Source organism: Scomber japonicus, chromosome 5 (genome assembly GCF_027409825.1).
Source record: "Scomber japonicus isolate fScoJap1 chromosome 5, fScoJap1.pri, whole genome shotgun sequence".
Lineage (NCBI taxonomy): Eukaryota > Metazoa > Chordata > Actinopteri > Scombriformes > Scombridae > Scomber > Scomber japonicus.
The window spans coordinates 29,217,518-29,289,606 of NC_070582.1; the positions used below are offsets into that span (position 1 = coordinate 29,217,518).

General features: G+C 40.5%; 4 protein-coding genes and 1 long non-coding RNA gene across 6 annotated transcripts in view; 1 reads left to right on the plus strand and 4 right to left on the minus strand.

The window, feature by feature from the left end:
• Window positions 1-3,615, minus strand: part of jph3b (junctophilin 3b) — a 45,482-nt gene extending 41,867 nt beyond the window's left edge. For both annotated transcript variants that reach the window (XM_053318609.1, XM_053318608.1), the window contains exon 1: window positions 3,234-3,615. In XM_053318609.1, the coding sequence (XP_053174584.1) occupies window positions 3,234-3,615 (382 nt within the window). The remainder of the gene's footprint in view (window positions 1-3,233) is intronic.
• Window positions 3,616-14,459: 10,844 nt separating this feature from the next.
• On the minus strand, window positions 14,460-23,482 carry klhdc4 (kelch domain containing 4). The gene is made up of 13 exons (XM_053318610.1): window positions 23,284-23,482; window positions 22,098-22,189; window positions 21,093-21,171; window positions 20,755-20,853; window positions 20,168-20,304; window positions 19,902-19,994; window positions 18,966-19,128; window positions 18,802-18,880; window positions 18,504-18,712; window positions 17,114-17,336; window positions 16,729-16,917; window positions 16,394-16,525; window positions 14,460-15,268 (listed from the first exon to the last, which is right to left on the minus strand). The coding sequence occupies exons 1-13, from the start codon at window positions 23,380-23,382 to the stop codon at window positions 15,096-15,098; spliced, it is 1,767 nt and encodes a 588-aa protein (XP_053174585.1). The 5' UTR covers window positions 23,383-23,482; the 3' UTR covers window positions 14,460-15,095.
• A 16,702-nt stretch (window positions 23,483-40,184) lies between these two features.
• On the minus strand, window positions 40,185-55,339 carry slc7a5 (solute carrier family 7 member 5). The gene is made up of 10 exons (XM_053319980.1): window positions 54,760-55,339; window positions 52,236-52,361; window positions 44,277-44,382; window positions 43,942-43,986; window positions 43,712-43,835; window positions 42,978-43,081; window positions 42,678-42,774; window positions 42,392-42,541; window positions 40,483-40,660; window positions 40,185-40,377 (listed from the first exon to the last, which is right to left on the minus strand). Exons 1-10 carry the CDS (start codon window positions 55,337-55,339, stop codon window positions 40,331-40,333), a joined length of 1,557 nt encoding a protein of 518 aa, XP_053175955.1. The 3' UTR covers window positions 40,185-40,330.
• LOC128358365 (uncharacterized) lies at window positions 49,024-50,596 on the plus strand. Its single transcript, XR_008321400.1, has 2 exons — window positions 49,024-49,132; window positions 50,297-50,596. It is a non-coding gene; the product is annotated as an uncharacterized LOC128358365 (long non-coding RNA).
• Window positions 55,340-65,922: 10,583 nt separating the features above from the next.
• The window catches only part of ca5a (carbonic anhydrase Va), a 14,810-nt gene continuing 8,643 nt past the window's right edge, over window positions 65,923-72,089 (minus strand). The window contains exons 4-7 of the mRNA XM_053318976.1: window positions 71,708-71,803; window positions 71,427-71,489; window positions 70,276-70,434; window positions 65,923-69,487 (exon numbers count right to left, since the gene is read on the minus strand). Of these exons, the coding sequence (XP_053174951.1) occupies window positions 69,317-69,487; window positions 70,276-70,434; window positions 71,427-71,489; window positions 71,708-71,803 (489 nt within the window). The 3' untranslated portion in view covers window positions 65,923-69,316. The remainder of the gene's footprint in view (window positions 69,488-70,275; window positions 70,435-71,426; window positions 71,490-71,707; window positions 71,804-72,089) is intronic.

Sequence of the window (72,089 nt, forward strand, 5' to 3'; positions counted from 1 at the left end):
GAGGAGTTGATAGGGACCAAAACACAGACTTAAAATTGTCAGGTGCTCCATAAAATACAGCTCAAAATAAATGCTAAGCTGTTTTGCCTCTGCTACATGTGTGAAAGCTAAGCAACAGTTTGCTAACACGTTAGCCGGAATCATTTCACAAGGTGTTAAAGAGTCAGGTCAGTGTGTTAGCGCTCTGTGCTCGGGTCAAAACTGATTAATGCAGCTTTAAATATTTCAAATGATCCCTCAAAACTAATTCCAGCAACAACAGGTTTAATTTGTTAAATCGTTTTTAGTCAGATAATTAAAGCTTCATTATAGCGTTTGGTATCAATTTGTGACAAGCATTAGGGTTTCATCTAATACAGACCTTGTGAGTACCATTATCATTTACCTTAACACCTGTGAGACGACTATCGTATCCACAGCCACCGAATACACTGCTGCCAGTAGACCACACACACCAAAACTCACAAACTCACTCAATATCAGTGTATAATGGATACTAAACTATCATCTGTTCACTTATTTACTATATCTTGCTTTTTTACCACTGGTCCTTGCTATTGCGCTATACCATTTGATGCTGCACCACTGCAAATGTCCAGACTGTGGATTTAATGAAGTATTATTTTATTGTATTAAATCTCATTTAAGAAACACTCCTTTCCTTCAGGTTTCACAACAGCTGTGCTCTGCAGCTGTTCACTGACTTTTGAAGAACATACAATTACACACACTATTCAAAGATAACTGAGATGAAAATGTGCCTTGTGGAAATCACCACAAAGCTATAGATATATTGGTTGTTAGTAGATTTATCCTGCAGAGAAGACATACTATACATCTAACAGATCATTATCAGAGAAAATACATTCTCTCTTGGGACACTTCATCAGTTTGAGGTTGTTTCTTATTATCTTTCAGATTAATTCTATGGCGTCATACCTCACATTTTAGCTAGATATATATATATATATATATGACTTTGCATTGCTGCATAGATTTATATTAAGGACAAATACAAGCTGTTAAAATAAGGACACTGTGTACTGTTGGAGCTAGATAAACACTCATAACTAGGCCAATCTCTGCTGCATTTACAGTATGTGGGTTCAAATACTTCATAGAGCTACAGTGTCTCTTTTCTAGGTTTCTAGGTTTTCTTATCACGTTGCTGTCCATATTCGCCTCCTCTTATAATGTACATGATCTCACTCATCCCCTGATTAGAAAGCATCTCTCATTATAATCATGATAATCATGATTTCATTATCTGCTGGTCATTTAACTGATCTATTCATCCATCAACCTGTACATATGTCGATCTATCTCTCCCATCCCCTGTCTATCCATCCCATCTGTCTGGTTATATATCAAGCTGACTTCTCCTCCTTTGTCCTGATTCAACCCCACAAACTAGTCTGGTCTGCGGATTTCATGGGGCTGCTCGGGATAGTGTGTGCGTGCATGTCTGTGTGTGTGTGTGGTCCAGACCGGCATTGTAAAGCAGCCTGCTAGTTGTAGAGTTATGTAACAAGGATTAAACTGCATGTATGCTACCCTCAGCTCTGTTGCTCAGCTCACACACATACCGCCAGGTTTCTCATATGTGCATTTCTGCACGCACAATGTGTATGCATGGGTGTGTGTATGTTTATATTTTTACAGAAAAATCCATATAGTGTCTGCCTCATTAACAGTGACTGAACTAAGAGAGTCAAAGTGCATTGATGGCATTGATTTCAATTTCAGGGCAAGATCACTGATATTCACTTTAAGAGGTATTCTTTAAAATTAAGCCTTATTAATATGTTTACATGTGTGAATGGGCTTGAATTGTATATAGTGAATTGTAGAAGAGAAGAATTTTACATTGTGTTGCCATATTTAATGTTAACTGCAGTCAAATGATAAAATAATAGTAATACCAGATAAATTATTAAAGTGACTGACACATGATTTGGCAAAATTTTGTAGGTGTCATAATAATATTGCAATGAGATTTTTATGGAAATTTCCCCCATAAGATATTGCACTTGTTTTAGCCATTGTCTTTAGCCAATTAAAGCACATGACTGTTGGCTAGTCCACCATTTTACCCCAGACTGAGATATTTCAACATCTACTGGATGGATTGGCCCGCACTTTGAACAGAAATTCATGGTTCCCAGAGGATGATGCTTTGTGTCATTGGTGATCTTGTGGTCTTCCCTTCACTACCAGCATGAGATTGATGTTTGTAGATGTTGCTGAAATATCTCAACAAATACTGACTAGATCTCCATGAAATTTGATACATATATTCATGATTTGCAGATGATGAACCGTAATAAAATTAAGCTCCCTTTTATCTGGGGCCATCGAGTCAAACCTTTAATTTATCTAATATTTTGATGTATGACCAAAACAAATTAAATTCTCATGCTTTTTTTCAGTACAGTAGCTAACGTGCCAAAATGGTAAACGTGGCAAACAATGTTAGCATCTCAGAGAATGTAGCATGGCTGTAGACTCTGAAGTAATAACTAAAACCACAACATTACATTTGTGGTAAAATAATATTTGGAAATTAGCCTCTGACACCCCCAAAGGAGTGTTCTGTGGTGTATGTCATAATATATTTTATGACATACAGTAGAAATTAAACACTGTACGTACACTCTGGAATTGTGAGTGCGGAAATTGTCTCTTCCCTTCCCTCTATTTAATGTGTAATGTCATTTTACCATCTTCTGCCCCTCCAACCTTGTATTCACCCCTTAAGACCGCATTGCCTGAATTGAAGGAGGCCTCCAAATACACAGTGTGTCCGCATAGACAGACCTGAGGAGTGATGGTCAGGAGTGGAAGGAAAGTGAGAAATGTAGACGTTTAGAGATTGAGTATAATTTTTTTAACTGTATCCTGATTCAACCTCCAAATTCTGCGTGTGTGTGTGTGTGTGTGTGTGTGTGTATGTATCAACATGGCACGGCAGAGGAAACGCTAACCCGAGAAGACCTCTGAACAAACTCCTCCTATTGCATATCTGTCACCTCTGTAACTGTCACCAGCTGTCAATCATTCTCCACTAACAAGTTTTTGCAGAGGACAGTTGTCAGTCACTCTCAAATATCGCTCCTTGACAGGCACTTGGTTCATACATCCTCACAATCACTCTGTCACACATGCTCAAACCCACCGCCAGCACATCCACAATGCATCTGCCTGTGTGTGTGTGTCTCTTCTCTCCTTCTTACCTCCATCTGAGTAGGTCTCTGTTCCGTATCCGTCTTGCAGCCCGTTGTTCCACGTCCCCTCGTACTTCCCGCTGGTCCCTGTGCTCTCCCGTACGCCGTAGCGTCCCTTAAAGCCGTGCGTCCACTCACCCTTGTACACCCAACGGCCTTTATTCTCGACACCCACGCCATGTCTCTTGCCCTGAGCCCAGGTGCCCTGGTAGGTGTTTCCGCTGGGCCAAGTGTAGACACCCAACAGCTCAAAGCCATGGGCCCAGGACCCGCAGTACTCGCCCTGGCCCTTGGGTCCCGTGCAGATCCCATGGCCATGCGCCTTGCCCTCCTCCCACCCTCCGCAGTATGACCCCCCATCGTCAAAGTTGAACCTGCCGCCAGTGGACATGCATGAAACAGGTCTTGGCAATTCCCCTGAAGCCTCGACAAAAAGAAAAAGAAAAGAAAAAGAAAACAAGGGGAGAAAAAAGAAGGACAGGTTGGTGCTAGAACCAATCCATGGAGCTGAATTTGGAGATTGGTGAGGTCAGGGGTGAAGAGGAGGAGGAGGAAAAGGAGAAGGAGGAGGAGGAGGAGAGAGTGGGAGGAAGGGAAAGAGAGCTCCCACACAAATCAAAAAACACCACCCTCTGTTTTCAGCTGGCTCAGAGGAGAGAAAGGAGGAACAAGGTGAACAACAAAAACTTGGACCCCACAGGGGTGTCAGGAGTGTCCCGGCGTGGTGGGAAAAGGTAACGTGAAGTTGTTCACACCATCCTCTTGGTGGGCTCTTTGTTGCATCAGCTAGCACTTCCTGGCTTCGTTGTGGCAGATACAGGTGGGAGAGGAGGAGAGTGGGCCCAGAGCTGCCATTATCCTCTCTCAGCAGGAGTTTAAACCATCAGGCAGCTCCGCCGGCCTGCCATCGGCCTGCCTACACAGTCTTCAACACACAGGCACAACTCTTCCTCCTACTCCTCTCTCCTCCTTTCCACTCAGGCCCCCGCGCTCAGCCGCCTCCTACCTGATGATGCCTCCACCTCTCTGGAGTGTAGAGGCGAGAAGTCTCCCCGGTGGCAGCCCTTCAAACCTCCAAGACTCCAGCATAGAAGCCTTCTTCCCTCTCCGCTTCTCCGATCATCAGCACTGAGGCCCCAACTGGAGCTGTGACATGCTGTGTGATGATCCCAAAAAAAAAGACTCTCCTCTCCTAAGAAATTGATTTTTTTTCTTCGAGTCTGCTCCTGATGATCAGACAGATAAAAAAGACCATTTAAGGTCAGACTGATTCTTCAGCTCACTTCAGGCTTCACCATCCTCTTCTTCTTCTCAGCCTTCACACACATAAACACACTCTGTGCCTGATTGCACAGTGAAGGAACACACACATGCATAGAGAGAGTGGGAGAGACAGAAAAATGGGGAAACATATAAGGTAATCTGCTTGGCTGCTTTTTTTTGTCTGTCCTGTGGTGCTGGAGAGCAGCAATGCAGTCTCCTGCCTTGTGCACGCACACTCTGTACGCAGGCACACACACACACACACACACACAGGCTTTCTGACAGCAAGTGCGCACACACAGGCAATGAAACTAAACAACTGAATTGATTAATTTCTCCTCCTCTATTCCCCCTCTCCCTCTCTCTCTCAGTCTGTCTGTAGGTCTTTAATCCACTGCGTCCATAAGTGGTTTATCCTCTGCGTGGCTTGCCTTCAGTTTGCCTGCTTGATGAAATAACATCCATCTATATGATCCTGTTATGGTCTGTTCTGTCCTCTTCAGAATCTCCTGCTCGTCTCCATGTTTCCCTATGGAGCACCGGCTGACGCACAGCCTGCCTACCTGCCTGCTGTCTTGGTCTTACAATCTCTCCTCCTCCTATAGCTGGATCTCTGTATCTATCTCTCTCTGTCTGTGTGTGTATGTGTGTGTGTTTGTCTCTCTCTCTCTCTCTCTCTCTCTCTCTCTCTCAGAAAATCTGCTCATTAGAGAGGACTGTTCCAATGCAGCCAACCAACCCCCCTCCTCCTCCCGCTCAATAGCTCACTCCAGCTCTTAAAGAGACACACACTCAGCTCTCTTCCTCCCTCACCTGTAGCTTTTTATCATTACCCGACCTTTGTTGTCTTTCTCTCTGCGTCTGGCATCAGTCTGCATCAGTCTGTTGCGTGTTAGATACAGTTTTATCTTGTGTGATACATATTTTCATTCAGCAGATGAACTTGATACAAACACTAATAGATTTTGGTCGCAGTCTACTGTATAGTGTTTATTGGAATGAGTGTTATTTGCCTTTTTCAGAGAAAACAGAGTAATGTTACTGAAAAATCTGTGAAATTGGCTGTTGCTCCACACCTTTAAAGTACAAATCAGCATTTCTTTTATTCAGATCAGCACAGAACTGCCACCATAAGTAAAAAAATATGACTATGTCTCCCTATAATGAGAAAATATCCTGTTTTAAGAAGACAATGTATCTTGTTTTAATGAGAAACCTTTGAGAAGTGTTCCATTAATAAAGTGCTTTGATTGTGACTGATATGAGCTAGGTTCTTTCTCCGAGTGTAGAATATCTCTAAATGTCTGCTTGCTGATAACAACCACATAGTGGATAGGGCAAAGCTGCTCAGGCCTTCATCCGATTTTTCCCAGTGGTCACAGTGGTCACTCTCAAGTTCAATTTTTGATCAATGGAGGTTCTGTATTTGTTAAACTTTCCTTAAGCCATGAAAACATCCATGACATAATCACAATGTAAAGTCTATGGGCCGAGAGGGAACTTGCGGGTGGAGCCAGCAGGGGAATCTCTACTGTGCATATTCAATGGGCCACATAACATGGAAGCAAACCTGGAAGCTAGAAACTTCTTTTGGCATATGCGCCAGTTGAGCAATATTTATAGGACTGAATGGATGCCATTTTTGGTCCAGCTCTTATAATACATTCATGACCTAAGATCTACTTGGGATTTTCCCCAAACAATCAGAAAGTAAAAACAGTAAAACAGTGTTTTCTTGGACTTGTGTCAGTATTTAAGCAGTCTCACTCATTAACAGTGGTAGTAGCATAGTAAGCACACAATAATTATCAACCCTGGAATATAATGATGAAAGCTCCTCTTTTTCATCTTGTTTCTACCTCTATCATTTTTTATATGATAAGGTCCAGATGCAGTTAATATGATCATTTCTTTATGTACTCTTGAATGCAATGTGCTACATAATATAACAAATTGTTTTCCTTGTTATAATGGGAAAATGTTCTTGTTCTCGTCATGGTGGCAGCAATACACTGCCGACCTTCTCAGTCAGTGTATGAGGAAAATACAGCACATTCCTTGCACCACCTGTGAAGGTTCTATAATTCTATTTAAGTCACAGTCACATCGCCTGAAGTTTCTAGACACAGCTGATTTTGTATACACTAATCCTTCTGTTCATGTCCATTCTTAACTTGGCTTAGTGCCACGTGTGTAGTACAGGTGTCCAAGCAAGAGTTTGTATGAAAGCAGACTGCAGTGAGCGTGTATGCTCTCAATCAAAAACATTTCTTCTTGTTGGCTGAGACGTCCACTTGCAAGTGCCTGAATAAACTAGAAGGACCACTTTTTTGTTGTCAGTCCTCTGTTTTCCAGAAATTCCCACAACAGTCAGTGTGCACAACAATGTGGCAGTAACACATTACTTGGTAATGAGTGTGATAACTTTTTTAGTACAAAGTAGTCATTATATTACAGCTACTAATCCCAGTAACATGGTGTTACTTTGACAGTTTGGGGGTTGACATGTCTTACCAGATTGATGGAGGGTAGATATCAGTTTTGTCTCTTTCAGTGGGCAGACTGGGATGTGCTAACTCCAAGTTTGTAAACTGCTGCTAGATAGCAATTCAATTAAAAAAAGGATATCATTTTGTACCTGACACGGTTTCACTCTTACACTATCTAAAGTTGTGGAATATGATTAGAAGGGTTTGCCAGGTCAGTATGAAAAAACAGCACAATAGTCAATCAAAACCAGCCAAAACCAAGACTCAAAAATATGCCTCTGCCAAACCCTACACCCTGCTTTTAAAGTCCAACAGCATCGCTATCATTGCTAAATATATTATAATAACTACAAAGTAACACCATAAATGTTTAGTGTGCCAGCATGAAAAGCAGTTTTCAGGAGTATATTTCCTAGTCTCTCTACTGTTTCTTTTTGTCTCTGTTTATAACATAACATGCTGAAGCATTTTCAGACACATACACATCTGCCTCAATTCACATCACGTCAAGCAAATTCATGTCCAGTTCAACAACCACAGCTCTAAAAACCAACAAATAAATAAATACATCTCTGGACCACAGTCTTGCCCCATTAGTGAAGACATAAACAGTTTCAATGCCAGTACAGACTGTATTGATTACGAACGAAATATGATTTCTTCTGTTATACATATGACTGAAAACAACTGAAACATGTTCGGTGTAGAAAAGTGTTCTGTAGCTATGAAGTTAGTTGTTTTCTTTGTTCCTTTAGCTTTTCTGGCTCCAAGCATTTTAAAAATCATGTAAAAAAATTGTAATGGCATCATCTCATAGTCATTGAAAACAGAGAGGACGGCCCTGTATTTATACATCTTATTTTTCCAGTACATTTAAATCTGCACTTGTAATGCAGAAGTGACCTCCTGCCATACCAAAGCTGCTCTGAATTTAATGGCTGCTTTCTGCTTATATCAAACAGTTCATTTGAAAGCACTTTCCCAACTGTTAATCCCAATTTTCCATCTGATAATTCCATACAGTTTGACATGATGATTAATCCTCCTCTACTACGCGGGATTTATGTCATCAGATATTTTTAGTTGTCAGTACATATTTCATACACAGTAATTAAGCCTGAGATTAATTTAAATAATTTAATGTCATTCAGGAGTCCGTTCCCTCAAAAGATATTAAACGCTAAAGTGCTAAAGTCATCTTCATCAACATCATTACAAAGGAAGAGTTGGGCGATATCTGAGGAGACCAGGCTGCCACAGTGATCTGTATGCAGTAGTTATTCTCTTTAGAAAACCTATAAGATCTTCTTCACTGATGAACAACAGAAACACGACACTTCAAGAAAACCCTAACCAGACTGTGAACAGCAGGTGGTTAAATGAGGGTAAGAAATCAAAGTCTGTGGTCATTAAAATGATTTACTGATCGCACCACTGACAACCTGATTACATTTTTTATATATACACTATGGCAGTCAGTAGGTACTGGGTGTCAGTACTCGATACTTTTAAGGTATCAACTGAAATAAATCAATACCAAGTAGTATAGAAATGTCTCCCGTCAAACGATACCTGCAATCGATCCTTTCTGCACCCAGAGCTAGAAAATATGACTATTTGTATTGACTTTCTCACAGCCAATCAATGCAAGCGTTCTTCTATTTAATGCGACATGTGATTGGCCCACTGCCACAGCAGCTACAAGTTGCATTTGTCTAAAAATGTGGTGGCATTTTATGCAATTTAATGCTTCTATTCATGTGATGGGTATCAAATGAAGTACTGCATTGGTATCTGTTTCACTTTAAGGGGACTTGGATAGGTACTGGTATCATCATTTTTTTAAACAATACCCAGCCCTAGTTGTCAGTCAGTATAGCCACTGTGTACTGCTGGTGGTTAAAGTTGCACTACACAACATTCAGCCACTAGATGGTGCACTATAGCGCCAGTGTCTCAGACCAAAACAAACGTGCATGTCGTTTACTCAATAAACTCCAGTAACAAATAAAATGTTGTTACTGGATTGCCTATTTCAAGCCTTGCATGTTTTCATTCTCAAAAATTAGGTATAACTTCATTTAAATTTCCAAAAATGTGTTTAAAACCTGTGGTAATAGGTTGGAATGAAGTTGGCTAAAAGGTCTAACACAGATTTGGGTGATAATTCATACCTTATGCTTTATGTACAGTGAGTTTTAAACCGGGAGGTCAAAATCTGCCGGAAGATTAACATACACAAATGTATTTGGTTTAATTCTCTGCTCTGGTCGCCATTCCTTCATTATATCTTTACATAGCAAATAGATTTTAGTTGGCATATAGTGAGGCTGAATAATGTTTAGTGCAACTGTAAATTGCAATCTGTCACATATGGTAGTAAACTACTGCTGCCCTGCACACTATGGAACTTAACTCATACTCATGGAGGCATTTGCAATTGAAATGCACCACAAACCACAAGTGTCAATGAATTTCACTTGAATTTCAAACAATATGGCATTTTGTTTGAAAGCTTGTTGAAGAAGAAATATGGACACAGCTCTATTTTCTAGCCACAAGAAACAACATAAGTCAGTGTGGCTGTTGGGAGCATTTTGCACCAGGCTTCAGCCACCAATATTTACACACAGGGTGAAGCACGCTAGACTTCTGGCCGTGCCCCAATCAGTGATGCTAGTGATGTCACAGCTTTGACGGCCTATGTAGAGATCCTGCTTTGACATCACAGACTGGAAGGCGGCCAGTAGTGCAACTTTTGATTCATTAGCACAGTGCAGCAGTGTCTCGCCCTGTGTGATTCACCATGGATTTATCCTTAAAGTGCCTTGCTCAAGGGCATCGCACTAATAATGTGTGAGGAGGATGAGCAAATGAAGCCACTGTGCTCCACTGTGGACTTACTAATTTCCAATGTGAATGACTGAAATTGACTTTTAGAATTTAGCGTGGCCAGAGAAAAAACACCAACTGATACAAATGTTACTAAAATCACCTTCTGATATGGATTAAGTTCCCTGAAACAACTCCTCTCCCTGACTTCCCATGTCGTCCTTCATTGCTGTTGTCCTTGTCCTTCTGTCGGCCATTGTCTGGGAGAGCTAAACCAATTCCAGCCCAGATTACAGTAATAAAGTTAGTGTGAGTCTGGGGATTATGGTTTCGGCCTCTAAACACACTGGTAGTAGAGCAGGTGAATGAGTGAGCAGGTGGGGGAGGTGTGGTTACTGTGATGTCCTGACCACTACAATGGGATTAGGACTGAGAGAAGTTATAGGTAGGTAGGTAGGTAGGTAGGTAGGTAGGTAGATAGATAGATAGATAGATAGATAGATAGATAGATAGATAGATAGATAGATAGATAGATAGATAGATAGATAGATAGATAGATAGATAGATAGATAGATAGATAGATAGATAGATAGATAGATAGATAGATAGATAGACTGTTTCCATTCATCTGCCAAAGGGGGAAAAATTCTCTGTGCTCATTGAAAATCAGAGCCAATCACGGCGCAGTATGTGCTTACACGAGTGTGATGTGGAAACTTGAAGCCTCTAGTGCACAAACACTGATAATTAACTCCTCAGTGAAGTAGGAGACATCTCGTGTCTAGCAGTTCAACTTTTGAAATGAAATGCATATTAATAGAGTCTGGATTTTTCAATGAGGGAGAAGGGAAATATGACTTTTAAGAATTTTAATGACGTAACTTAAATTTTGTGTGGAAAAAACATATCAGATATTAATTATTATTTACAGCAGAGTATTTTATATATCTTAAAAGATGTCTGGAGTAGATGGTGTGACTCTACACACACTAAACCCTTACATACACAACACACGTATGCACATGTGAAAACCTCACACACAAATGTACATTTTGTCACAAAAACTAATATAATGTGTAAAAGCTGTTTTAGTATAGAAACAACTCTGATAGATTTTTATTTTATGTACTTTAACAGGTACTAAGAGCACATTCCACCAATCCTTGCTAGTTACCTATGAGTTTTAGAATTGACTTTAAGATTCTACTGCTTGTTTTTAAAGCATTGAATGGTCACTCTCCTGCCTATATTTGTGAACTAACTCCTTATAAGCCTGATTGCTGCCTGAGATCCTTCAGCAGGGCCCTATTCATGGTCCCTCTATCATGTTACTAGAGGGGACCAGTCCTTTGCTGTTCAGGCCCTTCAGTTGTGGAACTCCCTGCCTGAAGATCTCCAGCAGGCAAACTCAGTGTCATCTTTTACTTATCTTAACTTAGAGACTCACTTTTATTATATGGCTTTTTCTTAACCGTTGGTATTTGTTGTGTTATTGAATTTATTGTATGTCTGTATCTTTGTGTTGGGTCTTTTACTTGCATTTGTTGCATTGCATCTGTTTTTATTGTAAAGCACTTTGTAGTTTTGTTTTGAAAGGTGCTATATAAATAAAATTATTATTACTATCATCAGCTTCAGAGATAGAGAGGAAGCTAATAAGCAACAACAGCCCACGTCTGGACTCTCATTGGGCATGTTGTAGTTATGGAAACCTCCAACACTCTCCATCTTTTTATAAGACTATTTTTCTTTTTGTGCTTTGTGGTGAAGCGTAGGCATGTCATTTACAGTGAGTGGCAGAGTAGCAGGGTGTGCTTGAAACAAACTAGTGCGTAATATATTGATCGACCACAATCAATACATTGTCCATTGCACGTCATATAGCAAAAACATGTGATTGTATGATAGAACTGGAGTTGGTCCCTGGGACACGGCACACCACTCCGAATACTTAGGATTCACTGTACAACGGTATGTGTGACAAATAAAGTACCTTTACCTGAAGAAGGCAAAAGTCTTCACAACAGCCAAACTTAAAGGAAGGCTCAGCCCACCTTATTAGATTATTATAAGTTAATATAGCAGTTGCCTATTTACACATCCAGCAGTTATGGAGGATGTGCTACAAATATAAGTCAAACATCAATATTGACTTTCATTTTAGCTTTTCTCTGATGACAGTCAAAGCTCCAGCAACACTTGATGGATTATTGCATTTCAATGATGAAGGCCACCAGCAAAAATGCATTGATCTGTTAATAAAGTCCTTCTATACTACAAGTGTTGCTGGAGCTTTGACTTTCTTCAGCATTTCTTTTTCTCCATGCACCTTGGAAGTAGGTGAAGTTGTACCAGAAACCACCCTGCTCCACTGTACTCACCGGCTTGTCCCTGTCTCTGTCTGTCTGCTGCTGGGTAGATAGTGAACAGCAGCTTTATCAGAGTTTTTTCACTAAAAACAGCTGATGAGTGCGGTAAAGGCTACAGGTGGCAAAACCAAACCAAAAAAGAGCTCAAAATGTATCTGTGGGCTTGTTACTTCAAGGAACACCTTTCACATTAGGCATTTGATCTACTGTTAAAAAAATATTAGCACAGCTTTATTGAAATGTGTGTTTTTCAATAATGAAGTCATTTTAAAATTGAAGAAGGTGTGTGTTTATGATTGTCACTAGTTTGTGTGTTTGTGTAGTTTCAGTTAGACTTGTTAACTAATATGTGTGAGAATTATGGTGTGAATGACAGCCTGTGAAGCAACTTCTACACTCCAGGGTAGAAAGTCAGTAAAGTGAAAGCAAATATGCAAACACTGCTAAATCTCAGCTAAAATAGTCTCTGTTTCTATTTGTTTGTTATTTCTTTTCAGGCAGCCTTACCCAGCAGCTCACTGTGTTTGTTCACCATCTGGTCCGCCTGTACAGTGTGTGACATCTCCAAGCAATCAATAAAGGTTCTTCTTTTGGGTGGTCAATAATTACGTAAGTGTGCCTTGGAACTGGTTGTCTCTGGATCAAAAATGACATAATATTGCATATCCTGGCAAAAACTCAGTTGTGTCTGCCTTAAACTGATGTACCCGTACTCTACAAGTTTCTCTCTCTCTCTCTCTTTCTTACACACACACACACACACACACAACTGACGTATCTATGACGATTACACGCTGTGTGTCCCCACGTCAGCAGCGCACCCAAAAAATCTCTTCTCTTTAGTTATTTATAAAATCTTTTTTTGTCCCGGAGTTAAAATAAAAAAAATGGGGGAGTGTGGGGGGGACGTAGGAAAGGGAGAAGAGGGGCTGCAAAGGAGGGAGAAGTGAACAATGCTTCATTCTCATCCATCTCTCCTCCTCCTCTATTATTCATCAGCTTCTTCAGCATGCTGATGGAGGATAAAATAGGTCACCGAGGGATAGGCTGGTGCTCACACAGTGAGACTGATGTCTTCCCTGACACATCATGCGCTCTTCCCCCTCCTCCTCTTCCTCCTCCCCTGCATCCCTCGCTCCTCTTCCTCTCCAGCTGCTGCCACTGTCTTGTTGTCCTGTCTTTCTCACCTCCTCTCTGTCTCTCTCTCTCTCTCTGTGTCTCGGATGCTGCTTCCCCTCCTCTCCTCCCTCCCTTCTTTTGATGATCACTGAATTCTCAGCTCAGCTCACCTTTTCACTCTTCCCGGTCTCTCGCCTGTTCGCTGAGCTGAGGAGGAGTAAAACTCAGACAAAGGAAATGTGTTGCTGCGAGCTATCTGCAGGGGGCACAACACACCAACATGACATATGTATCTGTTAATTTGGGAGAAAAGAAGGGTCCGGGTAACGAGAAGTGTCGAGGAAAAGCAACTTTGCTGAGGATGAATAAGGTAACCAGTAGGAAAGACTAGAATGAAGACTGTCATCATATTTTCATTTCACCTACACTTCAAGTACTTTTCTCCACTTTCTGCTCCAAGTTTTAATGATATTTTTATTTTTTACCACAATTAAATTTGCCACATTCAAATGAGGCATCATTAACAACCGATTTCAAGTGTAAAAGGAGAGTAAAGTGGTTTCTAAATAACTACATCTATATGTATGTATCCCATTCTAATACACTAAAAGCTTTAATGGAGTTGCTTGCATATCTGTTCAATATTTGTACGTTTTTTAAAAAAAGTCAAGTTTGTGGTCTTGGAACTGTGAACTCCCTCCTCCACCTGTGTGACTGACTGCACTGACAAACATGTCCACCAGATGGGGGCAAATCTTTTCGAGAAATACAATGGTACATTATGACTTTAAAATAATTTGGAGAGATTTTAACCATTTGTTTTTTCATCATTTTAATTACTCTCAAGTTCATTTGCAGTGATAATTAACTTTTGGGTGCTTGGGAACATCAACAAAAATAATAATGTATGTAACCCCCAATGGGTCTCAAAGTTGCATTCACCAGTTTAAACAATACAACAAATGATTATGTGTAATGTAAATTGTGTTTCTTGTAGTATTACACCCACACAAGTCATCACCCTACTTTGCATTTATTTTATTTTTTCTTAGCATCTTTGACGCCTACTAATGTTTACTACTGAATCAGACAGCTTTTTAGTATTTAGTTATGCTCCCTGCCCAGCACCAAACAGCAGGCTTCTACTGCCCCAATTAGTCAAAAAAGAAATATTAAAAAAAAAAATCACCCAATCAATTATTATAATGAATGAATGCAGTTTTAAGTGTGGGCTGGTTGTAATTCTTGAAGTTTTAGGGAGCAAATTAGTTATAAATCACAGGCGACAGTAAATGTTGACTGTATAGCTGTTTTGGCTTCAATACAACAATGAAAGAGGAATGCTATAGAACTGTTGTTTTTTTTAATGTGTGTAAACAAAGAAACATGATTTGTATGTACAATGTACATAAGTCAGTCCTGACAGACACAAAAACCAAATGTCTTGATGTTAACGCTGGATTGCACCACAATGTGTCTCCAAGTATTTAAACACTGGTTTTAAAACTGACACCTGCAGTTGAGTTAAATATTATGTGGTGGACTCAGTGAGTAAACTGGATGGTATTCTCACAAATTAAAAATAAATTCAAATTCATTTGATTCATGTGTTTTCCGTTTTAAATTTAAATGAACATTGACATTACTGAAATATTTGCAGCACCGTCCAAAAGACATTTACAAGTGTTGTATATAAGGTAAAAAATATTTCACACACACACACACGCGTGCACGCACGCACACACACACACACACACACACACACGCACACAGAGTCACTCAACATTTGGCGTGTCCCGCTACTGGTCTTCATAGAAGACTTTAGCCATGGCGAGGGCCACCTTGGCAACCTTTTTGTCTTTGACGTCTGGGCCCATGTTGTTGCGTGCCAGTCCTATCCAGTACTGCTCTGTACGAGCCTGGTAATCCGTCACCGTCTCCCCCTCCTGCACCGCTGGGTGCTCATCTTCATCTGAAAACACACAGTCAGGTGGAGAGGTTAAAGGTGCATTTTTGACCAAATGATTTTGACCAAATCATGGTCAAAATGCAATCCAATCCAGCTATTTTCTTGTCAAATGACAACCTGATGTCTTATTATTTAAAGTGTCCAGCTGATGGGAGAGGAGACTGCCAGTGAGCTTAAAATGCAGTGTCACTTTTAAGGGAGTGTTTCTGCTTTCAGTGTCCTACTAATTAGATTAGGTACAGGAAATTGAAATGTACAGGATGGGTCTAACACCTGCTGTTTTACACAGGTCACATCTGTAGTCAAAAGGTGAAAACAAATGTACAATATCTTCTTTGGATTGGAAACAGCTTTGTTAAATATGAAAAATGATCAGGTTTTAACAGGTAAAAAGATTGAATTGGTTGCATTACTTGAAATGTCAGATCCAGCTTGTGTTAGACCCACACAAGGGGGTAAAAATTGGGATTATAAAGCAACTGATACAGATATGGATATTGCTATTTAAGAGTTTAAATATCAAGAAATCATGTTGGCCAGTATTCTTTTTTTTTTTTTTTTTTTTACATAAACACATAAAATATATACAATTTGAATAACTCGTTTTTAAATATCTGTAACGCATACAGGCACAGATTTACACTGAAGTCTCAAATCTGACTAAGCTGTAAAAAGGTTATAAGACAAAGGAAATAAAACTGAATACATCAATAAATAATACAGTCAAATAATTAAAACTGAGCCTCCAATCAGTTGATAAAAAAAGCAGCAGGATTATCATTCCTTTCCTATGATAAAACATTATTATTGTTTTTTTTATTTTACACATCTGTTGATCTTTTACTAGTTCATTTTATTTTTTCACTGTTACAAATCATTTAGCAATTATTTATTTTTCCTTACCACACTTCTAAGTCCTCATATGTAAATTAGGCAATTAGCGTGTAAAGTCACATACTGACACCATAATAACTTTAAGTTTAGTCACATTTCCACGTGTTTGAAATGTTGTTGAACATGTAATGTGGTGTATGTTCTGATCTGCTTGTTGCTTATTATAAACCTCATGAAAAAGAAATGAGAGGAGAAGAAACAGACAGATAACAAACAGGTAAAATAATCCCTTGCCTTCCCCGTCCTCGCTTTCCTCTTCAGAATCCTCCTCGTCTTCCTCCCCTTCTGCTCCTTTCGCTCCCTCCTCCTCCTCCTCTTCCTCCTCCTCCTCCTCTGAGTCAGACTCTTCCAGCCACTCCTGCATCTCTGTGGAGAACAAATCATTAATCCAAATGAAACCTTGAACTCATCTCTGCCGTCTCATCGCAGCTCTGACTCCTCTCCTGCATCACGCTGGTTTCGGGACCGCCTGCTGAGCTGCACCTGATTACATTTCAGATCATTTTCTGTCTCTGTGTGTGGCTCTTTTCACACTCTGTGACATGTTTTTGTTTGACTGGCTGACTCACTTGGATCAATTTCCACTAAAACCTCCCACTGGTCCATCTTGTGCAGGTCCAGGCAGTAGAAGTCGCTCAGGGTGAACTGGCGGCTGCCCACCTCGAACATCCCCCCGTACAGGAAGAGCTTGCCCTGACGCACCGCTGCCATGGCGCTGGACCTCGGGCAGGGCTCCACCAGGGGAGCCGAGGCCGAATCTGAGGGGAAGAAGAAATAAACAACACATATCTGAATCTGAAGTCAGAAGAATTCATTTAAAACTAGACTTAAAAAGACACAAATGTGTAATTATCCAACCTCTCTATATCTTTTATTCTTATATATCTACTAATTGGGGGCAATAACTTCTTCTTTTTTAATTGTGTTTATTTGTGTTTATTTGTGTAATCTTACCATCGTCCTCCTCTTCATCCTCCTCCTCTTCCTCTTCCTCTTGCCCAGCTCCAGGGATCACTTCCTTGATGGTCATCACTGTGCCGTCCTCTGTGACGATCTCCTTGACGACTTCCGTGGGACCTTGAGGCGCCTCCTCCCCCGCCTCCTGTTCCTCCGCTCCCTCCCCCTCCGCTTCACCCTTCTTCCCCCTCCGTCGTTTCTTCTTCTCAGTCTTGTTGCCCTGGACAGGACGGACGGAAAGAAACAAAACCAAACGATGAACGGCAGTCCTTCAACACAGATTAATCACAGTCAACAAGTGCCAACATTAAAAGGTGAGTCTTCATATTGTCCTTTTAAAGGAGGAGGTGAATATAAAAATCTAATGAAGTTCATGGATGTCTGAAGCAATCAACAACAACAAAATCTTAGCTGATTTAAAAGGTGATAGTGAGTCATCTTGGTTGGTCTTGTTCACAACTTTACAACTGGCCTCACATTGGCAACAAACCAAACCTTTAAAATCAGAAATACAAAGGCCAACTCTTTGTCCGCTAACATTTATAAGATAACAATAACGATAAGCAAAGTGTTCAAAATAGTACTCCACTGATTTAGCATCGCACACCTGTAATTGTTGGATTCACAATAGAGTTAAAAATATATATATATATATATATATATATATATAAGGATCAAGAATGATGCAGCAGAACCAGATATATTCTTTTTCTAGTCCATGTGTCATCCTCCTTGTCAAAACTTGTCTCCTACATTACCCACAATGCAACTTGGCCCTACTAACTGCACAGATTCAGGTGTGTTATGGTAGTAGCGGCTAATGTAGCCTCAAGCAACTAGCCTCATAGGTTTCTAACCTCGTTGTCACTCTCCAATCCCACCCCCGACCCCTTGCATCATTATGCTATTATATATTATTATAATATCAGTGGTATAAAATGATCTTCAAATGACAATAATATCGCTTATCACGATTATTTCCGAGACAATATATCGTCCAAAAAAAGTAGTTATCGTGACAGGCCTGAAGGTGGGTTTGTACAGTGAGTCAAAAGTGTGCTGAAAGATAAAGTTGCAAGCCTTGTTATTGTTGTAGTAGTGAAGATATGAATGTGGTACACCAACAACTGTGGTACACCAACAGTAGCAGCTGAAGATCTAAATAAATCTACCTAACCGATCAGCTGAAAAAGTCTGCTAGTCCACAAGCTCGGGCAAGAGACATCTCCAATCAATGTGAAACAGTCGACAGCACACGAATGTAAACAGGGGCAATGCACCGTGAAGAGAACTGAAGATACACTTGCACAGAGGGATGACACCAGTGTGTAAAGAGTGTTGTTGAGCTCAGAGTCAACAAGTGGTCTATAAAGTGGTCTCGCCTCACCCTGAGCTGACCGGGGAACCAGCGGCTCTTCACCGTGTCGTACAGGTAGATGTCGTTGTAAAAGTCGCCCTCCAGCGTCTCCTCCTCTTCTTCGTCACAAACCCCTCCAAAGAGCACCGCCCGCCCGGCTGGACCCACCGCTATGGAGAAACCAGAGCGAGGAGGAGGCTTGCTGCCAGAAGGGCTCACCCTGGACCACGACCACTTCTCTGGAGAATAGAGAGATACAGAAAAATCACAAAATAGAATAATGATAATGCATGAGTTGAAATATTGTAGTCGCTCTTTTTTTATGTACCTTGGCCCTCTTTGCCATCTCGCTTCAGGAGGAACATGTCAGAGTGGATGGTCCCCTTCTCCACATCCTTTTTGACTCTCTACATGAACACAAACATGATTATTAGGCACACAACATTACAGAAAACACACTCACAGCATCAGACTACAAACACACACACATACCACTTTAGAGTATCCCCCATAGATGATGACACCCGAGCCGTCGGGCATGGAGGTCATCTGACAGGCGGAGCGCGGCAATGGGGGGGTGCCTGACGGAGAGAGGCGTGACCAGGAGAAAGTGTCCAAAGAGAAAGAGTAGACATCGTTGTAGTAGATAAAATCCCTGAAAGAGGAGGAGAGAAAAGAGAACTGAAGGGTTTGACACATTTATGAGCGTACGAGGTTATAAAGCTTCAACTTTATGATCTGTTGCTAAAAGGTTAGCACTTTAGCGAACCTGAAACTTCAAGCTGCGTGAAGCTACCACACATGAATGGCTTTAAATGGCAGGTAGAGACTCAGAATTTAAACTTGAGCTCATTACTTGGTGAGGTCATGGCTTTCCCACATAAAGGATACTGCTTTCATCATAATAGATAAACCTATAGAATTCTACTACATTAACAAATGAAAAATAATTCATTTTCTTGCTGAGTTATGAGAAGATTGACAGCACTTTCATGCCTGTGCATTAAATCTGATTTAGCTTGGCATAATGACTGGAAACAGGGGGAAACAGTTAATCTGGCTGTCTGCAAAAGTAAGAAAATTTGCCGAAAAGCACTTAACATGTTCCAATCAACATGTTTTATTTCATTTGTGTTATTTGTACAAAAACTGTGTAAGAACAACACCTTGTGAATATGTATTTTAGTTACATTTCTAACCCTTATTTTATACCACCAGTCTCTACATGTCCCTATAAATGAATCTGGTTTAATAAATGTGATATACTGACTATAACAGATGAAACTTAAATTAGTGGTAGCATCTCAATTAACATTACTCAGAAGAGGGTGTTTCCCTTCACCCATTATACATACCTTTCACACCATCCTCATTATTATACACACTAATAGTAATTTTTTAATTATTATTCAGTAATAGTGTGCATACCTGGTGCTCTCGTGGAAACCTCCAAACACCAGCAGCTGTCTCTTGCTGAGGACCATCCGATGGCCGCTGCGCCCTGATGGACCACCAGTCGCTCTGGAAACATTCAAAAATTACAATTAAATGTCAACGACACCCAACACTCAAGGGGCTTAATCAGATATATTACTAACCAGGTTCCTGTATTCACACAATAAAATCTACTAGCTGTGACTTCCATTCACCCAGCCTTCATCATTCCATCTACTTTCATGACTCTACACACTTACTTGATGTTCTCCCAGGTGTTTGTAGCCAGGTGAAGCACCCAGAGGTCCTTGTAGTGGTAGAACTGTTCCCCGTTTGGTGAGGCAAACTCTCCCCCAAACACCCAGAGCTGGCCTCCACCCTGGGGAACTGCCACCGCCTGAGAGGGAGTGAGACAGGAGGAGGAAGAGGAGGGGGAGTAGCGGTGAGGCACAGAGGGAAGGAAGAGGAAGAGTGCTGCTTAAACAGAGCGACATAAAGAGGTTTGATGTCCTCAGATGTAATTGCTTTTCTTGCAACAGTCCATCAGCCGTGATGACATTGCTGATAAGTTTCAAAGATTCCCCTCATTTTTGCTACAGCAGTGTGCCCTCTTGTGGTTGAAATGAAGAATTACATGAGTGATCAAGAACTTTTTTTTTTGCTTGCTTTGAAGTGATGTTACAGAAATGAAATAAAACTGCTGCTGATACCTGACACAGGATTAGGGAGGAAATAGTGGAGAAGGTGGTGCTTTCTGGTAGATACATTATCAATGTGAGCTGAAATGTTACCGGAGCGTGCACCAAAAAGTGGCCTGAGGATGGTCTGCTGTGAGGGAGTGGTGTACCTGGTGAGCACAGCGTGGTGGAGGAGGGTTGGGGATCTCTGACTTAACCCAGCTGTTCTTCTTGATGTTGTAGAAGAACAGATCGTTGTGCAGGTATGTCTGGAGAAAAAAAAGAAGAAGAAGAAAGAATTAGTGATCTCAAATCTCAGCTGAACAATTGTTTACAGCGAGAACATGTTAAAGAAGCTGCCATTGCTACTTTCCATATCTTTCTGTGTGTGTGTGTGTGTGTGTGTGTGTGTGTGTGTGTGTGTGTGTGTGTGTGTGTGTGTGTGTGTGTGTGTGCAAAGTAAACTGTTTATTAAATCAGAATAATGCACAGAAACACTTTTTACTACCTTCTTTCCATTGAAGAATTCTCCTCCAAACAGGATGAGTTCATCTTTCTCAGGATGGGCAGACAAAGACGCGCTCAATCTGAAAAGAATGACGGGACAAAAGAGAAGACAATCAGTATATAAGCCAAGCAACAACTGTACTTCTCCCAGATGATAAAGAGTTTTGGGGTGTGTGGAAAACGTACTACACTTTTCTACAACTCTCGTTATCTTTTCTGGTATTACTGGGTTTTTTGGGTTTTTTTTCCAACATTATATTTATTGAACATTTTTCAGGATAGGTCAGCTTACATCACATACATGCAATCACACCATATCAACATATACAAACTGACCAACATTACAAAAGAACATCTTCTCAGACAAATACAATTATAGATATAGAAGACAATTAGGGGTATTTCCTTTCTCAATTTCATCACTAATTATGATATCACATACATCAGTTTTATTCACTCTCTACATCCTCTGTTAGATCTAAACTTTTTATAAATACAGTAAAAGATCCCCATATTTTTTCAAACAAACCTTGCTTCCCTTTTTGTATGTATGTTATTTTTTCAAGAGGTAAGGTGAAGAGCATTTGCCTGGCCCAAAAAGTCATACTTGGACTACAAGTTTTTTTCCAAAACATTGCAATTGATCTCTTAGCATGTAGAAGACAAATATTTATCAGTGTTTGTTCACTCTTAAGGAACTTGTGACCTTTTGGATATAATCCTAAAATAAAGAAACCAGGTTCCATAGGAATCTCTTTAGATGTAATCTTCTGTATTGCTCTTTTAACCTCCCTCCAGAAAGCATTTACTTTGCGACATTGCTAAACACAATGAAAAAACGTACCTTTTGGTATTACTGGGTTTAATAAGAATAAGAAGAGGCTGTGTGAGGCTGACACAGTTAATGGCTAGAAGGGTCATTGGTGTTATGTGTTGGATAATGTTTCATGTTCTAGTCTGTGTGTGTGTTCACTCCATAAAGACAATAAAGTTAAAGTTGTTTCACCTTGGTGATGGAGGTGGACATGTTGTTTCTACAACCTGGGTCTTCTTTGCATCCAGACTCTGAAATTCAGCAATTAGAGCTTCCAAATCCTCCTAGAGACAGGGAAGAAAGAGGAAAAAAGAAGATTGTGAATGTCTCTCCACTCATAAATTATATGTTTTTCTTCTTGTTCCTTCAGTTGGATGTTTGAGCTTCACTGTGCAGAATGATGTATGTGCAGAGTTTGACACTAGAAGCATTCATCTGCTGAAAGTGGAAAGTTTCTCTGAGCTCATTGGAAATCAGATTTTTAAGGGGAGGGGCCTACCAGCAGGATTTGTGACATCACAACTAGTTTGGAGCCAATCCTGGTCCAATATTCAACTTAAACCAGTGTGATGTGGAAAGAGACATCTTGTGTCCAACAGTTGAACTTATGAGATGAGGTTTATTAAAACTGGTACTCGAGAAAAGCTCACTTAAGGTGGACCAAACTTTAAGGTGGACTATCTATTCTCATTGTAGTGACAATCTCAGCTGCTACTAAACAGCGAGTGGAGAAATGTGTGGCTGCTGGGTCTCTCCTGAGTTTTGCTGCTGTGGTTGTGGCACATTTGAAAAGGACTGATGTGTATATGAACTATTTAACTCATAAGATCCATTCTTTTGTGAGCATCACACTCACTCATAAAAATGGTCCCAAACACAACTCAAAATTCTCCCCAGCACCTCCAAAATAGGTAAGTATGGTGTTTGAACCAATTGTATCATGTCAACTGCAATTGTGGCATAAAATGATCTTCAAATGATAATAATATCGTTTATCACCATTATTTCATTATTTCTGGGACAATATATTGTCCAACAAAAGCAGCTGAAGCGACAGGGCGAACATATTCATCAAGGGAGGAGGAGATTTAGTTTAAAAGATTTTAAGATAATTTAAGTTTTTTTGTGGAAAACTGTATGAAACACAAATTCTTATAGAAAGTACAGTCAATTAAATACAGTTTAAAACATGCATGAAGGAGCTCTTTAATGTTATAGGTCCCAGTAATATTGTATGTTGTCGTCTTGCATTGATTTGGTTTGAGAGTTGACAGTTTTTAGCAAACCACCAGCTTTCACAACATGTTAACTATCAGCTCTAAGTAGAAATATTAATATTAAATGTTAAACATGTAGTCCAGCACAGGTTCAATGTTACCTCTTCTCGTTTGGACCTCTTTGAAACTTTCTTCTCCATCTTGGCAGCAGTCTTCTCCGCTCCCTTCACCTTCTTTTCATTCTTGCCTTTTTTGCCCATGGCTGCTGACGGTTAGCTTTAACTTTTCGGTGTTTTTAAAATCTGTTATTTCACTGAAGTCGGTGACACATGGATATCCAAATACATTCACATGTTCTGATGTTTTTCCTCCGACGAGCAGGATTTACTTCCGGCAATAAACGCCAGCAATAAAAGTGTGTAAATGTCACAGCGCCCCCTAGAGCCTCAGAGGAGATCTGCTTTACTGCTCTGCTCTGATTTTGTAAGCAGGGTGCGGCATGTTACCACATCCTGAACACTCAGGCTGATGAAACACACCAAGTTTATTACCTTACACATCTGACAGCGTGCAGCCTGATAGAATATATGTTATCTCAAAACAGTTGTCACTTTCATGGTTGGATATACGCTGGGTGAAGGCAGAAAAACTTTACATTTGGTTTCAAGTAGCAGAAAAAGTTTATTTAGACATACACTTCTATAATTTGTGATTCAAATATAAACATATACAAACATATAATCATAGTCAGAGACTGTAAATGTATGTAGAAAGAGTAAAGAGTCTGTATACAGGTCATTAGTCATGGACATGGACTAAGGTCATTAGTCCATGGACATGGACTTAGGTCATTAGTCCATGTCCCTTTAAAAATCTATTAAATAAGGCCCTGAAGTATATATTTTCTTACTTGGTTAATTACATAATCTTATTTTTACAACATGAATGTCTCAATGTTGCCACTGTACACTGCCAGATATAAAATTCAGATGGAAAAATACAGAATTATTAATAGCCTAGTTATCTACATATTTTCCCTGGCTCATAAGCATTCAGATTTAAACATATCAAGACAATAAATACTGAAATCAGCATGTAAAATTCCCAAAATATGCATATTTTTAATTGTAGGTTGCAATTTCCCAGGAAAAATACCAAGTATGTGACTTCAATTGTCCTCAGTGCTTCAGTAACTTATAGAGGGGAATATTTTAGAAAATAAAATTAATTAATCAATTAATTAAAAAGATTAGATAGATAAAAATGAATAAAAAGATAAATAAAGTTCTTGACACAACCATGTCATAGCCCGTGAAGCATGTATTGACCCACATGTTTAGCATGTTTGAATTCACGTGTCCATTTATGTTCAGTGTATGTGGAATGTCACAGAAAGAGAGCGACAGGTACTAATGAGCAAGAAAGTCTTGACACCCTGATATGGCATTTGTTTATCACTAAAATGCCTCTGACAGGCCCTGCACAGACAACAGCACTCCATCCTGTTTAATATTTGTTAATTTTCAGCAAAAATCTGACTTTGATGAGAAGATGCTCGAAATTGAGCCACTTTCTGTCAAACTTAAATTACACATTATTGAGATACAACACTCACGGAGTTATGGCCAATTTAAAAAGTCTTTAAAAATGACAGTACACGTTTTAACCAGAAGAGGGCAGCTGCGTGTTTCTTTGGACTCATTTCAAACCTCATCAAGATAACTTGAACCACAGCATTGCAACAGCATGACCACTTTGAGGTGTGTTTATTCTTTAATTTTGATAATTAAAGGTTGTGGAATATTTTAGTGGCTGACACTCAAGGCAGTGGCAGATATTTTAAGAGATAAAATGTGATTATTCAGTAATGATATCTGCTTTGTTCAGGCTGAAAAAGTGTAGGCTATTAAATGTGCCAGTCAAATGATTGTGTGTTGCCTGCTGATTTATGTTGCTTAAACAAAAACAGCGAGGACATCTTATCTGATTTCCGCACATGTGAATTGTCTATTGCTGGTTAAATTGATGTCTTATCTGTCGTCTCTATAATTTCTAATAATTTCATATCCGTCCAAAGTGATTGGAATGGAAGCCACAATGTTTTAAGCTGACACATGAATTAATAAAGGCCAGTTCCTGCTGTGGGTATCAGCTCTGTCCAACCATCTGTCAGCATATTGTGATATTCATTTTCCTTCCCAGCATCTACAAACACTCATAAAAACCTACACGCACATGTACACACACACACTTGTGTTAGCTGGCCACACACACACACTCAAACGAACACACATACAGCACATGACTGCTCTGCCCACCGCCCACTCCTGACAGCTAACCTTTGTTGCTTTCCGAGACACCCCAGGGTGTGTCCTACTGTGTGTATACTTGTATTAGTCATGTTGTGGGGACTTAAATCTGTTTACACAGGTACATTGCAGGCACTCGCCTTCCTTTTGGGGACAAACAACGTAAATCTTCCAATTTCAGGGTGAAGACAGTTAAAATAAGGTTGAGGAGGAAATTAATGTAACAAAATTCAATGTCATCTGAAGTGATGGAAACACAACTGTGTGTGTGTGCATGGCGGCGGCGGGGGGGGGGGGGGGGGGGGGTGCACATGAGAGATTGCGTGCAAGTGAATTTTTATTTCCATTTACAGGCTTATTTGATATGATCTTTTGCATTCCTCTGTGTGTGTGTGTGTGTGTGTGTGTGTGTGTGTGTGTGTGTGTGTGTGTGTGTGTGTCTGTCTTAATATAGAGAAGAGTTTAGCGTCTAAGGGTCCACATCCTCATCTTCTTCTTCAGGGCCTTTCATGGCAGTCACGCATTTCATTACAAGCTCTCCACTTGTGCTGGTATAAGTCGTGCAAGCAACAGATTAAATAATGAAAACTACAGATTCTTGTTCTGATATGACACATTCTCCCTTTTTTCTGGGAGCCAGACCCACTAAACTTCACTGCAGTCATGTGATGGACTCATGAGACATGAGCCCACAAGCCATACTGGTTCCCAGAAGATTGTTCTTAAGGCCAGACTACATTTTAATGCCCTATGAGCAAAGACGTGGCACTTTTGGGATACGAGTTCTACTGGTGAGATCAGACACGTGGCAATGATGATCTTTACACCACACCTGTGATGATTCTAAATGCCAAAGTTGAGATGACTGGCTGTCAAATGTGGAGGTGTTGTGGTTGCAACAGATGAAGGCATTGCTTTTGTAGCAGAGTTAATACCCTATAATAACCTTACTACAATTTGCATGTTACAATTGGAAAGAATGTTTGCTATTTCAATTACTGCATGTTTAAATGACAACATGCAAGTTACAGGCATGCAAGTAAAACTATCCACCCACACTATCAACACAGGTTTGAGGGGATTTATTTAGTGTGAAGGATATTTAGACAAAGTGTTGATTAATTTAGCTGAGAGTGAGTCTTGAAGAGGATTGCAGAAAGGGATCATCAAGAGGAAAGGGAGGACAATATTTCTCAGCTAGTTGTTCAAGCAACAAAGGCATTACATGTTTTTAAATATCATGTACATCATGTATCAACTTGTTTCTCCTGAGTTTTCTTCTTCTCTTCTCAATACAAAAAAATATTTGAATTGGTTTACTTGAGTTTACTTGAATTGATGTGTCTTAAGTTTTGGGTTGTTTTTTACATTTTACTCGACATTATTAGAAGAAAGTCGACTTGAAGGTACTTAACTTCGCTTGACTTGATGTGACCCAGCTTGAAGTTACTTGAAGAGACCATAAAGAGACTTGAAGTGACTTGGCATGACTTGATTTAATTTGAAGTGACTAGAAGCGTCTTGACTTGATCAACTCGGCTTGTTTTGAGGTTACTCCATTTGACTAGACATGGCTTCAGATGATATGACGTGCGTACTGGATCACTAGATGTGAGTAATTTGAAATGACTTGGTTGGTCTTGTAGTCTAGTTTGACTTGACTTGATCTGATTTGACTTCCTGGTCATTCAACATAATTTACCTGAACTTGACAACACAGGTACGTTTCAAGCCCAGCTCAGTGCGCTAAAAGGGAACATGGACATCTTCTCTGAACAAATGTTATTTACTCTGACGAAGACATAAGAACAGATGGCTGGTTTGCATCTGTACCCCTCATCGTGCACACACACTCAGACACACACACTCACGTACAAATGCTTCTGTGACTCAGCATCATTGCGTCAATACTGCCATCAACACTGTGCCGTATGCCTGTTAACCTGAGTGTCTGGTCGTGACTGACGCTGGAGGGAGAGAATAAAGGACAGACGAGATGAGATGAGGAGAAATGGTGGGACCAGAAAAGAAGCGGAAATTACCCAGGCTGTGATTATAAAGGTTCTCAAATAGATGCCGTTGCTGCATACACACAAACAACAAAGCTGGGTAGAAATACACACACACACACACACACGCACAATTGCACACCAACATTGAAAATGCTTATCTTCCTTCTGTTCCTCCTGCAACCAATCCAAATGTAAAAATTTACAAGCTAATTCTGGGCTTCTGCTATATGTGAGCAACACTAAGTCTTACTCTTATATCAGCCTAATCCCTGACAAATAGAATTGAAATTTCTGAGCGCGTACTGTTTTTGGCATTTCTTCAAAACTATGAGATTTTTCACCTGAATGTGTTTTGGGTTTCAATATTTTGGGTAATACGGTTTTTTGCTTTCTTGCCTTCTTGCCCACTTTTGAGCGAGAAGACAGATACCACTCAGTGTGCGTTAAATAGGAGCTGGAGCCAAATTAGCTTAGCTTAGCTTAGTTTAGCGTAAATACGGAAAGCAGTGAGAAAGTAGCTAGCTTGGTCCAAGCTTCTGTCCAAAGTAAAACAAGAAATACACCTGCTAACACCTCTTCAGCTCACTAATGTACAGGTTACAGCTATTTGTTTTAATCTGTGCACATGTATAAATGTAAAAATGACCATGTGTTGTTAAAGGGAGTTAGTTATAGAACTATTTATTGGCGAAAAACAGAGGAGTGATGTCATTACCTACAGTTTTGCTGTCACAGGTAAATTAGCAGACGACTAGCAGGGATACGGCACAGAAGTGCTGGGCAGATGAATAAACTCGTGTTCATAATACAACATGTTAAATTAGTTAGCTTTAGTGAGGCTGGCAGGCTAATTTTTAAATGAAGGAGATACCCACGCTAGCTTTTTACCACTACCTTGTGTCTTTATGCTAACTGCCTCCTGACCCCAGTTACGTCCTTAACATATGGACATGAAAGTGGTATCAAACTTCTCATCTCTGTGTTGGAAAGAAACCAAATAAGCATATTTTACAAAATGTTTAAATAGAAGGGGCCACCACACCCATGCACAGCTCTGACTGCTGCATATAGTTATCCCACATTACTGGCCCCCTGCCTCTGGTCCTCACTCTGGTGCTAATTCCTTTAACAATTCATTATGAGATTATAAGAATTTTGATACATCCAGCCTACATTTTTAGCATAAAATACCAGACAGATATATAAAAATATATATATTCTTTTTTTTTAATCTTTTCTCTAAAGCTCAGATTTTTCTTGCTCTAATGGTAACATGCTCTAATTTTAAACCCAATCCTGATTCAAATGTTTATGGACCATTATCATTATAAAATACTTTGATACATATTCTTGCAGAAGAAATAGACACCCAGTGTACTATTTTTAATAATATTTCATCCTTTTCTTTTCATCCATCCTCTCTGTTCTTGGTTTAATCTGTCCTCACTGAGCTGGCACACACACTAATAGCTCTGAAGGTATTTATTTATGTAGCAACAGTCCCCTCTTCTTCTTGGGCCTTCCCACACTCTCATTCCTTTTAGGGATACTTATTAACCTACCTTCTCCCCTCTTTTTTGTGTGTGCATTTTCTTTCTTTTTCTTCTCTCATCGTACTTGTTTTTTTTTTGTATTTTCATTTGGCCTGCTTCTCTAGCAATATAAGACGTTGTCACAATGTTACGGGCTTGACCTATTTACAAGAAGAACAGTGTTACAAATGCTGGAATTTGAACCTTCATCTCCCAAAGTTTTGTAAAAATCCTATCAGCTGCAGAGGAAAGACCAACAAAAATGTTAAGGCGGTGTGTGTTTTCACATCTTCTTCCTCTGCAATCCTTTAAACCTCACAAACAATAGAGAAAGACAAACACAAGTAAACAGTGAGCGTTTGATCCCATGTAGCGCACCACCATGTGTGAGCAGCATGTCCCAGGGAGCATGTAAATACTGCTAAGTGAGGGTGGGTGTCTTTCAGTGTGTTTATACAGGGAAGTGAGAATCGGAGCACACACCTGTCAGTGTTCCCTGTAATGTGGATACAGACTGTTTGTTGTACTGCAGCCACTGTCGTCCAATCTGGCTTCCTCTCAGTCTTTATCAGCAGCAGCAGAGTGTGGGGGAAAAAAAGAAATAGACAGTGAGATGGAATGAAAGGGAGGCTGGCTTTGTAATTTTGTCTATTTTGTGAAGCGGACAAAAATGACAGCTGTGGAAAAGAGAGAAAGGTCCGTTGACGAGGACATAAAACCACAAAGTCTGTTTCTTTCATCTTTTGTCTGTGTCTTCTTTGGAACAGCATTTTCAACACAAACAGCTGTCAGAGTTCAGAACTCCAGTGCCTGAACATAGTTACATAATTAGTCTAAATTTCACGAGAATTTATAATTCTTCAGAAAAACAGTTGAATACTGTATTTAGTGTTAGGAAAGATTGCAAACGATTGATAAAAGTGGTAGAGTTGAAGCCTGGGTGACGGTGTGACCCTAACCTGAACTCAAGGCATAATTGGAGCACATGAGCCTGTTTTCTAGGATGCCCAGTTTTCATTAACATTCCTGTCTTGTTGTTGGGCTGTTATTTATTGAATTAGATTACAGAGCAACATTCACTGCAAAACACACAGTTTGGATTTGTGATAGAGATATTATGGCCTCTTACTCTTCCTACCAAATTCAAAATAATATAGCTGCTAGTTTCATTGAATGATGCTTTCATCAGGACATAATCTTTCTTTTTCTATGTTCATTTCATGAGTTTACACATGCATAAAAACACCTGATCTCAAGATACATTTTTGACTTGGCTTGATATGGATGCATTATAACATGTCAAAGATTCTCAGGGGAGTAAAGATTTTTCCAGAAGCTGTTTATATCTTGATTGTTAATTGAGCAGCAGATACAATATTCCTATGATAAAAAAATAAGATTTTTTTGTATGTTCTTGTGTCCATCCTGTTACTGTGCCACACCAGAGGCGGCTTCTGACAATACTGAGGTGACAGAGCCATTAGCATCACTATCCTCTGATACAACATATGAAAGTTCTTTTTTAACCATATTTTCAAGTACGCCTGTAACAGCTTTCAAATTTGAGTTTAATAAATGTCAAAACTGCAGAGGACTGTAACTATTTCACTGTATCAAAACAACGAGCTAAAAGAGGCTAAACAGTCCTTTAAATAAATGTTAGTTTTTCTTTATTGCTTAAAACCATTTTATCTTGCATCTTATCTTGTGCAAGTGCACAAAAGAAGCCTTTACATACAGCAAACACTATTATACAAAGGTGAGATCCATTTAAAACACTGCCATAAAAACCTGCTACTGTAATGAATCATAGCGCTCATTGTTTTCCTGCAGATCAACCTTTTTACACAATGAATCAATGAGTGAAAAAGTAAAATAATTTTAAAAAAAGTAAGAATGTGCAACTGATAAAGAATGTAGACTACAGTAAAATGATTCCAACGTATTTACAATATAAACCAATGAACAAAAAACTCTTTGTGGATCCATTGGAGAATACAGGAGAATAGTGTTTATAGTCTTTTGATAGATGGCGTCATGGTTTGGGATGTTTAGCTAATAGACTCAGTTATAGTCTGTGAGCAATCGAGAAATACTATTATGTAAAAAAACATATTATAAAAAATATTTCACAATTCTAACATCACAACACCACCCTTACTTCTGCTGCTACCAGAGACGCTCCGATTCTGAAACCTGCAAGTGGACAGAAATCTGATAAATGACCCAGTGGGTCCCCAGCTGGACTCAGAGGTACGACTCAGTGTTTCACACAGAGGTGCTTAACATTTACAGAGCATGGTTAATCTCATCTAGTTCTAACACTGCAGTTTGTTTAAAGGCGACCTTGTAAATGAGTAAGCTCGTGGTTGTTTGATTTTCATCCAGACCGGTCTTATGAGTAAGAGGAAAGTTCACCTGTATTAATTTGGCCGCTCATGAGGTCTGTATATGTGTTAAATAGAAAATGCTGAAGGTGAGGGTCAATATTTTGATTTCATCTCACATATGTCCACATATTTATTTTTGCTTTGTCTGATAGTCAAAAAGAACATTTGTGGGAGAGGTGCTGAAGGTAAGAAATAATGACTCCGTATAATACATACAGACATACAACTTCTCCATCACTCTGAGATTGTAATATTTGAGTCAAGTTATGAGTCTCCACACTGGGATTTAAAACATGACCACAGAGTGTTGTGTTGTAGAATCTACTCAACCTGAGGAGGAGATCATATCTTCATAGCATTAATGACACCTCCAGCAGTTTCTATGTATTTGAGTCAGTGACTAATAAGAGTTGAATGCGTTCAACAGCCATTGAACGCATTCTAATTTCAAAGATACACTTTTCATTTAATTACAATTCACTAAAACTTTGAGATAAATTCTAGTATAAAAAAACGTACTTTTGCTGAGCTTTACACTTGACTGATTTCTTTTGCCAAGTTTTTGCCAACAGTCTTGTTCCATGTACACTCATGAAAATATACATCACAGCAGCCTTTTGTATTGTCAGCACATTCATGCATTATTGTCTTTATGAACTGTTAAAGAAGTTCCTCCCAGCTAATGATTTTCATTATCTACTCCATGTGAAAATGTTGCTCCTCTTCTTTTTTCTGGACCCTTGTTACCAACACTAGTGTGTTTTCTGATTGTCAGCAGTAACACAGAAATTCTACGTCAGTCATGTTTCATATGTGTGTGCTTCAATGTGTTATTTCATTGTGCACATGTCAAACGTTTATGTAAAGTCACTACTGGTGTCCGACAGAGACTTACCTGGACTTTTTTTTTTTTTTTGTCTTTTGGACATGTTGTAGAAAGAGTTAAAAGTGTTATGTTAAAAATGACAAATATTATGAAGTTTATTAGGAGAGACAGCATGATGGTGTGTATGTAAGCCGTGTCTACTGACTGCAGGAGAGGAGGATGTTGCAGAGGTAGTGAAAGAGAGTACAGCACACTTTCTCTCACAGTGAACTACTGGTCACATACGTCTGATCACAGGATCATTTGTAACAGATGCACACAGCTGGAACAGAAAGGATCTGTCAGAAATAAACACCATAACACTGCTGGTTTATTCCAGTTCCCCAACCTGTGTACTGTGACTACTTATTTCTAATTCATGAGAAGCTTACAATGACATTCCTCTTTCACCAGATCACTGTGATGCACATGTGTGGACATGTTATTACTCATCAGAGGCAGGGCAGTAAACCACAGATACTAAATACAAGTGTGAATGAGAAGTGGCAAAACCCCAAAACCCAAAGTTCATATGAAGAAGAATCTTGCTTCTTCATTCTCGAGTGTTGGATTGCAGCCAATCAAATTAAAGCCACTGTTATTTCCTCCAGCAACAGTTTCACGATGAGCTCCTTCCTCTCAGACCGTTTGAAGGAAACTCCATCTCCGTCCTGAGAAGTGACAGGTGGGGACACTCGGGGTCAGCTTGAGGCCTCTCTGTAAAATGTTGCAGCAGCCTCCAATATGCTGCGATTTCCTAAAACGTTCTTTCACAGTAAGCTCGTTTGTGACGGCTACAGAGCTTCAAGGCGGCATCAGACTCTTCCATTGGGCGGTGGGGAAAGGAGAGTAATTATATGCACATCAGGTAGAGGTGCAAGGTTATAAGAAAGCAATTCCAAAGTAAAAAAGGTAACGCCTGAATACTTCCTCCCAACCGCAAACTCGTATGTTCATGTTTGTAATAAAATAGGAATACACCCATATTTACACATCATGCTCATCAAAAGACCGACCAACTCTATTATAACAAGCGTGGTTAACCATCCGATCTGCCCAAGGTGATTAATATTAAATCAATAAAGTACAGGAAAGAGCAGGAATATAAAGGCTATACTTTATTCACAGTTATACCCTAACTTATTAATTTAACTATACTTTTTGTTTGTTTTTTGGCCATAAGTTAGTGTGTCAGTATGTAGCGGGTTGGACCAAGTATGGGGGGATTTATTAAACTTAGTTAAATGTTTGGTTTAGTATTCACATGTTTAATTCTTGTTTTTGGTTTATGAGGACTATGCTGTGAATGATGTGTGGTAAACAGTGTTGACTGATACTAGTAACATTGTTAAGTGCCAGTTGGTATAAGGTAAAGGACACCCCTGCAACAAATATAGTTCTGCCTAATAGATTGGAGGGCCTATATAAGGGGAGAGATGGAGGTTTAGAGGAAGGGCAATCACAGGATGAATAACCCTAACCCTAACCCTAACCCTGACCCTGCTTGTATTCTTTTCATGTTTGGACACACCTTTCTATTTGTTGTTACACTGGACTGAATAAACCAGGTGTTACTTAGAGTATGAGTCTGCTTCCTACCACCTTCCCAGCTACTTTGGTCAGGTTACATCATCACAAGATTCATCATCATGAACATCAGAATCAACATCACATATGTTCATAAAGTCAATCATACAGTAGTACACTTGAAAGACAAGGAACCTTATATTCTTGTACCTAGATGGGGTCTTAACCCCTTTACATAACAATGTTAACAAGATCAAATAACATGAAGGAAAATCTGCACATTTTAATATTTTCAATTGAGTGTATCAGGATCTAGAGATATCAACCAATAAAAACACAGCACTGACACATCAGTCTTCTCATTTATGGTGGATGTTGTGGGTTTGGTTTATCACTATGACTGTGCACCCGATACTTTGTTGAGTCAGAGCTGTTGACACTTTTACTTTTCACCAGGGATCTATAAATATGAAAATAGGAAGCCATCATGAAACTCAGACCTGGCAAGACAAACAAACAGCCACACGACTGTCATCAGTTTCTTACGCAACAGTTTTGGATCACAACTGATGAGTGAAGGTAACATCAGGTTTTTAGCGGCTGAGTGCTGCACACTCAAACCAGAGAGACCACAGAATAAAATACAAATCAAAGAACCAAAACTGGTCTAATTTCATCAGGAAAATCACATGTTCATATTTAATATAAAATAGAAAGAAAATAGGTTTTCAGGGCCAACACAATCTTATTCTCTTCTTTTTTATTTATTTAATTATTTATTTGATCTTCTCTTGTTTATATGACTTTATTGTTATCATCATTATTCTCACTTGCATGCATTAGTCTCCGTTCTTTTTCTAAATTAATATTCTATTTTTTTTTGTCGCTTGTTCTGTCTTATTATCAGCTTGTCAATCAACTGTAAAGCCCTTTGAACTACACTAATCTGTATATAAAAGGTGCTATATAAATAAACTTAGATAATAATTAAGTAACAATATTAGACACCACAGCAGTAATGTGATTACTTTGAGTTGTGCTTTTATTTGTTATACTTATGTGACTTATTACTTATAGTGTTACGATTATCCTCAACCACTGTAACACTTTGACTTCTTGCATTAAATTTAATATTATAGTCTTGTCCTCATTAGTAAAAATACAATACTTGCATTATTAATTAGTGCACATATATATGTCTCTTATATCAAAAGATGATGAGTGTAGTTCAAGTATTCTGTGAGTTAAGAAGGAAAATATAAAACATGTTACAATTGCCCCCATTCACCCCAAGTCTTTGTCCTGTCAGGTGTTCGCATCTTCTCTGTCCTCATATTTAACCTTTAGCATGAGGCTGTAAAAAACTGATCACAGGTCAGTCATCCATTTCCACCACAGCCTATATAGTGAATGCTCAGAATACCTGAGAGGATTAGCTTGTTTGGTTCTGTGAACATTCATCATGCCAGTGCCATGTTAACCCCTACAACCAACCTTTAAGAGTCCAGCCTTAATCCCCCCCCGCCCCCCCCCTCCACACACACACACACACACACACACACACACACACACAACAGTTTACTGCCAGTGCACATTCACACTGCCAATTATTCCCATAATCAACAACACTACTACCACGTGGAGCGATGTGAAATGCCTGATTATTCTGTTAAAAGCACATTCTGACAACAGAGTGTGTATTTGTAATTACACACACTTTAAATAGATATAATGAGAGACTTGCACAGTTACATCTTTAGTTTATTCTCCGGGATAAAAACATGAAATACAAAAATCATACAGATATCAAAAAAGAATGAGGTCAAATGAAAGTAGCAGTAGCAGCAGCAGCAGCAGCAGCACAGTGTTGCTCTGATCTCATGCTCTCATCACACTTTTTTTGTGAGTCAACTTTTTTCTTTCATTTCATTCAAATCATATCAATAACACATCAAAAAATAACAGACCCAGCACTTTTTTTTAACCTGTCACATAAAAAACTACTGAAATGTAATGATCAACCATTGCAGTTAGTGGATGACAAGATTTTCCAGCTGCCTGCAACCCTTTGATGAATACTGATGGAGGAGTGTGAGGAGAGCAGGTGAAGGCTGAGAAAAGGCTTGGAGAAGTACAGTGCAGACACCACACACAGCAGAGATCACACACACACACACACACACACACACACACACAGAACAAATTGGACCTTTGCTTTCTCTCTAACTCACCCTGAAATATGCTTGAAAAGCCCCAAAATTTGATCACAAATATCAGCCTCCCTGCAGAACGTGACAAGAGGAAGGATAAAAGAGGTACAAATACGGCAACGTTAATATGACAGCGTAGGCACAGAGGAGACTGATCATCACAGTTAATATAATAAAGTTACATTGGTTTTATTTATGCAGGCACTGTCTCCAAAATCAATGATTCTACATAGAAAAATCATTTTAAACTATAAATAAACAATAACATTTCACTCTCATATCTCACAGATATGTGCACAAAAAGATATGCTGTGAGTCAGAGAGGTAATGGTTCAAAGCCATGCTAGATATCTGTGTTTGCCGTGATGTGAATGAAGAATGCTTTGTGTGAGGAAAAGAGGAAACAGGTGTGATGGTGAATAGAGAATTGAGTTATTAGAAAATCATAGTCATCACAGAATAAACAGCTGATTACAAGTTGAACCAGACAAGATAAGAACAACTGCGTCCACCTGAGCAGCTCCTTGTTACCAAGGCAACAACAGAGATAAACTCCCATCAGCATCCCTGTTCTCACGTTATATTATTCAATCAGGGTGGAGGAAAATGCAAAACAGCTAGACCAAAATATGAAAATGCAACTTGATTCCTGACGATAAAAAAGCTGTAGTTGGTTGCAGATCTTTTGAGAGGCAGAGGCTCAATTTTTAAACACTGTATCATCCCCGTGCCTCTTCCTGATGTTGCCATACTATATATACATATATATATATATAAACTCTTTCTTAAGAGTTGTTCTCCATTAACCTAAAGAACTACACTGCATCACAGCATTTATGGAGGTGGATGTGAACATGATGCTGTTGTTTAGACTGAATCACACACCCTACCTCACACACTCCATACAGCATTCACCCTGATCCTTTGATAGTGGAGGTAAAATACACACACCGATGTAAAACAGAAAGAAAAGATGATGAGGGAATTAAGAAGAACATGCAACTGTTGTTTCTCCAGATGTTACTTTAAATAAACAGCTGGCTGCTTTGTGGCAGGGTCAACGAGTATCAGTGCTGCTTTAATGCTTAAGCACAGTGTTTTTGTATTTGGCAGCAGTAAAGAGCAATATCTTTTTCTTTTTTTTTTTAAAGGAGGTAGACAGAATAATAATGTCGAGGATCACTTTATGATTTTATTATATCATTCATAGTAGTTTTTTTCTAAATATGGCTCTTGGGTTGTTTTTTTTTTGTTTGTTTTTATTTTGTCTGTGCACTAAGTAGTAAGTACCCCTACTTACTACTAGGGGTTGGACCTCCCCATGCAGGACCTCACACAGTTTCAGGCAAGGCTCAGTGAATGGAAGTGAAAAAATATTACATTAGTTATCAAAAGGAGATCACATAGAAAAGCCTAAATGTGTGTGTAGTTAAAGGGATTTAGTACATTTGGGGGGATTTTACAGTTTTTTCGCACTTTCCCAGAGTCACAAACTATTATTAATGGATTTAGTGTAGTCTGAAGTTGTGTCAAACTGTTATATTAGGCTATCTTGGTTCAATTGTTGAGAATCTATGGGATCAAATGACATTATCATGATTCAGGAGTTGAGTGAAATTAATCTAATCTAGATGATTTTCTCAACCAGATTAAGTGTAGGAGCAAATGAATGATGAATATATGTACTGATAAAGTGGATCCACACTTTTACTCCTTTAATTGTTTCCTTTATGGTTTCATCCACTAATTGAGACTGACTTTAGCTCTGAGACAAATAAAGAAATACTGCTACATATGGTGTAGAGTAGAATTATCAGAGCTTTTTCACACATTACATTTTGATTGGCCACAAAAAAAAAAAAGCTAAAAGACTAAGACTTGTTATCTGTGGCTTCATCACTATGACCAACATCTTTCTTATTACATACAGTATTACACTTATTTAATCCATCGCTAGTCTAAATATATCATAATTAGAGCAGATTTAACTCAAATCTAAATGAAAGCCAAAATCATCACTATGTTGTATTTTTTGGAGTGAAAAAATTAAAAACAAAAATAAGAAATGAAGGTGAACAAATGAGACAAAAAAAACAAAACACAACAGAACACATGAGTGGAAAAAAACCCTCAGTATTTATTTGTAAAGCACAAAATGCCCTGTAAACAAATTAGAGGGACTAACAACAATAAACAACATAGTTTCCTAAAAATAAATAAATAAACTTTCTACAGTCCTATTCAGGTTAGTCTGCCATCATCTGTGTGCGATGGCTGGAGTGTTAGGAAGGTTCTACACCTCTAAAACATAAACATTAACATTCCCCCCCCCCCCCCCCCCCCCCTCCCTGCATCCACCGCCGCTGTCACTATGACGACAACTCTGCCACCTCAACAGCGATCACACTGTCCCTATGGAAACAATTCTGTCACGGAAACGTGTCATTTTGGTCTGTTGCCACGGGGGACGGTCCACGCTAATGATGCAGCACTAACTTTTTTTTTTTTTTTGTCACGGTGTGTGGAAAATTTAAAAAACGAAAGAACAAAAAACATGAAAACTGAAAATGTGCTCCTTCTGTACTTCGACCAGCCCCCCCATCCCCACAAAAAAACTACCACAACCCCCCCCTCAATTTCCTCTCTACTGCCTCTCCATAGACTGAAGCATATGGTTCATAGTCTTTGACCTTTCATCCCCACAGAGCTCCACCCAAAAACACACACGAACACACACACGCTAAAATACATCAAAATGTTACAGAAGATGTGTTTGAAACCATGAAACATTTACAAGTGCCTGTTAGTCCAGAGGGAGACGTCTAAACTTCATCTTCCTGTGTCTGAGGAGATGTCTGAACCCTGACCTTAACACAAACACACAAACACACACACACACACACACACGCTACATTTAAAAACAAACATACAAAGGAGCATCAGTTTCTTTCGGTCACCGCGCTCTAATCTGACACGGTCACTGTCAAATCTCTTAAATGTGATGGATGTTTTAATGGCGCTCTGGGAGCCGGGCTCAGTACGCAAACATATTGATCCCCAAAGTGAAAAATCAGATCACTGACCCCAAAAAAAAAAAAAGAACAGCGATATACTAGGATGAGAAAGAGGTGGACTGCCCAGTGAATGTCGACCCACATTCACACTGCTCTCTATGCCAACACCCAGAAATCCTGTGAAGTGACATCATTAAACTGCATGTGGCGCTCTAAGGAGCTCAGCAACACATTATTGGGAGATTTAAGTTTGGACATTTTCACAACATCCACACAAGTGAGAAAATGTTAGAAAAAAAAAGAGATTTAAAGGGACATTTCAGACATTTAGTATTCCTAACGCGTCTCATTATAATTTACTGACTAACCCACCGGATCCTTTCAGCTTGAACGTGTATGAAACAGAAACCAACACACAGAGGTCTTCATTAAAACGTCTCACTCCACTACCTACAGCAGCACTTCTTTAACCACACCGGGTCACAGAGGTTAATGGAGAGCAGGACTAAAAAAAATAAAAAAACTGAACAGACGGGGACACTTGTGGTGACGGATGCTTTAAAGCTATCCGCCGAGCATCCGCTGCACATCAGCTCGAGCTCAAAAGACGGCGACAAAACGCAGACAATACGAGACTTCCGACTAAAAGTGCTTAAGATTTGTAACGGCTTCCTGAATACTGAACTACTCTTGCTAAGCGACGACTTCTACTCGAGAGCAGAATTTGGTTTGGGAAAAGCGAGAAAGTGGATGCTTGGGGGATGTAGAAAAAAGAAAAAGAAAAAAAGCTCCCGGTTGCAAAGGTTTTAGACTTGAGAGAGGTTTGTTTACAGCCACGACTACCGCAGCTGACAGGTCCGACTTCGTTTGCCGCATAAGGCACGACTTGCTACATACGACAGTTTTGTGGTGAGGGAGGATATTTTTAAACGGACATACTTCACAGAGAAATAACAGTAGAATTAAAACAGTTCATTGAAATGCATCATAAAAAACAATAACAATAAGTAACAGCCTACAAAAGGATAGTTAGTGACTAATAATAGTCAAAACTCGTGTAACAGACCAAAAATACATCAACATAAGATGATTGAGGACACAGTAGCTTCAGACGTCTGCATGTTTCTGTCTTGTCAGGTCCTTATTTGCACCCTGTAGAGAGGGTGTGTGTGTGTGTGTGTGTGTGTGTGTGTGTGTGAGAGAGTGTGTGAGTGTGTGTGAGAAAGAGAGAGAATAAGCTGAAAGGGGTCAACAGACGTCATATTTCATCAGCTGTGATGTAAGAGCTCAGAGGTCACTGTTGGTGCAATCTTATTGGCCGCTGGCTGCAGGAAATGTGTTGAGGACTCCTAAGGCACCACCTCCATCATCTTCTGGCAGAAGGCCGTGGTCGAGACTGCAACACACACACACACACACACACAAATGAGAGACAATTATCAACAATGTCTGAAAAAAAAAAGAGCTCCAGAAACTTTTTCGGAATGTTGGATGTACTTACAGATTCCGTTCAGCATCCACTTGGGTTTGTTCTGCCATATCACGCCGATCATGTAAAAGGGCACTCCGGTGGCGATGATGCCGAAGCCGATGGCGCACTCCTTCGGGGTCTTCCAGATGGAGACGATGATGAGGAAGAGGCAGGCGAGCACGAAACTCAACGGCAGCAGAATGTTCACCTGCGGGGAGGAGAGGAGGAAGAGGAGGAGGAGGAGGAGGAGGAGACGGCAAGATTTTAACAGCAACCCCACAAGATTGGTAATCAGTGTGTGTGTATTTATGAGTGAACAAACAACATCTGACATTAAAAGGGATTGATTTCTGCGATCATTCAAACTGTATGCATGGACACACAGAGAGGGCAGAGAATGTTTTCCATTCGTTTAGCATGTTGAGATTTAGAAATGTAGCACTAAATGTAGAGTGCAGCTGAGGCCGATGACAATGCCATTAGTTTTGCAGGTGCTTGGTTATAAATCAGAGTAATGGACAAATGATATTCGCTACAGCTGACCCTGAGAGGGAGCAAATTTCCTGGTAATCCATCCGATAGTTGCAGCCAGTACACGGCTTCCAACTTGGTAGCAACAGGCTGGGGAACGCCCTCTCTTGTTAAATCATGCTTAAAAATGCCCCAGTGCACAAAATCAGATGCATATATGAATGAATTTGACTTCAATACATTCACAGGTGTCTGCACTGATGACCGAAGGCTGTTATATCTGCAGATTAATACTCAGGATTTTGCATTGAGATCATTTTCAGGAGTCCACACACTTTTGGCCATGTAGTGTTTATTTAAATCTAGACTGAATGTGAACTGGAGGTGTCATTAATCTTACCAAGGTACTGATATAAAGTAACTTTTAACTAAAGAGGATTAAAGGGTAAATTTAATTGAGTGCAGCTCGGCAGCTCTGCTCCAAATCTACTGAACAGCAGGAATGCGACAGACAAAGAAAGGAGAAAGAAAGAGAGAATGAATTAGAGTGGGAGACTGAAAGAAGGAGATGGAGGTCAGCTGAGAGACAGTGCCACCACTGTCCCACCACACACACACAAACACACACACGCACGCATGCACGCACGCATGCACGCACGCTGCACTGGGCCAATAAATCTATCTGTCTCTTTCACTTCACTGTCCTGACAGAGTCTGAACAACACACAACGCCGTGCCAGTGAGCGGATGAGTAGAGTCAAGGCGCCCATCAGGCTCTAATAAGGGATACACACACACATATATACACACACTCAGGGTATCAGAAGCCAAAGCTTACACACTCATGCAAAGAAAGTGCAACAATGGCACAATAGTCCTCTGTGTGTTGGGGAGTCCTGCAGCAACTGGTCTAGTCAGGAGGTACAGTGCTCTTCCTCTTTGTGCGCACACACACACACACACACACACACACACAACTACCCAACAGGCCTGAGCACCAGCTGACAAGCATCCAGCTTCTCTTCTGTCCTTTAATCTCCCATCAGTCTCTATTCATCTGGGCTCTGCTGAATGGATCATTGTTGGTCGCGTGAGACAAAGAAGAAACATTTCCTGCTGCCAAAGATAACTTGTGGGAGTCGATGGTGACAGTCGAGATTTAAAGTTGACATTTTATGCTTTTTGTGGTTTGCTGTTATTTATGTACAGTTATGATGGTGGATATCTATGTTCATCATGGTCAAAGTTCCAAAACTTGAGGTTAATGCATGTAGAGTCCAAAGTCCTGGCTTCAAACTGCTCTGAACAGTTTTCCATCTATATTAATTTAGCCACTGATGGAGTTGTGGCCGATTCAACACACAGGTACTTAAAAACACACAAGTACCTTTTGTTACTATCGTGTTCTGGGTGATCTACATCCCAGTACTGTTTGTTTCCTGTATTCTGATTGGCTGGATTGGCTCACCTTGATTGGTCGCTCCAGCTCGGGCTTCTTATAACGTAGCCACATCATCCCGATGATTGCTAAGGCGATGCAGAGCCAGTTGAAGAAGCTGAAGAAGTTGATGACGGAGAAGATGTCGTTGGAGAAGGCGTAGAGCAGCGTCATCACACACTGGGGAGAGGGAGAGAGAAGCCATAGAGTGTGCAATGAGAAAAAAACAAACAAAGCTCAGACATCAGATGCAGAAGGTAGTTTGGACTTTTGTTGCTAGGAGAGGTACAGTGAATTTGAAAATGAGAGTACATACAGTGAATATGAGTGAGGGGAGTGGGGTCAGCAGTGTGGGGTGGATCATTGACAGCAAACTGGGCAGGTGACCTTCCCTCGAACCCACAAAGAATAACCTGAGAGTGAAGGAAAGACACGGACAGTGAGTACAAGCCTGTAAGTGATTCAAATTCATACATTTGGTCACATGACAAAACGTGGATGCTTTTAAACCACCTGTCCCCAAAAGCTAGGAATGCCCACACACAGAATGCTTGTGTATGTGTGTGTGTGTGTGTGTGTGTATTTATACATATATATATGTGTGTGTGTGTGTTACCTGGATGATGTGAACAGAGAACCGTTGACTGATCCAAAGCAGGACAGACCTACAAACACGGGGATGATCCACGCCATTGGACCCAGGTAATAGTTACCAAAATCCTGTAAGACACACACATAAGCACACACGCTTAGTAAAACATATAACATTTACTACTGGAATAAGTCCATGTGCATGTTACATCCAGAGGGAAACTGAGGCAAATGACCGATGATGCAGTAGGAATTTATTTTTATGTCAATGATTTCATTTTAAAGTTCAACATTTCTATTAAAATCAATAAAGGTGTGCAGCATTCAGTCATTAAATGCATATACATTCAGTAACGACCTCTCTGCATTAGATGTCATTCTTGCACTGGAGACAGTTTGCTTTCACATGTAGGAAACGATGCAGCGTGTGAACCAGCGTTAGTTTTAAAAAAAAAAAGTATCTCTCTGATTTCTGCATCTAATTTCCTGCTGCTGCTGTTGCTGCTACTGAATCATATTAAATAAAGTATGGGGTAGCTTCTACTTTGAAGAAAGTCACAGGAAATGCAATGTAGTTGAGCTGCAATCATTCCCACAAAGTAAAATGTGGTCATTTTGGAGATCTGTTGACATCGGATCAGTTTTAATGTAGTGGGGGGAGGGGTAACGGGGCGAGGAGGAATAGCCGCAATGAGCCGTTTAAAAAGGGAAGTTAATAACAATAACATTCATTTACAACGTACAGCTCCTAACACTCACCACAGCCACCGCCTCCGAGTCGAGCATCTGTTGAGGGCTGAGGGTGGTGAAGTACGCCAGGTTGGTGAGAACGTACACTACGGTCACGATGGGCAGAGAGATGATGATGGCGCGAGGAAGGTTTCTGAGGAAGACGAGCAGACGGAGAGAGGTTAAGAATGGAAGTGCTCATCCCCAAACAAGTCTGTGTGCTATCTTGACGGCGTTGGAATCAGTTGATTGATACTCACTTGTAAGGCTCGATCATCTCCTCGGTGACAAAGTTCAAGTAGTTCCTGGAAGCAGAAGAAGCGACCAAGTTCAGTCGTGCGGAATAAACAGACAAACGACACAAATCGATACATTAAAAAGGATGACGGATAGGTTGAATTTCAAGACTATGTTAAAAACTTAAAAGACGCTTGTTTGGTTTAATAAATTATTAGACTTTACTGATCAGAATATCATGTTAATGATAAACAAATATCTGGGATCACCACCAAATTATACGACGTGGTAACTCTTAATAAGTCTGATCCTAAATGGAAAGCTGGATAGTGATCCAGAAAGTAATGTGTTAACTTACCAGCCGCCATAAGCGAACAGACCACTGTAGAGTGCCAGGCCGATGTTGCCGAACTCAGTGTTGGTCCCCTTGAAGGAATTCTCTGGAAGAAGATACTCTATGTCGCCTGGTGACGACCGAGAAAAGAGGAAGAGGAGAAATAACAGAAGGAGGGGTTAGGATGATGAGAAAAGCCCAAATCAGCCTGTCTGAGTTCTTCCTCTGCAGGCAGGTTAACGAGTCAGTCTGGGACAACCTGAGCTTTGGAAACCATAAATGAAACAATGATCTGAGTTTGAACTGAACACACACACACACACACACACACACACAAAAAGCTTTGGTGGTGGTGGTGGTGGTGGTGGGTGCGAGGGGGGTAAAACAGCTCAAATCCGTCTCAGTATGTGGATCAAGCGAAGGACTTGCAGAATTTAATGGAGTTCAGACAGGCTGAGACCCTCAATAAGAGGCCCAGACTGTGGCGTGACCTCACGGATCCACCTCAGGCGGGGGACAGTCACAGTGAACGCTGACAGAGGGCACTATAGGGTAAAGACGGAGAGATAGAGAGAGAGAGATCCACACAGGGAAAAAGCTGTCGGTTTGGTGCCTTGCTCAAAAGCAGATCAGCTGTTGTTGCGTTAGTATTTCAACTTCAGTGATCAGCCGCTGGGAGGATTTACGCCCCCCTCTCTTCTCTAACCTCCAGGTTCCTGCTGGTTTGATGGGGGGGGGGTCTGTGCTGCATTCCTGATGGAGCAGCTCCCCCACAAACACGTACACACATTCTCAGACGCAGCGACGGTTACTAAACCAACAGCCCCGGGCAGTGTTGGTACTGGCAGGGTTAGCCCTAAGCCACTATGCAGCATGGGAAACGTCCGAGCCGTCTGTCTGTCTGTCTGACTGACTGACTGACTCGTGTTCTGCTCCTCCCTCTAAACAGACAGACTTGTGGATGTTCCGCTCCACCTGGACAGTGCTGCTCTGGGTCCTGGTCTGGACATGGGTGGTATAGCTGATGTTCTTTAATAGTTTGATACTAGCGACTAGGTGCTGCGTCGTGCTATGAAATAACGAGCGTGTCGAATGTCGTCACACAGTGATTACAGCTGTTCTGAATTACAGCACAACTAATGGGAAATATATCAGTGTATACAGTGTTAGCTTATCTCAGATACAGTGTTTCAAATCAAAAGTTATATATCAGCCAAGACGCTGAGACATCACATTTGAATTTATGATGAGAGAAAAAAAGCCAATGCAGCGTTATCAGATATTTAAACTGATAAATATTGATATCAGTATCAATAGGGCTCCACACTTACTTAAACTCTTTATATATATATGATGACTACAATTTCCAATAATAGTATTTGGTGATGCTTTAGGTTCATAGTGCTCAAAGTGAACTTGAGTTGAGCTGAAATGACAGATGTTTGGCCTATAGACGCACTCTGTCTGGCAGTAACAGCAGGTTTGACATGTCTTGGAGGAAGTGTTGGACAGATCAGACATAACATGACAGAGATTATAATCTCTAAAACGCTGAAATATCACCTGTCAAGTAGCCTGTTTGACAGCTCAGTTTGTTTTTTTTGTATTGCTGCTGCTGTGTCAATTCGAACTGAAGCCTTTTTCCAATAAAAAGGTATGTTTAGGCCCATTTCTCTACACACAGATACTCAGCCCTTTAGAGTTTTTTTTTCAGTGGAAAAGTCCTGCTCTTTTCCTTCCTTTTAAAGCCTGCTCAGCCTTTGTTTTGTGAGAAGTGATAACAGAAAAACAGCTTGTGGACAAACACAATCACCTCACGTGTGAGTCATCACGTTTTTTTCAAATCCTCCTCCTCCCTCTTTGTGTCACTTTTTCTCACTCTGAAATTTACGGCCTCATTCTTTCCCCCCCTTCACCTTCACCTTGCACTCTTCCACTACACTGGTCGGGAAACACTCAGAGCTGCGATAAACTGATCACATGATACCGGTGCCAGGCACTGAAAGTGATACACACACACACACACACACACACACACACACACACACACAATGAAATATGTATGAACTATGCAGAACACACACACCAGCAAAGACTGAATGAAAGAAAACTGGAGTTTCTTTACTCTGGTGACCCAGTTGAAATTGGCTCTGTTTAATAACAGGGAGTAGACGGATTTAGCTTCTAAACGGAAAAAAGAACTGAAAGGACTGTGTTTACTGTGTCACTAATTTGGTGCTCTTCCATTTTACCAAGCATATGTCTTAGAAGGAATAGAATTTTTCTCTAGGTTGAGCCAGTCTAGCCGCTGCCCTGTGGAAATATCCCTTTAAAAATATATCTAAAAACCTCCTTCTCAAAAGTCTTATCTTTGACAGTTTTTCAATGATGCTGCCTCAGTTCAAGTTTTAATATGTTCAGGTGAAATTCACAGAAAGTGATGAGATGCAATTTTAACCCTAACCCATCACTATTAAAATACACACGTGCAGGATGTGGATAAGAAATGAACTCTGTGTTGCTTGTAGGATTTTGTAGGCACTGGTTGCACTGAGCTAACAAAAACAGTTTAAAGGATTACCTGTGTCCCCGATTCTCTGCTCACTGTAATAATAGCAGGCAGGGGGGCTGGGATTACAAATTACCACCCTCCACATGTCTCCTCATCAATACAGGGAGCACTTGGTGAGAGTCCAAAAGGCTTTAATTTAAGGCTATTATGGTGCATACCTGCAGTGACTGAGTTTACATTGAGTTTAAAGAGACAGTGGATCAGAGCAAAGGCATTACATGGTGTATGCCCACCTCTAAAGGCTGAGATGAAATGAGTTTTGCAGGTGAAAGAAGAAAAAAAACATGCTGAGTTGTATATTTATAAAAGACTGGTTCATACTTAGGACCCTCCCACTGCACAATCACACACCTGTTATCCATCAGCACCTCAGGGAGAGCTCTGCCAACCATTGACTCAACCAAGGAGAAACCAGTGAGAGTTTACATGAGAAAAACTTGTGTGTGTCGATGATTGTGTTGCAACTAGATGGAGGGAAGAAGAAAGGGGGAAGATGAATGGAGCGGACAAGAGACTAGCCTATTTTGTCTTCCAGACGGTGCGGGCGAGTGTCAGATAGAGATATCTCAGGTTTACTGCAGCTAATCAGATTAAACTGCTCTCTAATCTGAGACACCAGCAGGCTCTGATCTCATGAGTTACAGAGCACACACACACACACACACACACACACAGGCTGGTGAATACAGGGAGCCAGAGAGCGCTGTGACAGCCAATAGGATGTCAGCAATGGCAGGTGAGTTTGTTATTGTTATCACAGCCACACACCCAGTCTTTGTCTAAAGCTCAAGGTGTTTCAGATAAACAGTTATTAGAAGCTCTGTGAAGAAAAAGACATCAGATTAAATGTTAGCAAAGGACTAGAGTTACAAATGAGTAGGCTTCAGGCTCCAACCACACACATAAACAGTGTTTCATTCAACTTATGTAGATTAACATTACTCGGAGAATAAAAAAAAGGTGGATGCAGCTCCTGTTTCTACTCCAGTATGAACTGCAGGAGGGCTGACAGAGCTGAAGCTTGTTATTTGGTCGAGATCAACGGGATTCATCTTCATCCGCTGGACTTGTGTGAGGATAGACAAAAGAATATGTTGAACAATTGATTTACTAGCGATTCATTGAGTGGAAAATCCTTCTAACTTTGGGTTTTTAGACGTGCAAATATTTGTGATACTCGTGCAGATTTGAGACTAAGAGGGATTACAGAGTTTGTGCATCTGCTTTGAAAACATGATGGGTTTATTTTCCACTCACCCTCATTAAATGATAAACTTGAATAGCATATATGGCAGAAGTAAATCTCTACAGTCACTTATATGTCATAATGGACTGTGAGTCTGACGATATAATGATGTCCAACTCTCTATTTTATTCCTATTCAAAGTTAATCCCTCACACACACAGCATGTTTCAAGGTGCTGGTTTAGATAATCTGCTACTACTTACGCAGCCTTTTTAGCCAATCAGAGAAGAGTGACGGCTAATTTATGGTGGCAAGACACCTTTGATAAAGGTCACACAACAGAAATGTGTCACGCACCTGGAGAATTTGTCACAGACACCGCTAATTTCATTGTGCAATGTGATTGGGTAGTGTTGCTAACGTCGCCATGGAGATTCAGTAGTTTTCACTTAACTTCCTTATTGATATTTTGGGCTGCAAATTTAGATAACTTGTAATGTCCTTGTTTAATCAGTCCTGGTCTGGATCATATAATACAACTAAAGAAGCCAGCTTGAGGATAGTGTATGGTTACCATGGAGACAAATGAACCCTTTCACCAAAGCATAAATTAAATCCAAGTAAGCAAGTGTCACAAGATGCGCAGCATTTTCAATCATTATGAGCAATAGCTGGCTTTATGAGGCCTCTTTGTTGCCATGGTAACTATGCCTCTCCTTCCTTTCAGTCCCCCCGCCTCTTCACCTGACTTTTGGCGGAGGGAATAAACTTTTTCATGAATCTGACTCCACACTATAGCAATTACAACTAACTCATTCATCAGCGACAGAAAGACTCCCTCCACTTCTGAACAATTCCAGTCAGTGTTGAAGTCCTGTTTGTCCACCAGTCAGCTGATCTGTGACCTCTGACCTCTGACCTCTACACAAACAGACACACTGTCCTTTCGCTCACTATGTTTGTGTGTGTGTGTGTGTGAGATGAAGGAGGAAACTTGTGTTGGGACATTGCATTGGGAATCTACTGCCAGCAGGTGCTGTAGGTGAATCTCTCAGCCTTACTTTCATGCCTGACAGTAAAAACTGGTCCAACTGTGTTCAAACTACGTGACACAAAGGAGATGTAAGACTGAAAACCTTTTAATGCTGCTAGTGAGTGACCTACTTCAGAAGAAACGTGATTTTTAATCAAAGTTCTGAAATTAGAGCTGGACAGAGTAATGGTAACTGTTAGGGAACCTGAGGGCCAGCTGTAGGTCTTTTGTAGAATGTTTAAAATGGACAGTGTTTTTGTAGGAAGAGAATAAATACTGTAGGTTTGGTGTTGCACTTTGAGTTCAAATACAGGGGTCAACATCAGACGTGAAGTCAAAGGTAAGAGGTGATCGGTGAGGTCTGGGCTGGGTAAACACATTGCTGGTGTGGTCAGCCCCTCTCCACAATCCCCCCTCAGTCTGCATGAGCTCCACTTCAGTTTAAACTCGGTGACCTCTCCGCAGGCGTCCCTTTTTAAATGACTAATTCTGGAGAGCGAATGCGTAACAATCAGATAGAACAGACCCTTGACAACTTTACAAATGCGTTCAAAGCCGTCCACCTCTGGCTGCTCATCTGTAACGCCATTTTCTTTGCAACTGTCTGTGAGTCTGTGTCTTGCACTGGCTCATTCATATTCAACGCACATTGCTTGGCACAGAGTGAGTTGACTTCCCCTTTTTAGTGGGTTTCCTCTTAGTGTTTTTCAGAATCAACAGAGCGCAGATTCGCTCTCGTCTCATGCTGATCTGGTGTACCCGTTTTGCATTTGGGAGGACAGTGGAACGACGGCCTCGGTGCAGAGATGGATAGAAGCACAGCGCGGCGTGGCTTGGCAGCAAACACACACACACACACACACGGGGGGGAGCCTACAGCTACCTGGTAGAAGTAGGAAGCAGGAAGGTATTATGCCACCTTTAGTATGTGGGACAGTAAACCATAGAGGTGATTAGTGCCTTTTCTATGACAAGAAGTCTTTTCTTTCTGGAGGGCCACATCCTTCCTCTAGAGGGCAGAGTTTACTTCCTGCTGTGATAAAATACCTTCTCCAACAATCCCTCCACAGTCTGTTAATTCAGAGTAAAAGGGACTCGGGTTCTTGCTTGTTCAAACTGACCGCCCGAGTTTTTGTGTGACTCAGATTTCTTGCGGCTAATGAGAAGACTTTCCAAATGAAAGGCGCTGTGTTCTGCTTAAGAGCCATTGTGTGCTTTTCTTTTCTCTGTGCTGTCCTCCTGTTTTTTTGTAGGAGGGTTTTTTGGCGGCGCTTCACACCACGCCGTGGCCTTAATGAGAGTTCGGCCCGACTCCAGAGAACTAAACAGCGGCTACTCAACCTCCAGGGATTCACCACTCAGATGGAACAAAGACAACAAGACCTGGCTGAGATTAACTTTGGCTGGACCAGGACTACGATGCCGGAGCTGGATCGGATAGGCGGGAGGGGTTGACGTGGGTTCAAACGGAGAAAAAGTTCACGGGTCTCAGCCATCACCTAAAGCTTATTTGTCTTTCAGGATTATGTTAATTAAAACATTCTTTTATCATTCATCTTGACTTTAGAGCAATTGTGTTTCACATGTAAGATTATAGTCGTCATGGTTACACCGTCACAGAAACACGCACAAACTGAGAAATCCACCCGAGCCGCTTTAAATGAATCACTACTTTTTTTTTTAAAAGAATGGTTTCAATGGTGTTTATGTCAGAGGGGGAGATGAAAACATATCAGCAGGAAAACCACACTGTAGAGGGGGCAGACATTCTGTTCAAGAGTTCTGGCTAAATTAACCACTTCCTGTTTTGGGCCACGTGGCACTAACCACACTGAGAAAATGAAGCATTTCTCTGGATGAGTTACTACACATAGTGGGTGTATCTGCTTTGAGGACAGCTGGATGTTTGTCTCTTTTTCTATGTACACTTTAAGCCATCTGGTACTTTAACCGGCATCTGCATAAACAAACAACAACTAGCAAGAGGCATTAGCAAGAGTGTGTGCTTGTTGCATATATACTCGTCAGGGTTATCTTTTATTATTATTACTACATTCTACACTGAACCTTTCACAGGCATAGAAAAAAGAAGTATTTTTATAGTTTATAAATTCAGTTGTAGGCAAGAATTATCTGTAGTCTCACCTAAAGTGATTCATATTGAAATGTTTATTGCATGATTGGTGTGATATGAACGTCCAGCTTTTCAGGATTGAAATATTTTTCTAAATGTTGCTTTTGAATCCATTTTCAAGCGTACCCTGTTTCTTTAGAGCCATTTAACCTGCTTTCAAGTGTGTGTATTCTCAAGTAAATCAAAAGCATAAATTATACTAAGGTCACATGCTGGTAGAGCTGGAGTGATATTAATACAATACAATGTAACAATAAGGCAAATAAAGGCAAAATTACATTTAAATTCAAACTAAAAGTACAATAGGTCTGTCACAATAACTACTTTAGTTGGACGATATATTGTCTCAGAAAACAATCGCGATACACGATATTATTGTCATCTGAAGATCATTTTATACCACTGATATAAAGATAATATAATAGCATATTACTGCAAGGGGGGGGGGGGGGGTTGCAGAGTGTGCTATGCTTCTGTAAAAACACAGACTAACATTATGGGCCAGGACAGAGTTATTTACCTTTTGCAATTAACATGTATTTTGATTACTGACTACCTGAGTAGTCCTTGTGACAGGTGCGTCAGTGAAACAGGGGTGTATTAAAAAGAGAGGGACTTCCACCTGCACTCTGTCCTCACTAGCTCAATACAGATATTTGAATATATATGTAACGTTGCGGTCGTATGCCAGTGTGCAGGTGTCCCTTCTTTTTTTAATACGTGTCTATAAAATGTTTTAATGTCTGTTTTAGTTTCTCAGAGTCAAAGGTGACGTTTTCAGTCTCTTCTTCTGTGCAAAATCTACATATACGACTTTACCATCACAAATTGCCACATGTGAGACGCTGAAACCAAACCAAACCACTTGTTAGAAGTTTTGCAGCTCTAGTGTTGATATGAAAATCCTCTGGCGAACAAACTGTATAATTGTTGGATGGTGTGTCACTTGAGTCGTGGGGGGAGGGGCTGTTCAAACTGAAGCATCTCATAGGAAACTGCTTTACTTTTCTGTGTATATTGTGCATGTGTGTGTGTGGTCGGTTTCGGCGCAGGGGTACCTAGGCCAATCCTGACGAAGCCGATGATGATGATCAGTCCGAGTGCCAGGAGCTTGGCCGCGGCAAAGAAGTCCTGGACTCTGGTGGCTGCCTTCACACTGTAGCAGTTCACGAAGGTCAACAAGACTGTAGAGAGAGAGACAAAGCCAGAGAGTGAGAGAGTGAGAGAGTGAGAGAGTGAGGGGGCGGCAGCTTTACAGAACGACTCTTTACTGCTGTCTTTCATCAATGCCATGATAGGTTGTGTGTGTGTGGAAGCTGGAAATTAATTCAGAGATATGTTAAACAGATTCTTGAGGGGATCAAATCCTTTTCACCGTACCCCCTCTTTCTTTCACTCACACATGTACAGTGCTGGTATCTACCCACCCCCCTTCTCCTCCTATACCACACACACACACACACACACACAGACACACACACACACACACTCCAAGAGATATTGAAGTGGCCCCACTAAACCCTGGACCACATTAAAAGTGATTAACTAAAGCAGCAGGTCCCTTCAAAGCCCCTAAATTAGGTCGGGGCCCACAACAGAAAGACGAAACAGAGCACAATGAGGCTCTGTGTGTTATAGAGACCAAGACAAAGAGAGAGGGAGCCGGAGTACAGTGGATAGTTACACACACGCACACACACACACACGCACATAACCAAACTCAAACAGGCATGCACACACACATACCTGACAAATACTTGGATATATATATGTATACATATATTTATTGAGTGCACAAATGTACCCATGTGTGACTTAGACAAACCTTAGAAAAGGGGTCAAATGGAACAATAACTCACACAAAAATAGACCTATGGATGTATGTGTGTGTGTGTGTGTGTGTGTGTGTGTGTGTGTGTGTGAGAGAGAGAGAGAGAGAGAGAGGGGAGATTTGGCGCTCACCCTCACAGTGACCCTGACAACCCTACTGGCAACACCACAAGCATGCACGCACACACACACACACACACAGATAAGTGAGCCTTTCAGTCCGCAGCTATGTCATGTGGTCTCAGTCAGGATTTAGCCTTCAGTCAATATGAAGATTAGGAATGAGGGTTATTAGCCAGCACCTCACACACACACACACACACACACATTAATATGTATGCAAACACATTGTCACATGTAACCGTATTCAGCTAGAGATGGGGTGTGAGGTGATATTTGTAGCAGGAAAAAAAACGAAAAGAAACCACCAGCAGAGGCTGAGGCTAACAGGCTAAAGCAACTAAATAATCCAGAGTTAATCTTGTTAAGACGCAGTACAAAAACAAGGAACAAATCAATGTGTTTGTGAAACAACAAAGACACATTTTAACTGACCCTGAACTGTCTGCAGGCTAAAAAAACATGACTGAGTTTAAATGCAGAATAACAGTTATGGTTGAACTGAATGAATTGACTTATTTTACATAGAGGAATCATCCTTCTTTGATAGAATGAGATCATTTATTAGCCCAAGATGTGTTCTGAGATAAAAGAGACTGTCCCCTAGTGGTGATAAAACGGATATTATAGCTCAGCTTGTTGAACTTGAAAACAGTTCAGCTCAGTTTTTATGCTTCATATATTTGGAAAACGCTGCCAGAAAACTCTCCTTTAAATGTGGTTGCTGCCTAAATGTAATTTTTCAAACATTTTTTATTCTGTACATTGCACTGTAAATATGTATTCAACTGTTTTGTCTTCTATTCTATTTTCTTCTATTCTATTTTTGCTTATGTTTTTTTTTTATATATTGTATTTAGGTGTGTTTTTTAATACTTATTTCTTATAATGTTGCCTTAGCGCGAATTTTGTGTTTTATATAAAGCACTTTTAATAACTTTTAATTTGAATTGCCTTGTTGTTTAATGCGCTGCAAAATTAGACTTAGCCCGCCAATTTCACACTTGACTACAATACCATGGTAATACGCAGTCAAATGCTCCTAATATTAGCATCTTTAAGCTTTATACCGTCGTTACCTGTTAGTTTGAGAGTCATTCAAACAGTTCATGAACACATTCATTCTCATAAAAGGAACATTTTGTTTCAAAAATTAAACAAACTCAGTAATAATTTCATAGAAGTACGTGAAGAGTACGTGTTTACCGTAATTAATATCACACTTGACGTCTCGAGCAATTAATACACCTGGCTGACGTAACAACGCGACGTTTTTCACCACTGCGCTCGGATTGGTATGATAGATGAAGTGTGCGCGCGTACCTCTCATCAATCTGACGCGACCCCACAAACATTATTTTAATAATACAATGTGTGTGTGTTTATGTAAGCGTTATAATGTTGTATGTGTCTCCTCCGTCACACACACACACACACACACACACAGGAAGTTTCATTGCATCACTTTACACACCTATTGTTTGCACAATAAGGCACACACACACACACACACACACACACACACACACACACACACACACACACACACACACATACAATAACAATAACGCATGAAGTTGCATCATCTACGGGCAGCGTGGCTCAGCGTGGCCCCTTGTCTCGGCTACTCACGGATGCAGAGGCAGGCCACCAGCTTCGCCCCGTTCTCCGGCACCGGACACACCGGGAATAAGGGTTTGAGGAGGTAGGTGGCGAAAACGTAGGCGACGATGTACTGCGAGGACGGCCGGATGATGAGCAACTCGATCCAGAGCTTGAGGAAAGCCGGTAGCGAGCCGTACACCTCCAGGATGTAAGCGTAGTCCCCTCCAGACTTGCTGATGGTGGTCCCCAGTTCTGCGTAGCAAAGGGCTCCCACCGTGGAGAAGACCCCGCATACCGCCCACACAATCAGAGACAGACCCACCGAACCGGCCTCCCTCACCACGCCGGTCGGGGTGACGAAGATGCCCGAACCGATGATGGTGCCGACGATGATCGCCACGCCGTTCAGTAGGGTGATGGTTCTTTTTAGGACGACCCCGTCCCCTCCTCCTCCTCCGGCGGTGTTAGCATCGTTTCCCAGTGCTCCATCCTGGTTGGTGTCCCCCTTCTCCCCGCCGTTTACAGGGGAAAGCATCCTCTCCGTAACCTGCCTGTCCTCTTCCCTGTCCGCCGAGGAGTTCGAGCTTCTCTTTTTTAAGCCCGACATCGTTGGCTGAGTTTCCCCTTTCTTCTCCTTCTCTGTGTCTGTCTCGGTCCGGTGTGTCCCCTGATGCCGGCCCGGCTCAGCCACGAGGAGTCCGTCGTGTGTGTGTGTGTCTCTGCGTCTATATGGGTGTGTGTATGTGTGAGTGTGTGTATGACTGTAGACTGAGCAGCGTGCTTTCTTGGCTCGTCTCTACTCCATCGGCTTTCAAAAGACACTGTGACAGTTCCTCCCCTAGACCAAGCCCAGCCCCGCTATCTCACCTCTATACAGAAGCCGCTTTTGCCCTTTACCGCCCTCTAGTGGTCAGAAGTGCAATAGTCAACTACACCTCCTCATCCCACATAATGATAATAACAGAAAATAAAACATAAACTCAGGAAAAAAGGTAGATACACGAAGTAAAATTAAAATCAATTAAATTAATACGCCTTTGAGGAGGATTAAAAACACTGAAATAGATACAGGACCAGAACTTATTTGATATGAAGTTGAGTTTAAAAAGGTGGGCGAGTTAGAAGCTTGGCTCTAGTGTAGTCTATAAATGGTTGCCAGATTCTCACATCTTTAACTTTATTAATATTATTATAATCTCAGAGGGAAATTGGTTTACACGAACCTTAATATACACAATAAAATAAACTTACACTCAAGAAGAAAGAAAACAATCCAAAATCTAATGTCCACATGACACACATCCTCCATAAAATACATAAAAACTATTGTCCAGCATTGTCCAGCCGTGCTCATGGAGAACCAATGGTTTATTGTCACAATGTGCCACAGAGATATATGTTTATTATAATGCACCAAATCACAACAGGGGATTTTTCATATAGAGCAGGTCTAGACTTTAGGCCACTCTTTCATTTACAGAGTCCCCAACATTCCTCCATGAGCAAGCACCTGGTGACAGCAGCAAGGGAACACTCCTCTTTAAGAGGAAACCTCAAGCAGAACAGGGATCTAGGGGGGCAGCCATATACCTTGACCAGTTGGGCTAAGAGAGAAAGAAGAAGAGGGAGAGAGAAGAGAGATACACAGCTGAAGCACAACAATGATAATTATAGAACAGTAGCAGATAATATGATACCTTCCACTGTGTGTCTACTACTGTGAGTACCAGGAGAAACAATCCAATTCTTTCCAGCAGAGCATCACAAACTAGCTGGGCTAGTTTTGGGGTGTGGTGATCTCAGAGTAAGACTCTGAAAATAACCAGAGGGGAGTCTACGCCCACAGGAATGGGGATCCATAGCATCTTGTGACATTAACACCCTCTTCAAAGCATTAAATGGCTTAATTTCTTAGCAGAGACAGAAGGGAAAGGTCTGTGACTCATCATGAGTGTACTACAGGATGTCATTCATTCATTTAAGGAATGTAAAGTTTCTGCCTGCAGCTGCTGCCTTGCCACATCCATCCTAAATTGAATTTGGTTAGAGATAAAAAATGCAAAATGATGAAAGTGAAAAATCAGCCTCTTATCATGGTAATTCCAATATTTAGCACACTGTTCCCATCACTTTCCACTGTTGTTGGATTAGCTTTTTTTGTTTGTTTGTTTGTTTGTTTTTGCATTTGGCTCCCAGTGGACCAAATTTAAGGTGGTTGTGTGGCATTCAAATAGCCTTTTAATTGGATGTTTGGGAAACAGAAAGAATTTAGCCTTATGTCATTCTCTTGAAGTTGGCGGGAAGTTTGTGGTTGAGACAAAGCACCATCTTTGTCTTTGATCAAACCAGAAAACAGATTCCGTAGCATAGCCAGCTTGTGTTTGTATGCAGTATTTAAACCAGTTCTATGGTGCCTCCCTAAGGACAAAACACACAAGAGTGAAAACTCCAATAAAAATCCACCCATCTGTTTTCTAAGCCTTTTATCCCACTCAGGGTCACACAGAGCCCATCCCATCATACACTGGGATAGTGTGGCTAACATGACCGCTTGCTCTACATTTATATTTTGATATATCTGTTCACGTCGGGGCTTTCACTCGAGTATGTGTTCTGCCTTCGGGGGCCCTGAAACCACGCCTCTATTGCATAAGGACCCTTCAACTTGCCCAGAAATCTGAGTTGTGCAACAGTCCTTTCATCAATTCTTGAATCATTTTTATATAATAAAAATGTTTCAGCCATTTCAGTTCTGGCACATTAGACGTCAAAGTAGGCCTGACATTAAAATTGACAATTTTAAAGGCTTTTAAGAAGCAAAAATTCCATCCAAGCCATAGGAATGATAAACATCTTTCTGTTGATACATGAAACTGTCAACAGAAGAGTTTGTGCATGACGGTGAGTTCAAAACCCACAACAATGCTGGTAAATACTGCTCAAGCAACTGCACCCACAGAATGTTTTAAGATTTTTGGTTGAACAACAGAGATGGAGGGTGCAGTACTTGAGACAAGGATTTTTAGTGTATGATTGCAGCATGGCCTCGTCTAAAGAGCCAGGGTGTTGAATTTGAGAAAGGGAGCTGCTTGATTGGACTATGAAGTGTTATTAGAGGGCATTGCACGCATCAAGAGGCTGACGTTGATCGTCTGGAGGAGTTTAAAAGAGTGAAGCAGGATCACATCTAGGACATGCACCAGACAACACATTCACTGCAATATGACTCTGAGTGCACACTCCAGCTGACTCTCCTCCATCTCTGTGCCAGTAAGCTCACCCACACGCACTCTGAACAGTAAACCACCATGTGCCACATTGTGGGTAAAAATACCTGTCATATCTTGTCTGTCGCTGTCACAGCACAGCACGCACAGGTTTACTCAAGTCACATAAGGTGAATTAACTTACAGTTGTTTCCTGAAGACTTGTCCTAAACTCAACCACTGACTCAAATGTCAGTATTACACAGCCTTTGTCCCCAACTGCACAAGCTGTCCCCAATCAACTGGTCTTTAGTCTGGTTTGTGTCCCTGAAAGTGAGTTAAGTCATTTTCACACACATTTTCACACAGTTTCGGTTTGTCTTTATATCATTGTGAGGACCTTGACCCTAACTCTTTCCCTAACCCTAACTATCACAACTAAACGCCTAAACCTAGCCCTTACCCTAAACTGAACCTAAACCAAATTCTAACCTTAACCTTAAAACCAAGTTTTAACCCTCAAAAAACTGAAATTGGTTCTCTCAAAGATAGAAAGACAGGCACACATATGCACAACACCGGGGACTTCATATGAACAAAAATAGTCTAATTGCTCTGTAGGGGTGGACTTTCGACCCCCCCCCCCCACACGTGAGTGCGGACAGACAAATCTGCAGTGTTTGGTATTCAAAGCGCCTCTGATACATACATACACACACACACATACTCACATTGACACACACGCAGCTGCAGACAGACTATTTCCTGTGCTCAAACGAGGCGGACACGGTTAACATTTATTGGCTTAAAGGTGCGCTGTGATATTGTCTCTGTCTGTCCAGCCAAAGCCTGAAGAATGCAGGACATTCGTCTCAGGTGGAGCCACAGATGAAGAGACACAAATGCATCTTAATCTATGTCTGTCGTCCCTGGCTCATGTAACTGGGTCTCTTTGTCTTTCTAACCGGCCACAAGAGCTCCAACAGGCCCCCAAGAGACGTGCACATATGTAGAAGCTTTTATACACTTTGGACACTGTGGGAGGCTGACTTCAGAGTATTACTTCATATATATAACATTTAGATTAAAGTTTATGTTACTCTGAATGTCTGCAGCTCAAACCAGCTTTGTTTCTCAAGGGTTTCAGTGCTTGGGTTAAAGGACAGGTTCACAGTTTTTCATGTCTGTCCTAAAACAAGTCAAGTGTCCATGTGAGTACTGAGACGTTTTTCTTGCTGTAATTGTTCCTCCTGTTCATACTGACCATTAGAAGATCCCCTTCAAATGTGCTTACAGTGTAAATGTTAGTTTCCTTGGATAGTGTTTCCTTGTTGAGCTGCAGTAGAGGGATAGTTATAAAAAGAGAGAATTTTCTACTAAAAAGATCTTCACTTGATTTGTCTGACTCAGACTGTCTTCACATCAACCTTTAAACACATTTTTACACAAAATAGGAACAGAATAAGAACCTCAACACAGTGAACTTTGTCCCTCAATTCATGTGTCTCTTCTTTTTTCAGCATGATTGCGACAGTCTGGGAGTAATTGGCAAATGTTTTTGTGGAGCATATATGAAATTCATGTAAAATGATGATTCAGGTACTTACTAAAGTTTTTGTCACTTTTTGTCTTACATTTCACAATGAATCCACATTCATTTTTGTAAGATGTAGTTTTAGTACATTCAGACTTCATGTTTCCTTTATAATGCAACACTAATTTCCATGGAAACAATACACATTTTAAAGTTTCAGAAAGATTACTGGCTGTGGCTTTGATAGATGACATGCATAGTGTTCTGTTTTGCTGATGTTTTATTCCTTCTCTTTTTTGTGAAATAGAAGTATTTGATGGGAGATTCAGTAACAAAATGTGGGTGAGCACAGGTATACAAAGGTTCTATGATGTCTGACAGCATTATTGTGAAGCAACCACAAACCTGAACTACTGCCACACTGTAAGGCCATTCTCCACCTCTCATTATGATTTATTCATGAGGGAACCCACCTTTAACAGTAATGCTTTTTTCACATTGATTTCACTCTGTGCCCACATGGCATCATGTTAGTCATGTGACCGCCCACTCTGATGGAGTGAAATCATTTTGAGCCTACAGTTGCAGATATGCGAGGGAACGCTGCACTGATGGGAAACAGTTCGTATAGAAACTTAACACTGTGGTGTGGGTGTGGGAGGGGTCCTGTCACAGCAGCTGTAGTAACATCCACCAGCAACAGTTTCCAGCTTCTCTGCATGTATGCTGACCAGTGAGAACATCAAGAACACAAACATATAAACAGTCAGTGTCTGGATTATTATAGCAAGCTGCTGACAATGAATCCTTTGGAACTACTTTCAGGTGTTCATTCTTAAAAGCGAGTGATTTAAAGGTGCATACATCATTTTGTATTATATTATATTAACAATGGATCAAAGGACTATGTATAATGTAAGAGGGGCTGCTTGTAGTGACAAATCAACAGGCAGTCAGCACCAGACTGTGCACTTCCGCTCAGCTCTATGATGTGGATTTTAGCGCCTTTTAGCTAATTGTTTTAATTTTTCAGCTACAGCTACTGTTTTCATTCAGTCTCACTCAAGGCTGCATAAGTACTGAAGCTGGGCACTGAAGTTCATGTCTGCCAAACAACTTTTATCTTATTCTGACTGGATAGCTCTGCTGTCAGGTGAAAACCTTGTAACTCCATATTTATTGTGGACATATAGGCTTCCAACATTGACCATAATTATCAACATCAAGAGAATGGGTCAAGCCTTTTGTCATATTTCTGTGGAGCCTGACCAAAAAAGTGCACACATTTTTTCCCATCACTTAGGGCCCCTTCCTGCTCAAGGGCCCCCAGATTGTCCATATGGTGATCCAGCCATGTTCTCACTGTCCTCGTTCTCAGAAGCAGCAGGTGGCTGCTTTCAGTGGAAATACGCCCCAATGTAAGCTATTTCCTGAAGTGACAGACAGCTAACCTCTAGCTGTTCAACATAGCAAAGCATTTACAGAGGCCAGTGGTGTAAGGAGTTCCTGGTTCAAGTCCAAATTAAAGGACTGTCATTGTATGTCACTGTCATTTCCTTTCATCCCTCTAATATATATATATATATATATATATACACATATATATATATACACATATATATATATATATATATATATATATATATATATATATATACATACATATTTATACATATATAATACCTCACCAACATAACTGGGTTTGTTTTTCTGTCTGCTCAAAATATGGAAGCGCTGTGATGTTAGATTTACAGAGCAAATCATTTGTTGGGATTGCTCACATAACTATTCACGAGCAAGAGAGCTTTTGGAGTTATTTTTACATTTTGATTTACATAGAAATCCTCCTGAGCAATAGGTCACCCTGAACCTGACCAGAGCTCAGATATCTGTTTGTGCTTGGTTAAGATGTGGCATTGTGCCATTGCTTTAGCTGTGGAAACTGGAGGAGGGCAAAATGCTCCTAATGTTACTCCATATCTGCTGAATGTGTAACAGTTTGCTAACACATGGCTCGTATCAACATGGGAATAAGTCAATGTTGTGTTTGAAGGTTGTTCTGCTGCCCCCAAATGGGCAAAATCAACTAATGCTGCTTTAGAGCGGGTATCACTGACAAGTGGTTGAACAAGCAAACAAGCAAAACTTTCCCCGTCAATTACCAGTCTTGTATATTGATCACTTTTAGACTGAGAAATCATAGGGTTTGTTAAATGTATCCTTTTTTTGGAAGTTTCTTTCTTTACAGGGTACAGGATCATTTTTGCTCATTTAAAGTACGCGTAAAGACTTTATCATCTGGTGTTACAAATGTTGTCACTCTAACATACAGTTAATTAAAAATGTGCATATATTATATTATTGTACTTTTTTGTCTGATATTACCAGTAAAGGTGCAACCTGTTAGCCCACAGTATTGTTAAATAAGGCCCATTCAGAAGTTCATCTAGACAAACCAGTTCTGTCTGCATTAAAGTTAAAACATTCTCAAGTCCTTTGTCTGAAATGATGGGAAACACCAAACAAACACATCAGAGACACTGATGAGTGAATTGGGAGGAAGATGAGGAGGAAGAGCAGCTGGCCTGCAGTTCAGAGGGAGCAGGGCCTCTTGTTGTATGTTCCTGTTTATATGTCTGCCTGCATGAAGGACTGGAGGGGTTCGAGGATTGTTGATCTCAAGTGATTCCTCTCAAACAGAGAACAGACGGCAGGAAGACGTGCGCTCTAATTAGAACCCGCCTGCTTCATCTTCGTCTTTTCATCTCTTGACTTCATTGAGGGCCACTGAACAAAGTTGCTACAGTGCAAATCAGAGGGTTGCTGGCATACCAGTGCATATTTAATAGTTAGAAATCACATACACATGAAAAATAATTAGGTGTGTTAGCTGTCTTGGTAGCAGAAGGAAGAAAATATTAAAGATAAAAGGATTAGTTCAACCAAATTACAAAAAATATATTTTCTCACTTACCTCTAGTGGTGTCTATCCACGCAGGTACTTTTGGTTTTATGTATGCACGTTTTGAGATATATGCCTCCATCAATGCATTCAATCAACACATCTTTCTACAATACAGTGAATGAAAACATTGTCCCCAGTGAAAACTGTGCATGGCTAGATATGTACACCTCTCAACCCCAACCGGTCGAGGCAGATGGCCGCCCACTTAGAGCCTGGTTCTGCCTGAGGTTTCTTCCTGTTAAAAGGGAGTTTTTTCTTGCCACTGTTGCCAAGCGCTTGCTCATGTGGGAATGTTGGGTCTCTTTAATTCAATTTAAAGACTAAAAGACTACAGTCTAGACCTGCTCTATGTGTGAAGTGCCTTGAGATGACCTTTGTTGTGATTTGGTGCTATATAAATGAAGACTGATTGATTGATAGATATCAACAGAGGTAACTGAGAAATGTGTTCATTTTAATTCACTTATGTGCTTTGTCTTCATTAGTATTCAAACTCAGGGTGGCAGTTTCCAAATAAAGAAAAGAAGACTCAGTTTACATGCTGCAGATCTTTGCACTAGACAGCATTATTTCTAAATGAAAAAGTTCTTTCAGAGTTACATAACACGCACAGTCAACTGTAGTTTTCAGGTGAAAGGTTTGTTTTCAGTGTTATGTTTTTAGGCATTTTTGCCTTTATTTGAAAGCAGCTGGCATAGAGACCAACAGGAAACAGGGAGAGAGGGGGGGGGGGGGGCATGTAACAAAGGTCCTTTACTGGAGTTGAACCAGGGACGTTGCATGTGACGTTGATAATGTGGCATGAGCGGTAACCACATGGCAACCAAAGCACTCTTTCAGATGAAAGTTTTGACTGGTTCTGCACATCTTACTGCCAAAACCCTTTGACTGAAACCTCCTTGAAGAAGTTAATTTACTGACAATTTTCTGTTGATCCAGCCGATTTTGATGGATAAGGCTAGTGATCTCATGAAAAGACCAAAACCAACAGTGAACTTAGTCTACTAACAAGTATTGTTTGCGTAGCCAAAGCCTGATATTTGTTATCCATTTGTTGTCCAAAAACAATTTAAAAATACATCAGAGAGACGCATATTAACTGTGATGTTCCTTTATTAGCCTACTATGAGCACACAGATGGATTCTGAAAAAACTACAAATTTAGGTATTTGCTAGCCTAGCAACAATAAGGCTAGAAACAACTCATAATGCAACATTCTCTACATTCAAAAATAATATCAGATGTTGTGATGGTGAGATTGCCTAGTCCTTGAATAGATGACCCCCACTTCTTCAAAGGATAATCGGCAGAATGAAACTCTGTCTTTCATTCAGGCCAATACAGATATCACTGGAGTACAAAACGTGTATTAATCCGCAGCTGAATATAGTCCCCAAGAATTGCGCTATTTCCTCATGTTTGATTAATGTTTGCTAAAAGCTACACTGTCCAGCTGTTTTAGAAAATTATTCAGCCTTTTTTTTTTAACATCATAACAATATATTTATGACTTGTTTTAATGATTTACTACATTTTACTACAGTAGTGGCTTACATTCCCATGGGCTTGAGGTTGAGTACCGTAGACAGAGTAGGGAACTTAAATGTATTGCTAGACAGACTCGGCTAGACAAGCACACTGTTTGGGGTTTTTTTTGTTGGATTTATTGGCAATAAGAAACCATTTCCTTTCTTAATTCATTATGTGTTGTCAAATTTTGTTTTTGTACAACAGCCAGATGTTAAGGCACCAAAGCTGGAGGATGTTTCGGGAAGCAGAAAACTGCCCTGTTAGCAGTTATTAAAGCTATGATCATCTCAAACAGGACACAGATAAACATATGTGTTGGCCAAGTTTCCGAGAATGTCAACTCAGCAACGTGTTCAGTTTCCTTCCAGATGTCCTTAACATCAGCATAAAACAACCCAGAGTGTGCTATATGTGCAGTGAAATTACTAGATTTCATTCAAGTGTTATAACATGTTTGCATAATGACCTGCTACAAAGACACAATGAAGTCACACACACATACTGTACAGTTCAAAGCTTAGGGGTCTCCAGTCAGTCTGTACAGATTCATACAATCAAGGGAAGCTCAGTAGAGACTGACTGGTGTGTCCCTGTAGACCCAGGCCCCTCTCCCCTTCAAACAAGCACAATAAACACCCCTAGAGGTCAGCTTCAATCGCCATCTCTTTGGTTTGAATAAGGTGGAGAACCATATCACACCCAACCACAGTAACACTGTGTAACGGAGTGTAAACATCCCACCCATTGGACCCCAGGCGTCTGGGTGGGGGCCATTAAACATCCCTCTCTATGTCAGGGGGCTTCAAAGGTATCAGAGGGGATGGGGTGGGGGGGGGGGGGGGCTTGATAGAGAAAGGCAGTTTTTTATTTTGAAACTCTGTCCTGTCCTGGTTCAGGTTTAGAGAGAAGTTGGGTCAGGGGGATATGCTGGAAGAACAATGGACTCATAGTTTCATTTCTTAGAAAATCTAGGTCAGTTTGTAAAACATTGTCCCCATTTTGGTATTTACTTCTGAGTTTTGTCAGGCTTTGCTGTTTTATAGCGTTTTATCAAAATGGATTTAATGAATATTAAATTCTAAATGCATGTTTGCATTTACACCCTCCATGTTAGGACTTCAGTAGATGCGCCTTTGGCAGCAGTTATAAGCTTGAATCTGTGTGGATGGGTCAATATAAGCTTTACACATCTGGACACTGAAATGTTGCAAAACTCAAAATTGATGGCCTTTGACTCTGCCACTCCCTTGTACTTCGGTATGTAGTTTTGCTGGGGAGAAAATCTCTTCAGTGGCAGGTTTCTTTCAGACTGGAGCAGGTTTTCCATTTCTTTTGCTGTATTTATTTCCCCCCTGATCTGGTGGTAACATGCTTCATGGTAGGGATGCTGATGGCCAAAAGGCTCAATTTTGGTCTCATCGTAGGTGACTTCAGAGTCGCCTACATGCCCTCTGACAAACTGTCCTCACTCACTAGTCTCATTTTTTCATGCTCACTGTTCTTGATGAAAGCTTTTTGTTCGTAGATTTACATTTGTTTCCTACTCTAATGTATAAGGATCGATATAACTGGACTCCACCAAATGAAATATAAATATACCTTTATTTGTAATGAAGGTAATTTCCATTCTGTTGAATACTTAACTACATAAATTGCCTACTACTAAATTAAATTAAATCATATTACAGTATATGTGATGTGCTATTGTGTGTAGCTTTGTATTCTGCATGTGTCCTGTGTGGTTTTTTGTCTTTGTACTGTTTGTTATTGTGCTGTTAAATGTTTTAATATTGGCCTACTGAAGAGACTGCAGATGGTACGGTCCATCACATACTAAACTGTGTAGTTAACACTGTGCATGGTCCCAATAAACAATTTATATATACATACAAAGATGTTTACTTTGTTTATTGGGGCACACACACACACACAAAAACCCAGATATACATTCTTTTTACATCACATGACTTTATTTATGTACACAACCTATTATTATGTCAGTTTCTTTAAAATCATCTTTGCATCTACATCATATAATCAACACACTCTATTTTTTTCAACTGTTTTTTTTCTACATTCCCCTACAGAGCAGGGGTCTCTGGAAGCAAAACACTTCCCGGTTGCACATCTGGATGGGGGCCTATAAAGAGGCATCCAGGTGGAGCAAGGCATGCTGGGAGGGGAGATGGACCTAGTGGAGCCCCCACAGGACAGGAATGTTAGCTGCCCACTGAACAAATAAACAGCTATAATAAAGTACTGCATACGGTGTACAACACGCATGCACACACACACACACACACACAAAAATAGACGTTCAATGAGCCTGGGGCTAACACACACCTGCTAAAACAGCACATGGGGACACAGAAGGCGATGATGAAAAACATCATGAAGAAAATACAGCATGGTGACAACATTCTGAATTATTATATTAAACCTTTAGAAAGATTGTGAGTTCCTGAAGGTGCAGTGGCATGCAACATCATCTCCATTTTTTAACAATCTATGAAGAAAATCACCTTCACTGGATTTCTGATGCTGTATCACTGATATAAACGTTAACACAGAAGAAAATTTAGACAAAACATTTACCACAGATTTAACATTTGTATTGGTATATATAATTACATTCATTAAAATTAAAACAAAAGGGCATTTAAAAAAAAAAAGAAGCTGAACATGAATAAAACGTCATGAAAGATGAAGGCAAGTCATGGTGTATGATTCAAATACATCAAATACAGCTGTACAAGATGAAGGCAGTACTGGGTCCCTTGTCTCCATGTGGTTTTTAAAAAAATATACATCAAACATAAATTCTCGATTGCATTATCTGTTTTCATAAAGCGAGCATGCCACATTCCCAGACGTCCGCGCAAAAAAATCCTGACTGCTTTTCAAAGAATCTTCTGGAACCTGCCACCTGCGGCCCCTCTCGCTGTTTATGTAGCCAGCCTGCAGCCTTCGCGACACGTTAACGTCACTGGGTGCGCTTCACTTTAAGTGTCACATCTTTTCAGTACGCGTCCAGTTAGTCTATTCGGTGCGTGGCTTCATGCTAAGGCCTCAACTGGAGAGGAGCTACTGATGTGTGCCTCTGTGCGCGTGTGTGGGGGGGGTGGAGGGCCAGTTTGGACGGTTGCTTTTGTTACTGAGAGATTAGAAAGACAACCGTGACCTCTCACCCCTGCTCTATGGTCAGTGGGATATACATGCTCTTTGATGTGCTTTTTATGGTTTTTAGTGCAATTGTAGTTAAAGCAAGAGATGTGAAATTAGGCTGATGAACTGGTTATGCTTTCTTTCCTCTTCTACTTTCCATCACTCTCACTTACTTTCCTCTTATCTTTCTTTCTCTTCCCAAAAATGCTGCAGAGTGAGCTTCACACCTTCGAGCCATGTCTGCTGGGTGTGTGCTGAAACGAGCACAATGCCAGACTTTTGTTATATGATGCGAGGTTGCCTGGTCTTGCTCTTAATTTGCGACATCTGCAACTGAGGCGGCGTCTGCAGTGTTGTCGTAATAAATCCTGAATAAAGTTCAAAATGTAGACAGAGACAGAGGAGCGCTTGATTTATCTCCAGTTTAGAGATTTTAAAGCTCTGGATAAGTAGATCAAGTGCACTTTAGAGCAAGTAGCTGAAATAGTGGAAGCAGGCAGGCTGATATAAAAGGCTGCTGTGTAGTTGTCAGTTGGTCCCACTGTGTCAACTGTCTATACTTTAATGTATGTATCTACCGCAGCTATTAATGGTAGTGTCCTTTGTGAATTTCAACGTAACATTTGTAATTCTTTTAACCATTTTTTCCCCCTGAACCCAAAACAGCTGATTTTAGTTTGTCCTATCCTATGTTACTTTGATTCATTTTAGTAATTTCCACAAAGATATACAAACGTGATTGGACAGAAAACTGACAAAACAGACAAGACGAACGAAGACGGCAGAAGCTTCTCGATATCTGATTCGATTAGTCGACCTGGATGTTAAAGCGGGTCCAGGTTCGCCTGATTCCTGAGCTGACTGAGCTGAAGCACAGCAGCGTGATGATAAAAAGGAACTCTGCTGCTGTTGCTGCTCTACTTTTACTCGCTGATTCACTTCTGTCAAAAGAAGACGAACGAGGTGAAGTAAACATGCGCTCAGCCTCCACTGTTACTGTGAGCTGACATCATCTGCTGTGTTTGAACTGCAGCTCTAGAGAACAGGTGTGGAACATGCTCAGTTTGTGTTGGGGTGGGGAACTACCAACAGTAGTGAGTCTCACACAGACAACATGTAAGGCACTGTGGTTATGATACATGAGAATGAAGTAAGACAGAGTTATGGAAGAAGAACTGCTCCTTTCAATCAGAATAGTCCTAAAATACTACAGTTTCTGCATGTTTGTGCGTAATAGTAACATGTAGATTCAAGGCTGAATAGAGTTTGTTTACTGTGAAAAAAACAGTAAAGAAACTCTAAAAAACAAATGCAATAAAACATATTGAATGTCGTGTGTATTGTAAAATGTAAAATCTCTTTGTAACAGATTGAGAAAACATACATTCTGCTCATTTTAATAACATACTGATGACTCAATCAGCCATTTACCTAACAAGCATCCGTAAAAGATTTTAAAAGTGACATTGTGGTATAAAAAGCTTGATATTTGATACATATATATGTATGTATTGTATCTCATCTGGAGAGTGTCTTTCCAGATGAGAACTCCAGTCTGTTAAATCTCCTGGGAGTCGTGCTGTAAACTGGTAGCAGCTCCAGCCTCCTTATATGGATAAAACCATCACCAGCGGGAAGTACCAACTGTGGCCTGCACACAGTACAACTGAGTTTACACCTTCTGCTCAGCGCTCACTTTTTTTCTCCTTTCTTTTTTTCCTTGAGCTGCAGGTGCAAACTCACGTACAATAACTCAATAAATTGTAGATTTAGAATAAATATAATTCATGTTAATTAAAAATCAGTAAAACTACATATTTTCCCCACGGCAACCATCCCTTATTGCTTATTGGTCAGTCACAACAAAAACTGATAATTAATAAAATAATTAAAATCTCAACTAAGCAGAAAAAGACGTCTCCTAACAACATCCATGTAAAACTGTTAACTGTCATTTTGGTGTTAGAGGAGCAGTGCTGAGAGTAACTGAAGCTCCTCAGAGGAATCGTTATCATTACTGGAAAATATGTTCTCAGCTTAAATGTTTCAAATCTGCAATGTTGAAAGAAATGAGAAGATTCTGGAGAGTTTGGTTACACGCAGTAAACCGTACTGTTGGTGTTTGTGTGAGGGTGGTCGTGGTGTGGGAGGATGTGTGTGTACTGGTTCTGGTTCTGGCGCTGTCAGTGGGTGTGCTTGTCGGCTTCGGCTGACGGCGCCTCCTGCAGGAAGGGGGTGAAGGAGGAGCGGACGGTGCGACCCCGGAGAGGCTGCTGCACGCGGAAGTTGTTCACCATGCTCTTCTGTACCTCCTCCTCAGCCGAGGTGAACAGAAGGCTCCGGAAGACTGCCAGCTGAAGGGGAGAGAGTCTTAAGTCTTAAAACAGGCTCATAAATAAACTTGCATACTCTTCATACTGACTATGAAAAATGTGCTTTAAATGTAAATAATGGAGGCTGAAATCCACGGTTTGTTGATGTGAAGCTTATATGAGGCTGCAGCAGTCTGAGTCTGTCACATCAAGTGGATATCTGACACATTTACAGTCTTTTAAGCATCAAATTCCCTCTTAGTGTTTCCCTGTTGAGCTGTGGTGGAAGTATAGTAACAAAAAGAGGGACTTTGGCACCAAAAAGACTAACATTGAAACATATCTACTTAATTTGACTCATTAGGAAACTGAAGCTAGGACTGTGGATTTTGTCCTCCATCACTAACATTGTAAGTGTATTATGAAGGGATCTTCTAATGGTCAGTATGAACAAGAGGAATGATTACAGCAATAAACAGAGCTTCACAGGAACATTAGACCATCATCTAGTAACCACACAGATGATGGGAAGAGATGCATCAGTGTCTGTCCTCATCTGTCAACACGGCAGTATTTGGAGCAGCAATGCCAAGTGAAAGATGAAAATCTATCCCAGTTTCTTACCAGTGGAAAAGGCGAGTAGAATGATGAAATTATTTAGCTGACTGTGTCATTTTCAGAAAGGCGTTTATGCCCTATTTTGATCAAATAAGGTGCAAAATGAAGTTGACTACAGTAGTAATGGCTGCAGTTGGTGATGTTCTTTTTAAGAAGATGATGAAACATGAAAGCCAAATTACACACCCACACACACACACACACATACACACCTGGTCATGGCTGACTTCTATGTGCTGCTTCATAATGATCCAGCTGACGGACTCTGTCAGAGGAGGTGTGGTCAGAGAGCCGTGGTAGGTCCAGTAGTCGTCGGTGTTGGCGGGTAACAGGCAGGCGGGATCGAATCTGGTAAACTCGACGACACTGTCCTGCAGACACGGAGAGAGACAAACAATCAGGAACAACACACACACACACTGTCAGTTCAGCTGCCTGTGAGAGGAATTCAGCTTTATGCTAAAGCCTAGACACGAGCAGGACCGAGGCAGAAACCTGTTACAATGTGGATGCAAGGTTAATTAAAAATGTGCTGATGCAAATTGAATTAGAAGTCAGTATAACCTAATAAATCTATGAATTCATGTATTTTTCTGCTGTCATCTTTCTGGACAAACAGCAACCATATCATCCATTTTTATTAACAAGCCGTATGGTAGCAATGGTTTTACAGAAGGCCCAACTATGACCTCAGTTCAGTCACATTCAAATGGTACAACCACCAGTACAAAACTAGACATTAATATGTTTTAATGAGAGCTTTTTATAACTTTTAAGAGTAACTGATATGACGTACTGTGCCCTCGTTAAACCCACAGATGTGCAAATAAAATAAAGTAGCACATTCTTGACCAATAATGTGTGTAAAACAGACGTAGGTTTGATTTCCTGTACTTCAAAGTCTCAATTTATGTAGTACGTCATTTCCTGTAAATATTACATGTGCTCTTTAATCCGTTGCTGATATGATTTAATCTAATTTCTTCACATGCAGTGGACACAAAAACAGGAATGTGTTTTAAATGTTTGTTCCAGATTTAGCTGCTGGGACTATTTAATGAAAGAAGCTCATTGTCACTTGTGATGCCTGGGAGAGAGACCAGTCTGATGAGTCCTGTAGTGCTTCTGCTGAGCCACTAGAGAGCGTTACTACCTACCTTCTGCTGAAGTGCTGCCCCCGTTCATTACCAGACTTTGAATGGACTCAGTGAAGCACATTTTAACAAGGGTCAATATATAGTATTTGGTTGCTGGACTGGAGAACATTTCACAGACGTTACACATCATCTTAACATTGTGGTGTGTGTGTGTGTGTGTGTGTGTGTGTGTGTGTGTGTGTGTGTGTTTGTATATGTGGACTAACCTTGTGTCTGATTGCAGGCAGAGCGTCTACCAGTTTCTGGAGCCCCTCGTGTCTCTTCCCCACCTACACAAGGATTAGACATTAATCTGGATTGGAGCCACAGTGCAAACCCGCATATGCTGCATAAAGCACGTAACATATACAGCAAGCTTCCTCACACATGCAGGTCTGATAAACAAAATGCAGAACTCATATCATTGTTTCCCCTGTGCTTATTTCAGAGATTTCAAAGTGTATGTATATGTGTGTGTGTGTGTGTGTGTGTGTGTGTGTGTGTGTACCTTAAGAAAGACTCCAATCACAGCCAGCCCATTGTCCTCCATCACTGCCTCCTCAAACAGACTGTACTTGTCAGAGTTCCAGTGGACCAAGTGGAGCTGAGAAACACACACAGTATGTAAACACATCATGAGCTTGTGTGGAAGCCAGTGAGTGTAATCTATAACCTTGATCTTTTTAATCCCTGCAGGCCTGATCCCAAACCCACCCTGTGTCCTCCAAATGACACTCTAATTCTTCTTCTTCTTCTCTACCTTCTTTGCTTGTTCACTGACTTATTTTAAATCTGCATCATGAATGAATTTTATTATATTCATAGAAGATCGAATAAACACAGTTCAAGCAATGGCAGTGCTAAAGTAATTGTAGATTAAGTAACGTGTA

What these genes read in the sequence shown, in the direction of transcription:
- klhdc4 (XM_053318610.1), bottom strand. Translation starts at nt 23,382, where the DNA reads ATGGGCAAAAAAGGCAAGAATGAAAAGAAGGTGAAGGGAGCGGAGAAG. An exon ending in AGAGGTCCAAACGAGAAGAG is followed by an intron (nt 22,190 to 23,283) that starts GTAACATTGAAC and finishes CCCTGTCTCTAG; the next exon opens with GAGGATTTGGAAGCTCTAAT. An exon ending in CACCACGCTGTGCTCACCAG is followed by an intron (nt 20,305 to 20,754) that starts GTACACCACTCC and finishes ACTCCCTCTCAG; the next exon opens with GCGGTGGCAGTTCCCCAGGG.
- slc7a5 (XM_053319980.1), bottom strand. Translation starts at nt 55,339, where the DNA reads ATGTCGGGCTTAAAAAAGAGAAGCTCGAACTCCTCGGCGGACAGGGAA. An exon ending in CTTCGTCAGGATTGGCCTAG is followed by an intron (nt 44,383 to 52,235) that starts GTACCCCTGCGC and finishes GGTCGTCACCAG; the next exon opens with GCGACATAGAGTATCTTCTT. An exon ending in GAGATGATCGAGCCTTACAA is followed by an intron (nt 43,836 to 43,941) that starts GTGAGTATCAAT and finishes CGTCTTCCTCAG; the next exon opens with AAACCTTCCTCGCGCCATCA.